This window comes from Lygodium microphyllum, chromosome 26, assembly GCF_053477565.2.
Source record: "Lygodium microphyllum isolate KBCC chromosome 26, Lygodium_microphyllum_v1.1.10, whole genome shotgun sequence".
NCBI classification, from domain to species: domain Eukaryota; kingdom Viridiplantae; phylum Streptophyta; class Polypodiopsida; order Schizaeales; family Lygodiaceae; genus Lygodium; species Lygodium microphyllum.
Window position 1 is genome coordinate 76,410,092 of NC_141160.1, and position 72,089 is coordinate 76,482,180.

The 72,089-nt window shown below is 41.2% G+C and overlaps 3 protein-coding genes across 7 annotated transcripts; all 3 read right to left on the bottom strand.

The window, feature by feature from the left end:
- Window positions 1-14,263: 14,263 nt before the first annotated feature.
- Window positions 14,264-35,274, bottom strand: LOC148013434 (Peptidase S24/S26A/S26B/S26C family protein). Of its 5 annotated transcripts, none has more exons than XM_087668296.1 (6): window positions 35,068-35,217; window positions 34,612-34,729; window positions 34,170-34,391; window positions 33,961-34,071; window positions 22,445-22,541; window positions 14,264-14,513 (listed from the first exon to the last, which is right to left on the bottom strand). In XM_087668296.1, the coding sequence occupies exons 2-6, from the start codon at window positions 34,678-34,680 to the stop codon at window positions 14,392-14,394; spliced, it is 621 nt and encodes a 206-aa protein (XP_087524422.1). In that variant the 5' UTR covers window positions 34,681-34,729; window positions 35,068-35,217; the 3' UTR covers window positions 14,264-14,391. The 5 variants fall into 5 exon arrangements, with proteins under 5 accessions (XP_087524422.1, XP_087524423.1, XP_087524424.1 ...); XM_087668297.1 differs by lacking the exon at window positions 35,068-35,217 and adding an exon at window positions 34,965-34,982; XM_087668298.1 differs by lacking the exon at window positions 35,068-35,217 and having other exon boundaries at window positions 34,509-34,641.
- Window positions 35,275-40,910: 5,636 nt separating this feature from the next.
- Window positions 40,911-42,314, bottom strand: LOC148013435 (uncharacterized). The gene has a single exon (XM_087667890.1). It carries the CDS (start codon window positions 42,312-42,314, stop codon window positions 40,911-40,913), a length of 1,404 nt encoding a protein of 467 aa, XP_087524016.1.
- Window positions 42,315-43,010: 696 nt separating this feature from the next.
- LOC148013436 (uncharacterized) lies at window positions 43,011-43,814 on the bottom strand. The gene has a single exon (XM_087667892.1). The coding sequence runs from the start codon at window positions 43,812-43,814 to the stop codon at window positions 43,011-43,013; it is 804 nt and encodes a 267-aa protein (XP_087524018.1).
- Window positions 43,815-72,089: the final 28,275 nt, after the last annotated feature.

Consider the following 72,089-nt stretch of genomic DNA (forward strand, 5'->3'; position numbering starts at 1 on the left):
GTTTGTGTTGTGAGTTACTTTATGTAAAAAGAACGTGGTGATTGCCTATTGGATTGGATTTCGTGTGAGCTACATTTTGGAGAATTGTGGTGATGGGGTCGTGGTTGGAGAGTTGAAGATGCAGAAGAAGCACAAGAAACCTCTTATATCCTTTACAAGTTTATTGTAATTTCTAGTTTGATAAGAAGTGTTAAGATATAAAGGGTTTTCCTTTCATTGTATTTTTATATTAGATACAGGTTATAAGTTGGGATCGTGGTTGCATGGATTGTTTTTCAAGACATATTGAAGATCAAAGTTGAGCTTTTAAATGAACTTGTATTCCCTTTTTCCTGGGTCGCGAGGACGCTTCCTTATTAAGTGTGGGGATATGTTGAGTGTTGAAATGACTTGTTTTTTGGCTGATTTTTGTTGTTTTTGAGAGTTGAATGTTTGATTTTATGAGATGATTGATTGGTTTGGAAGTGGTTTGAGAGTGTTTTGGATGATATTGATTGTGTTTTGGAAGTTCATGATGTTTATCAGTGGAGATATGAGGTTCTGTGATGTTCTGATAGGTTCTGATTGGTTCTGTATAGCTTCTGTTTTGTTTTGTTTTGTTATGATTGTCTTCTGTAAGGAGGGATGGAGTATTGATTTATGAATATTGAGATCTTGTGAAAGCTTATTGAATAGTTTTTGAGAGTTTGGAATGGTTTGAGTATGAGCTATGTGGTTTTTATGACCTTCTGTAACCTTCTGTAGGTCTTCTATAGAGCTTCTGTCTCTGTTCTGTTCTGTACTGTAGTTGTTCTGGTACTGTTCTGTGATTGTTCTATATGCTTCTGTATGTGTTCTGATGAATGAGAGTATAGCTTGGGAAAGTTTTCTAGCCTTGGAAAGAGGTGAATACAAGTGCAAAAGAGCTGAAAGAAGTGAAAGAAGTAGCTGCTGAAGACTCAAGTGAAGACTGGAGTGAAGTGATAGTAGTGAGCTATGAAAAGACACTGTAGTGGCTCTGGTAACTCTTCATATCAGACATACCTCTTGGGAGGGGTATCCACGACCTAAGAAGGATTATTGAGAGTGATTTTGAGAGATTGTAGTGAGGATATGATGTATTATTGATAGAGAGAGAGAGAGAGAGAGAGTCAGAGATAGCCAATTCTACTAAAACAGAGTGATTGTATATGAGAGATTGAGAGAGAAGACTATGAAGACATTGAAGGTGAATACTATGTGATGTATTTTCATTCAAAGATGATGTATTCCTTTGCTTTCTTTGTTCTATTGATGGATTTTGTGAAGATATTGAAGAATATGGTTGATTCTATCAAATCCGTGGGAGATCTACATGATGCTGCATGAAGATTTGTTGTGCCTGGTGTTCTTTTCTTCATTGTGATCATATGAAACCTAATAAACAAGCTTGTTGATGTTACAAGATAGATTTTCTTGCAAGAGAATTCCCTTTTCCTTGGTGTTCCTCTTGGGTCTCCAGTCAGACTTTGAAAATCTGAATGACGGTGTCGCTTCAAGAAAAGAAAAGAGTAAAAGCGTGCCATTAAATATGAAGGCGCTCCTGAATTCTTGTAAAAAGAGCGCTAGGCTCACTCCTGTGCAAATTGTATGCATTAGTGGGAATGGGATAAGTTAGAATGGTGGGAAATAGGAAAAGAGGGCCTAGGCTAATCGCCGGCCATGTAAAAAGTGGGGATGACCGCCCAAAAAGTAGGGCATGTATATAAAGTTCAAAAGTGAATGAGAAGTTCATTCTTGGGTGTGGCTAAAGCTTTTTCTTCCTCTTCTCTTGCTTCTTCCCTTCTTTCTTGTGCTTGAGTGAGGGATTGAGGGAGTGAGGGAGTGAGGGAGTGAGTGTGTAAGAGTGAGGGATCATGGAGAAGAAGCTCCCCATCTTCTCTCTTCATCTTTTCTTCCCTTCTTCTCTTCTCTCGTCTCGCGCGGCTATGGAGGATGGAGCTTGACGGAGAGGGATTGAGGTTGCTTGAACTTGCCACAAGGATCATGGAGCTACCGGAGTGTGAGAGAGAGGAGGGAACTCGATCGAGCATCAAGGTAAGCTCACTACACCCGCAAGGTAGGCATTGCGCATCGGCTATGTGAGAGGTAGCCACGGTCGCTCGGCTTGAAACGCTTGATCAATAAGCGATCCGTAGGTCTCGGGGTAGAGCTCTGTAGCTCCCCTACACTCGTGTGAAGCTAAATGGCCGATGATGGAGTTAAACTCATTCAAGTGTACAGATATAGGAGTCCCTTCATGAAAAGGTCCATCAAGTGTTTTAACCAATACATTTGAGATGTAAGACTCTACTCGTCATAAAGATTCTTAATCTGTGTCCAAAGCTCATACATAGTCTAATTTCTCGTTACAACATTGTAGTAAACCCGCTTCTTAAAGAGTGATAAAATGATTGTGGACTTGCATAGCTCGTCCAATTCATCCTAATCCTCAGCCACAATGTTTTCAGGTTTGGCACCCCCATTTTTGAGTCTACACTAAAACATGCCATATCTGGTTCTTCTAATAGCTATAGATTGGTCCCATCTAGTTTCTCAATATTGAAGTTAGCACTATCGCGAGAACCACTAGCCATAATGGGACCAAGCATGTAAAAGAAAGGGCAAGATAAGCTACTATAATACCCTCCAAATCAGCCCCAAAACCATTGCTGAATCAAGTGAGAGACTAGAGATACTACCAAAGTAATGAGCTATCCACAACTTGTAAGAAAAAGGCTATCAATTCCAAGTGACTGCTCTCAAATAGAATGCATAAAATTTAAATGGCATGCTGATGTAATAAATTACAACAATATGCCAACAACCAACTATGAGCAACCAAGAAGGAAGAAGCTAGAAGTAATTAGTACTAACGACTAGCACAACTGCGGTGTATCAAAAACCATACATACAATAGGCATAGATATCATGCACAAGGTAGGTCTCAAGGGTAAATGAAGAGAATTGCCATATGCATAATTCACTGAGTAAAAGTTCAATACATAATCCAAAAGCATATAAATACCACTAACAATACCCTAACAAACATAAGTACTAGGTCCAAGCCGAAATATAAAAATTAGCCCATGATAGAGTAACTGCATCCAATAAATATCAAGACAGCATGTGCATGTCACAATCAGTCCCACTATCTCACTATGATAAGCTCAAAAGCTCCACTACATAAACCAAATGCTCTATACTCACTATGATAAGCTCAAAAGCTCCACTACATAAACCAAATGCTCTATAGTACATCCAAGTGCCAATGTGGCTCAATACACAAAGCCAAGTAGCTTCCACTAAAGCAAAAGTCGAATGCCAAATGAGCAAGCAAAGCTCAAAACATCATGTGAATGAATCTAGACATCCAAGATCCATAGAGTATACATCCAGAAGCATAAAATCCAATATGTACTTCAAGCCCATTAACTGCATAAGCCACTAAAGCAATCAAGACTTGAACCATAGTCAAGATGAATATTGTTGAGCTCAAAATCTAATCTCAAGAGTATCCAAGAGCATATTCGGGTGCATAGACCAATGCGAAGTATCAATGCATTTGTATGAAGCACCAAAATGGCATCCAAGAGCAATAGGCAATTAGTATTCCTTGAGAAAAGCTTATTGTCCACTATATTACAATAGTGAAATCCTCGTTAAAATTGAGCCAATGCAAGCTCAATCAAAACCCAAAAGCATTACAAGACATGTGTCAACCTTCCCAAGTGTTAAACTAACATTCAAGCATCAATACCAAACCTCGAAAGCATCATGACAAGAGGCATGTGCTTTTCCCAAATAAATGGCATTCAACCCTATTATCACATTGATGAAATCTCTAAGAAAATTGAGTGAAATGTGTGCTCAAATCAGCCCAAAAGCATAACCATACAATCTGGGCACCAAAATATCATCCCCAAAGCATTAAACATTCATGATGAAATTTACTATTTGTTGTCCAAACCAGAATAGTTATGCTCTATGTGAAATAGAGAAAAATAAAACTATATAGAACTCTATGAGTGCGATATAGCCTTGTAGGTCTCGTTGTGCTCTTTGTTTCTAGCTATAGAACACCTAAATCCGATACCATATACAAAGTTATTGACAAAATTGTCAAGCTGTTATAGCTGTCCATGACTTCTACAACATGCTTTGTAAATTGATAAAATGGCTACTCCTTAGCTCAATAAGCACTCAAAGGGCTCATATAAGCCTTGGGAAACTCCTCAATAAGTGTGGAGCAAGCTAGAACAAGTCGGAAGAAGGAAAGACTCAATGCATACCTCAAGAGAAAGAAACAATGGCTACCATGAAGCCTTGAGTTAAAGCTTTGAATCCAAGCTCCTAAAGCAAAGGATGAAGAAGATCCTCGAATGATTGACTCTAATACTAGTTGAGGGAGTAAGCCCAAAGTAGAAGCAACAGCTATGGTGGAAGGGGAGAGAGAGAGATAGAGAGAGAGAGAGAGAGAAGATGTGGGAACTCCAACAGTCACAATGTGTAACTGGCCTTCCCTTTATTCAAATGTCACTAAAAGAATAAAGAATGAAGTGACACTGATGGGCGCCCACCACCTACAGTGTATAAGTGTGTGGGTATTGTCATTGTAATAATACACGAGCGGCTGGGCACAAGCGCCTTTCCCCTAACACTTCTCACTCGATTTATCTCATGCATACATAGCCTATAGGATCTACCTAGACATAGATATGCACTCTTGAGTCCTCTCCAACCTACTAGAGAGGGATATACCTCTTGTCAGTATGCATAGATATCAACCTTGTTTGAGTTACATGGCTTTAACATCGATAGCCTACTCCCCTTTCAATACTCCCTCAATGTACCAACTCTTACTTTGAGTCACTGGAAGGGTCATTAGGGTGGACCTAACTAAACTAGACTCAATGTCAACCCAATCTAAGTTACATGGCTTTAGCATGAGTTACCCCCTGTGTCAATAGTCCCTCAATGCACCACTTCTTATTGAGCCACTAAAAGATTGGTAAGGTCATCACAGTGGGCCTAAATGAACTTGACACTAGGAGGACATGGTTGGAGGACATGGTTGGCACCAATGCAAGATTTGGAAACGAAGATGGCTTTCTATCAATCAAATATTCTCCAAACTATAGATGATGACTTTATTGTCCACATGAGATACATGGATACCCACCTCCCACGTGGGATTAGATATGTTATCAACTAGTTGCACACATGCTCGCATCAGTTAGATATTGAGAATGGCAAATATAGATCCATAACTCTAGAGGAGTGTATATGTCAGATATGTTAGCTAAACCTAGAGAGAGAGGAGCATTACATTTGCACTACCTAGCATACTATGAGATTCAAGGCCACTTTCATTATCTATTTGAGATGGGTTTTGGTCCATTATCAAGAGTCGTGGATTACATTGATCAGTGATGCCTTGGCCTCTTCCTCCTTAAGATATGATTGCTTGAATAGACGCGAGACCTTAGAGCATTCCCACTACGAATCCACACATGGGTGGATCATCAAGGACACCTCAACATTGCCACAATCTACATCTACACGATGGACATTAATTTATTGAGCCATCTAGCTTGGCCCAATCCAAACTTCTTAGACCCCAACATAGATGTTAGAAGCATGTGCATGTACAAATACTATTAATACATCATTGTTCGATCTAGGGTGCCCTATTTACCTCCTTGATACTCCTAGTTTTGGCTTTATACATCATATTTTATCATTATGTATTGTATCAGGTAGGTTTTCTCTTTTATCATTAGCTAATAGCTTTTAGCTTTCTTCTATTCTGCATTTACATTTATTGTTTTTCTCTAGAGAGTTGTATCATCACACAAATGGTTGTAACTCATGGTCTCATATGTCATTTTGGCCTTTGAAAACATTAATATATCATTTCACACACACACACACACTCTCTCTCTCTCTCTCTCTCTCTCTCTCTCTCTCTCTCTCTCTCTCTCTCTCTCTCTCTCTCTCTCTCTCTCTCTCTCTCTCGATGAAGAATTGTAGTTGCATGATGAATCTACTTCATGGTGGCTATGAATGTTACAACACCAACATTTTAACAACCTCACTGCTTTTAGGAGCACATTGTAGGAACTTTTATGTAGCTAGAGACAAATTGAATAAATACATTTTAACAACCTCACAACTTTTAGGAGCACATCACATGAACTTTTATGTAGCGAGAGACAAATTGAAGAAATACATTTTAACAACCTCAAAACTTTTAGTAGCACATTGCAGGAACTTTTATGTAGCTAGAGACAAATTGAAGAAATACATATTTCCTTTGCATTTTTATGAGTGACAACCGCAAATGAATGATGCATTCAATGATGAAAACAAGAGCTTACTCCTATCTTTTTGGGCATGAGTTATCTATGTCTCCTCCAATTAAAAAATGTGTCAAAAAAGTATTGGGAGGAAATCTTACTCACTACATGCATGTGCATTTTCTTGAACAACCTAAAGTTTGCATTCTTTAAGCATACATTATTTTGTTTGCTTTCCAACTACCAAAATTTGTGAAACAAAGTCTCTAGCCTTGAGCCACCAAGATGCAATAGGCTATCAAAAAATGGTGAACTATAGTGGAATCATATATACATGGACATCTAAATGGAAACATTTATATATCCACCTTTATGGTCCCATATTGGCAACTAGAAATTAGTTGCTACCGGTTTGGTTGCTACCAACTTAGTTTCTACTAGCTTGGTTGCTACCCACTTAGTTTCTTGTAGCATGGTAACTACCTACTTGCTAATTATTGTTTTGATTTCTCCTAGATTGATAGATAATGCATTTGTGGCTAATAGCTTGATATCAACATGTATGGTAGAACACTCAAAGCTACCGTCTTGGACGTGTTACCATTTGTATGATAGCATACTACTAGCCACCACATTTGTGCCTATTTATATGCAACATTCTAAAAGTTGTGTATAGTGGTATATGAATGGCAGCCATATGGTAGTGTATTGGTATCTACCTACATGGTAGCATTAAGGAACCTATGAGTGTGGTAGCATAATAGTAACTACCTACTTTGCAACAATCTAAAAGTTGTGTATAGTAGTATATGAATGGCAACTGTGTGGTAGTGTATTGGTATCTACCTACATGGTAGCATTAAGGAACCTACATGTGTGGTAGCATAATAGTAACTAGATGAGCAGTAGCTTACTAGAAGCTACTTTTATAGTACTACCTGTATGGTAGCATATAAAAAGCAAACATGCTAGCTACCAATTTGATAGCCACCTACATGTTTCACTGCAATTGTAGTTAGGTGTCTAGTAGAATCTAGTATGATTGAATACTAGTGTGGTCGTAACTACCATTCTAGTAGTTGTTAATAAAAATAGTTACATCTAGGTGAATAATGTTACCTACTATTTGAATGCATTGAATGTAGATGGAATTCTTTCTTTCCAACAAAGTCATCCAAATTGAACATTCATCAACGAACCATTGAGAAGATGAAGCCATACTTTATCTACAAGCTTGAGCATGGGTACACGTTTTGTTGCAAAACACACATACAAATGTCATACTTGAGGAATAATGTAGCATGAGGCATGGCGTGGTTGCAAATGTGATATTTCTGGACTAGATAATAGTTTTCATGTGTGAAAACTTTTTGAATCACAACTTTGCTTCATGATTCAATTTTTTGCCCAAATCTGGTTGTTGCTAGCTACCATGAACTAAAGTGTTAGATAGAAATAATGCATTGGTGTGGACCTACAACAATGCCATAATGCCCAATGGAGGAAACATCTTCTTAAACATTCCTTTCAAAAAAGAAATTTGAAGATCTTAAATCAAATGCTCAAATTCAGGGAAATGTAAGAAGAGGAAAGCTCTTTCATTCAAGCAGATACAAGGAACCATTGACTTTGTTTAAGCATCACTTGAAACACAAAATAACTTCATTTGAAAATAGTAGTTTGAGCAGTACAAGAAGAGTATACTTTGATTTCTTAAGGATGTGTTACTATTTATAGTTGATTTTGCAAAAATCACACATTCAAAGAGCAAAATAGATTCAAAGCATGGTTTGGTACTTTGATTACATTAAACCTTTTGCTTATGACAAATGGCATGATACCAGTGTTTTCAACATTGTTTCATGCTACACTATTGATGGTTGAAAGAATAGGCACAACCCTCTAATAAGTGTGGTCGAACAAATCAAGTTCATAGTTCAAAGTAGGGAGACCTTTTTACTTTATTGCTCAATATGACACATCTATGGGCACATCTATGGGCATTAACAAATATCTCATCATTCTTTAGTTCAACACATGGTAAAAGGTGACATAATGGGGTACAAGCTATCATCTCGAAAGGTGTCTCTCACCCATCAACAATTGGAACCTAATAGAGTAGAGCTACATGTGCAAAAGATTTTAGAGAGACCATGTGTATATGTGTTGAAGCTACACATTTGACATGTTTCATTATTGCTTTGTAAGAAGAAGCCTAATGAAGTGGACAGAAGAATGGCATGGGACTATAAAGCTATGCCTAATGCATGGTCTACATTGTGTGTGGTGATTTTCTAAGCAACAAAGAAAGCCTTAAGGTACACGTCATTATCATTTTTTTGAAGTGCTTTATGTGAGATCAATGGAGTACATGCTCCAATGCTACGAATATGCCATCTTAGGAGTACATGAGCCATGAATCGTCTAATAGCATTGAAGAGGATGATGAAATTGATTATCCATTAGTATGAAGAATACCATCATGCCTTAAGTAATGCACTCCATGTGCCAAGTATGATTTTATTGTTATATTAGATCACAATGATGTGAAGTTTGTGGATTTCTATGTTCTCAAATGAGCACATGAAAGGAATTGCATTTATTGTAGGTCCAAAGATGCATGGGGAAATGTACATACCCGTGGTTTATTTGTAATAAAGAGGTTTTGGGAATCCTTACAATTACAATGTTATTAGATCTAGTGTGTTGAAGTTTTCTTTGAATCCCACATTTGTAGGCTACAAGTTTCTAATGGAGAGAACTGGACCAAGGACATTTCTAATGTCTCATGAGTTATAACAACACTTGCACTCCACAAAAGTCTTTGTGTGTTTAGGTATGTTTCTCAAAGAAATAAATAACTATGGAAATCTTTCGTGAATGAGCAACACTTGAGATCCACTTGCAAGATTTGAAACCTAACTTAGTACCTAGCCATGCTATGCTCCTATAGCTTTAGGAGTAAATGCTTTATATGAAGGAGGAAAAGGGCACAATGTTCTAGTAATGCAAACCTTAAGAGATAAAGATTGCTATGGTGCAACCCATTTGAATTGGCCGAATAGGTTCTTATTAATCGATTGTTATTATACAAGAATTCTTGTATCGCTCATGCAGATCTTCCATCTACCGAAAACCAAAGGATTCATTGCTTTTCCTTTTTTGTCGAACTTGTATAAACACAACCCTATTTGCACCTATCAGTTACGAACTTGCTATTGTTATGAAACACAACCCCTAGGCTCAATCATAGCAACGAGTACTGAACCGTCGTTCCCACGATGAAGGGGATCATAGACAGAGGAGCAAGTGTCAGCATTGTTAGATCAATAGAACTTCGAGCATGCGGAAGTCTACCCATAGGGGATGCACACCTCAATCATTAATAGTTGATGGCTCAAAAGTTGAGCCCATAGGACTTTTCAAGGACTAGCAAGTCAAGAATGGAAGGGTATGGCTTTCAACGGCCCTTGTAGTAATGGAAGGAGTGGACTATCACCTACTTGTGAGTGGGCCTTGGATGCAAAATGTGTGACTCATAGAAGAATGAGGCAATGGTCTAATGTTCTTTGGCACAAGTTAGAGATAATACAAGTAGAAAGGGAAGCTTTGAATATCTCTAATGTGGATCGAGATGATATATCAATGGTGCCCTTGGGACATGAAACCAAGTCTCCATAACTATCTTGAGAATGTGTAAGGGTAGTTAAAATTTATCGGCTTAATTTGGTTCCTATTAAACCTTAGTCCTAAGCATGGTTGTGTGCTAGACCAATAACACAAGCAATGATGTAACTTCTAGAAGGGTTCATTCTAAATATAACTTTTAGAAGCTCCCAAGAGGTGGAGAGAATCAAGGACATCCATCAAAATTAGGGAGAGAACATGTGATTGTGGGCTGACCCTCTCAGATTGTTCCCTAACTATCACATACAAAGCCTACAAAGGCAACCATTAATGAATAAACAATGTAAAAGTAAGTGCATTACATCTATCCCTCTTTTGATTACGACTTCTTTCTCACATGGAACCCACTAAGCTAAAGACCCTGGACTTGCATTCTCTTCATCATATTAGTGCCTAAGCATTTGTTTCTCCTCTCTGCCTCAAACTCAAGTTGCATCAAGTGGTAGCCATGGCCACAAACACAAAATCCATTTTTGGAACTATTATCATTTTATAGGCTCTATAGCTTAGTTTGAAGAGGGCCATGCACTTTAAAGCCCCAAATTACAAGTTGAAATTGTTCGCATAATAGTAATGCTACTAGCTTCAATGAGGAAGGTTGCTTTTGATGGTTCATTACAAGTTATACATTACTACATTATCCACTTTGGAAATTTGGCAAGCCCTTGCAATAGCACCAACATCCTAGACTTGGAAATCTTTCTATGAATTTTTCAACCTTGAAATCATCTGTACAAGTAGCATTCTAGCTCCATCACACGGATTTTTACATTCAAAAAGCTATGCACTTACTTTTACATTCATAGCCAAACGTTCAAAAAGCTAGTGTTTTTTAATTTTTTTGGTTACAAGTTAATCAAACCAAAGATAAAATCTTGCATTTTGGATTCAATTTAATCAAACCAAAGATAAAATCTTGCATTTTGGATTCAATTTATTTGGTCATGGTATTTTCAAATCCTAAAATTGCCATACCTTGGAAATCCCAAAGCCATATCTAGTCTTGGTATTTTCAAACCCTAAAAATGTCATACCTTGGAAATCCCAAAAGCCATAACTTAAGACTCCCAAATTAATCATGTATGCTAAAGTCATGGTACTTGTCAAAAGCACCAACAAGAAGACGAAGACAATGATGACTATGCATATCACAATCAAAGAGAGTGAGAGTCCCAAGCTAAGAGAAAATATCAACTTGCAAAATGAATCAACTAGAGATGACCCATGTAGCTAATAATGGGGATGAACCTACGATGAATGAGCACCAAAACAAGGCACAAAACGATCAAGCAGATAAGCACAATCAACTACAATATATAAGTGTGAAAAAAGAGCCGATGAGATGCAAGAGAGAAAGCAAAGGAATAAGGAGAGGATGGATATAAGACATCCAAAGCAAGTGCAACCTTTACCTCAAGAGCAGCCCTTACTTGAGGAGCAAAAAGGAATAGCTCCAAAAAGAGAAGAAACAAGAAAAAAAAAACAACTAAGAATCTAATGGATATGAAGGAATGTAAGTTGATTGAAGGAAACATTCAATACCTTAGTCTTCTTTTTTTACATGGTCTCTCCCATGCCATACTAATTATTATTTTTTAGGATTGTAGACTTATCAATATATCATCCCATAACTTAGTTCCCTTGGAAAGATTAGTCTATGCATATGAGAGAGAGAGAGAGAGAGAGAGAGAGAGCTCATTTGGGAGGGAAATTTTTACTTGTCGTTTTGTCTTTCTCCTCTTTCCTTTTCTGAGATATTACATCACCATTTGAGAAACATCATCTAGCTATACAAAGGTATTGAGACTTTTTGTATGCTTTTTGTGACTTTTTCGGCTATTTCTCATGTTTGTTCAATGTTGCATTGCTCCCTTCCCTCATTGGTGGAGCCTTGTGTGACTTTTTTGGTTATTTTTCATGTTTGTTCAATGTTGCATTGCCCACTTCCCTCATTGGTGGAGGGGGGTTTTTCATTTGGCTGAAGGCCCAAAAATGAGTTTCAAATTCTCTTAAGCAGTGGTAAAGGTAGCCAAATTGAGATGATAAGCTTATACATATACTTGGGCATCACTTACTCCTAACATGAGGAGTTTTTTCTACAATAGATATGCATCATATGAAAAGTTCACATGAGGATATGCCACATATGCACACATGAAGTGACAATGCCACCATGGCCATTCTCAAGAAACCTAGACAAAAGTGGGGTTGCTTGATGCATTACACACTTGCTATGAGGTATCGAATACATGTATTGGCTCCTAACCTCTCCACTTACACTTGTTGACAGATAGAGAGCTTAGATTCTCAAGCCCCAAGATAATTTGGAGTAAAACCTTGATTCCACAAGATACATCTAAGAAAAGCATACAACACCCCCTATGACAGTCACTAGCTCTATTCCAAAAATCAAATGTACATATCCATAAGTCTAGACATGCCACCACAAAAAATATAAGCGGTATTTAAAAGCATTGCTAGATATAGTCGCCTATTGTGTGTCATATTACAACACTTCATTGGTTCCTAGGACATAGGTTGGACATAGATATATCACCACCTTTCCTATGTAATCAAGGTTCCCCTTTCTTTAAACTCTCTTGAAAGGAGAGAAATAGAATCTTAAGAAAATTTTGATCAATTGTACACTGAAGAGACTTGGTAGCCACCTAACCACCACGATACACCATTATAAATATCACTTCTCAAATTCACAAAAATGGGCCTATCATACCGAAGTACATGGGTATGCATGTTATTGCCATGAGGCCTACTATTGACCAAATCAAACTAGACTATCATTGCACACCCTTTGGATTGATAAGAGTGGAGCAATATATATGGCCTTGGAGGATAGTATATGCAAGCTTTTCCTCCAAGACATAGAACTAGTAGATCATTACAATCTTGAACACTCAATATATGATGAGATCAACAAAGATATGGCCTCTTAAAAATTTAGTTTTTGAAATCGAGGAAGCTATCATATCTTCAAAAGTATCATTCATATACTTACTTCAAGAGGGCAAGGAAGAAAGTTACATTAACATTTTCTAAGACAACTCAAAGCCACATATGACAAATGATAAAACTCATGAATCCACATTTGGGTGCTAATGACACAAATGAAAACCAACTATTAAGGCTACTAGGGTTGCAACAAAAATTAACAGTCTCATCTCAAAGTAGCTTAATTCCCTTTAGTGATGGCTTTGCCACCTCAATTAGCTCTCCATCTAGCCTCTTTCCTAGCTACCTTCGTCTTAGCAATCTCACCTTGTCATACTTTGAGTTGCATTCGTGTGAGATCATATGTATACATATTTTGGTTTCCATGCAACATTTTGACTACTTTAGTCCTACAATTTTGTTTTACATTCGTGTAAGATCATATGTATACATATTTTGACTACTTTAGTCCTACAATTTTGTTTTACATCTCAAAACTCCAAAATTGCTTATTCACTTGCTTGGCGATACGGTTTTGAACCCTTACTTTTCCAATAATGACCTTAGTCTCTAGCCTATATAACTTTGACTACTCTTGGTTATCCTCATCCTTTGGTTCTACTTTTTTTATCCCATCAACTATCAAGCCTCCTAGACATGTGTGAAATTCAATCAACCGTATCATGTTTATCTTCCATCTTCCTTGTTTTGATTTCTATTATAACCCTTCCACCTATGCTATTGCCTCAACTTCATCCTCAATCTTCTTATTAGTAGTCACTCCATATCCAACTTTTTCTCTAGCTCAACCAAGTGCATGTGCAATTTAGCAAGTGAGTTCTCAAAGTCAATGTTCCTCCCACAAGCTTGGTGTTAGTAGTCACCCCCATATCCAACTTTTTCTCTAGCTCAACCAAGTTCTTAAAGTCAATGGTCCTCCCACAAACTTGCTGCTCTAGTTGGCTTCGAACATGTTGATATGATAATTGATAAAGTCTCTACATCCATTTCACTCCTCACTAGGACAGATTCACCTTTAAGTGGGAGGTTATTGGGAGTAAAGGTGCCTCCGCCTAGCCGCTAAGCACACGAACTCAAATCTAACCCTCCCCTAGGTCATACCATTGCACATTGTTGGTGGAGTCAAGCTAGTCTACAACCGAGCTAGTAAAATTTGGGAAATTGACAATTCAAGGATTAAAGCTATTTGTTGACTACTACTACAACAAAGTTGGAGAGAGAGAGAGAGAGAGAGAGATGGCTACAAATGTGTAAGATACAACTCGATTGAGTAGAACATGCGCGCACGCACAAATTGACACTTGTAGAACACGTGTAACATTGGTAAAAAAGCAATATGGTTACTTTTGCAAATCTAAAATTACCAAACTTGTAAGTGAAGCTAAATTTTACAAATCTCCCAATTTCAAAATTATTTTATTCGTTTCATGTTAAATGCCTATCTTTGATCTTCCATACAATATAAATATACCAATCTCCTTGCAACCGATATCTTTCCAAGTGCGACACTCCACAAAATTATATAATTTAGAATCGGCTCCAACCCTTGGGTGGCCAAATCTGCACACAATAGCAACATAACAATATCAAGCATAATGGGGTAACAAATTAACAATGTGAGAAAGAATGGAAATCTAAACGATTAGATTTTGACATTAATGAGCCTTCCATTATAATAGGATGATTGTTAGATTTGATGTTTGAATTTAAACTTCACTCATTAGTAGATATAAGTTCTAGAAGGTTGTGTTAGCCAAATAATGAACGTCAAATTCAACCCTAAATCAACACAATTAACAATCAAGAATCTAAACTTTCCTTGGATAGAGGACCCAAAATAGGCAAACACCAAAACCACAACAATCAACCACACCAATCCAATACATAACCACAAATATTCTTAAGGAATAAGTCAAAGTAACCAATCTTCAAACACAATAAATCTATCCCTAGTAGAATACCCAATTTAGGCTCACCACTTTTTTCTAGCATCTTAAGAGGAGACCCAATAAAGGCTTACATCATATAAACCACAAAAATTAATCGTGACTACCTAATTTGAGAGCACTCAAACATTCAAATAACATAAACTTGACCAATTATCTACTAAATTTTGCCTTAACTAGGACCCAAAATAAACTTATTTCCCTTTTTTTCATTTCCTAGGTAGGAAGGCTAAATAAAATAGTTGCCCTACTTGGGTATCTAGGAGGCTACTCATGGGCACTCTTCCCACCTCGAATGTTGTAATATGCTTATGAAGCTAACAACTGAAACCACCCTACATCAAGGGACTAAATTTTCCACGAAGGAGACCAAAAAATGGTTTACAATCAAGATCAAGTGGAGATACCCAAAGAAACCTTAATATTCAATATCACTTCAAGTTTGTCTAGTATATTGCAAGTAGAACCACCATATATTTGTTCCATCAATCAATACAAAAATCACAATTATCAATGCATCCTGCCATAAGCCACATTCAATCAATAGTCACGGCATGCAATATTTGTTCTATAATTTTAAAGACCAATACTAAGTGGGATATTTCATTATTAACGAGAATTTTAATTCAATTCTCCGCAAATCATTCTCCACAATTCATCACCGCACATATTGGCAAGCGACTACATGAGTACTACTTCATCTCTTACTATCAAGTATCAGAAATGCAATGTTCTGCAAGGTTACATGGATTCCTTCTGCACGAAAACTTGCAGAACATTGCATTTAACAGCCAACAAGGGTTTTTGATATAATGAAGTTGAATCCAGAAACAATGAAGTAAACACGAAAACTGCAAAACCCAGCTCCAACAGCCAACTTCCTAACAAGAAAACAATAACACCACCATGTGGAAAGACCAAGCACAACCAGGGATGATGCCAGCATTTTGGGGGCAATATGAGATTCAAGAGTTGGCTCAAGACCAGACAGCTTATCTGACAGTCAGAAGCAGCTCTAGATATTTGATCAGGATACTGCAGCCTTCATACATAGCAAAAACAAGCCACAACAAAAACAGTAGCAAACACAAGCAAGAGCAAGTTTTCGCCCAACATTCACAGCAGCAGGTAATGAACATGCCCTCAGCTGATGGAGATCACAACCTATCACTACCACCATGTTTGCAACTTGCATAACTCTGAACACAAGAAATCACAGAAAGAAAACTGAGGGACATGCAAAAACGTGCAATAGAGAGCAATAGAGCAACAGACAAGTTGAGAATGTGTGCTTTACTACCAGACCAACAGATGAAGACTGCAGCTTTACTTCCATGCATTGACCATTGAAGCGAAGCTTTGAAACCCATGTGTAAAGCTGAGATGACATCTTCATCCTTCAGCCTTAGAGACCTCGCCAATTATAAACCACTTAGCCAAATCTTAAATATCTACCTTTTCTACGTCTAGTTCTGATTCAGCTTCATTTTAAGCTCTAGAGACTTGGCCAACTATTTGTCTAAAGTTAGGGTTTTTCTTTGACATGGTTCAGCCCTATCATTTGAATCAAAGGTCCAAACTTAAGATGGTACAACTTTCCCTATTTTATGCTGCTTACAATGAGCACCATGTAAACATCCACTTAAATTCTTCCTTTGCTCCCATTGCATATAGTAGACAATCATCTCCCAAATCACCTTAGCCTAGCTATTGAAACGTTCCCCTAGGATCGAACCTACACACAAGACACAACACAAGCTGTACCCATGACATGGAACCATAAAGGGGATGGAAGTAAGACTTGCCTCCCAACCATAGAGCCAAATGGGCTCACTTCTGAGCCTCATGCCAACAGCATTTCAAGCCACAATTGCATCCCCAAAGCTGGCGTCCCATACCACCAGCCCACACAATCCCAATATATGGACATAGGGTTCGCTCAGCCTAAAGTCCAAGAGTGGTGCTCACACAATGAATGTGTACAATGGGCCCGAATTTCTATAAATAGGACTTGGCTAACCTAAACCTTTAGTGCCCCTAGAGCATTCGCACTAGGCCACAACTCACTTTGTGACCCAAAGTTGTGACTACTACTATGGGCGTCCATCCAGATGTCCAAGGATGTAACAATTCCCCCCTTAGAATTGATTGTTATCCTCAATCATTGGCTGTGAAGACACCAGCACCGGCTCCTCTCTCCACATAGAACCTGTAGATAACATGAATGATGATGATTGTGAAGGAGTGCTACTTGATATAGGGAAAAATAATGCCAAAGAATATGACAAGTCGGCCAGACTAAATGAAAAATGCCTAAATAATCAAGAAAATATCATGATGCCATCACATGCATAAACTCAACCATTTTAGAAGTGGATGCAGCAATAGAAGCGTATACATATGCTGAAATAGACTGCCGAACACAAGACAAAAAGAACATAAGAACACTACAAAAAAAGAGAACTCAGAACAATGCTCGGGAAATGGAAACCATATACCAAGACGCGAGACAATACAAAACCAATGTGAGTCATTGGTTGTGAAGGCATTGGCACTTGCTCCTCTCTCCACCAAAAACCTGTAGATGACAAATAAATGATAATGACTGTGGAGAAGGAGTGCCTGATATAGGGCAAAATAATGCCAAAGAACATGACAAGTTGGCCAGCATTTTAACTATGGAGAGTCTAATATGGGGCAAAATAATGCCAAAGAATATGATAGGTTGGCCAGCATTGGCTGGCTGAAAAATGCCAGAACCACATCATAAATGGCTAAATAAAATGCTAAATAATCAAGAAAAGAGGGCATCATGATATTTTCCTAATTATTTCAGCATTTTATTTGGCCATTTAGGATGTGGTTTCTAGCATTTTCAACCAATCGGCCAGCATGTAATGTTGGCTGATCTATCATATTCTTTGACATTATTTCGCCCCATATCAAGCACTCCTCCAGAGTCATTATTATTCATATGTCATCTTCTACACATTCTTGGTGGGGAGAGGAGCCGGTGCCTGTGCCGTTGCCTTCACAGCCAGTGACTCACATTGATTCTGTACTCTCTCATGCCTTGGTATATGGATTCCATTTCCCGAGAATTCATCTAAGTTATCTTCTTTTGTAGTGTTCTTTTATTCTCCCTTACCTTTCTCTTCTATCTTGTGTTTGGCAGTCTATTTCAGCATATGTATACCCTTCCATTGTTGCACCCACTTCTGACAAAAATACATCAAAGAAGAGCAAGATAGACACATGCATCATCTGTATCCCATGTTAGCACAACTTCCTCATGATTGTCCTTATCAAAACCTTCTAGAATAGGAAAAGGACGTTGAGGACGAGGAATAGCTCCACAAGCAATGTACCATAACTACTTTTGTACAAACTAAGCTTTCATAACAGCACTCCAAGTGAGATAGTCAAGGCCATTTAGCTAATCATCAATAGAAGTGCATAGAGGAGCCATCGGGAGAGGATAGGAAGAGAAGATAGAAAATAGAAGCTATACAAAGAGAGAATACAATCAAATCAACATCAAAGACTACACAAAATGAGAGTTCACACGCAATGGAAACCAAAATCTGATCAAAAAAGAAGGGCGACTGCTGCAAGAAGTTGAAAATACAACCAAAAGATGCCAGAGACAGCAAAAACGACCCATACACACAATCACCCAACCAGCAATCAAGGTCCGAATACGAAAACACTGGCTGAATTGAGCAATAAAAAAGGTTTTGACAAATTCGATATAATCAAAACAGATCCTTCGTTGATATAGAACTTTAGAGCTTCAAAAGATTCCTTCTCTAGTTTGGTCCACCGGAATGCCACTACTTTCTTGGTTAGATAATGCAACAGTCCAACAAGCACTACAAAGCATTTAGTGAATCTCCTGTAATAAGAGTATAATCCCAAAAAACTTTGAATATCATGAACACTAGTCAATTCTAGCCATTCTACAATAGCCTTGACTTTTTTGGGATCCATTAGAATCCCATCTTTGGATACAATATGGCCCAAGTAGTGAATCTCTTCTGGGAAAAATTCACTCTTTTTGCCATTCACATAAAGTTTGTGTTTGCCCAGGTCTTAAAACACTATATTCAAGCATTTCTTATGCTCTTCTTCGTCTTTTGAATGAACCAAAATATCATCAAAAAAAGTACTTGTAGACTTCCGATGTGCTCTAAAGATTCTTTCTATCATTCTATTAGAGATTGTAGGGGCGTTGGTGAGACCAAATGGTAGCACAAGAAACTCATACAAACCAAAAGTTGTCCTGAATGTTGTTTTATGAATATCTTGAGGAGCAGCCCTTATCTCATGGTAGCCACTCTTCACGTCAATCTAGATGAATACTTTGGATCCATCCAATCTATCCAAGATATCATCAATTCTTGGAATGGAATATCTATTCCAAATTGTAATTTTGTTGAGAACCCTGTAGTCCACACGCATGTGCCAAGTTCCATCTTTCTTCTGCACTAAGAGGATTGAAGAGTAAAAAGATAAAGAACTAGGTCTTATTAGACCCTTCTCTAAGAGCTCATTCACTTGCTTCATAATCTACTCTTATTGTATCAGAGTCACACTAGAGGGTGGCAAATGAGATCAATGCGATGATCTTCTGGTCTCTCCGATGATAACTCGTCTAGTAAAGTATCTGCAAAACAATCTTCGTATTCCTTTAAGAAACTCGTTTGCTCCTCGTTCATATCTAAGATAGACTCTTCAATCCTAGATTCTTTGTTAGAGTCTTTGAAAAAAATCAGTATGAGGAAATAGACTTTTTCATTGCTTTACAAATTTATACATGGAATAAGATGGGAATATAGTTTCTTTCTACTCCCACATCAAAAGATACATTTTTACCCTTGAAAGAAAATCTAACTTTATTTTGATTCCAATCAATGGTTGAATCTATTCTTCTATACCAAGGTATTCCTAAAACAACATCACAATGACCAAGATCTCCCATGATAAAACTCTCATTATCTACATAATCTTCTATCTCACTTCATAGTTTCCTAAGAATGGGAGTAACTTCAAACTCCATTCCTTGAAAAGTAGTACCTGACATTTCTGGTGTTTCAAACCTCTCCTTTAGTAGATATAGAGCTTCAATAATCCGAGGATGGATATAATGATATGTAGCCCCTATATCAAAATGAATGAGAACAGGTTGATTAGCAATCTTACCCCAAGCCATAAAAAGCTTACTTTTCTCTGATAAAGTTTCATTCTATTACAAGAATTTCTGCATTCACTTGAGGTGTCTTTGGGGGTTGGTTTTTTTGCTTTGCCTTGTTAGGACATTGATCAGCCATGTGTTCTTTTTCTCCACAAGAGAAACATCGTCCTTCTCTTATATATTCCACTAACTACTGATATGTTAGCTTATTTTGGGATGGCACAGTTGGTGTACCTCCATCCTTATGCTTTGGTTCTTATTTATCTGACTTCTTTTGGTCAAATATCTTGGTCTTCTTCCTTCATGGTTCTTCTTTTAAGACTTTACCAAGCATCCATGGCATATACAGTCCTTCAGCTTCTAGGGCTACATCTTGGGCTGCTTCCAAAGTATCAAGCTTTGTTATCTTGACAACTTGCCATACCATTGGATGTAATCCAAGAATAAACTTTCTCATCTCCATATTGAAAGGAACTTTCATTAAGAGATATAAATTTAAGAGAAACAGCTACAAACCTATTGATATATACTTCAACATTGTCTCCATGGCTTTGCTTTAGCTCATTCCATTCTTATTGCACATCGACTTCAAAGAAGAAAGGCAAAAGCATATTGTTGAACATCTCCTTAAACGCTTTCCAAGACTCAAGTTCCTTTACCTCTTGTACAACTTTGAGTCACCAATTTAAAGCATTATCCTTCAAATGCATTTTGACCATCCTAATCTTTAATTTTTCTGTATAATCTTCACCATCAAAAGCAACAATAAATTATCTAGTAAAGGATACAGCTTTTTGAGTATCTCTCTTACCATAGAAAACATCAAACTTGATACTCCTCTCCAAACTTGGAGTCTCTTTTAGCATCGTTTTCCTTTGCTAAAAGTCATCTCTGAAGATTCAACTACCATGGAATAGCCAGTTCTTTGACTTTCTTGTTACCCTCTCCATGGAGGGATTCTTGGGACAAGAGGAGGCAGCTTGTGTATAGTAAGAGTTTGAAGTCACTGCTTGGGTGGATCCTTGAATAATAGGTGATGTATTACCTTTCATAGACTTAGTTGCATCAATAACATCGATACCTTTCATGCTGAAGTAGGCCTTCGCAGCTATAATACCATCTATCTCAAGCAAGAGCCTTCTCAGTAAGGAAATCTTCAAAGACCTTCGCTTCAACATGTGCTTTAGCCCTTCTCTCCATCAAAGCTTGAATTTCTGGATCAACTTCCAGCTCCTTGTATCTTTGTATCTTCTCATAATCATAGAAGCATACATGTATGGGGTGTTTGGAACCTTCTGCTTGTTCACCAAAATTCTCAGAAAGTTGAGCCCAAAGATCTTTTTTACCCCAAAAATTTTACTACAAAGAAGAAGTCATTGCTTTGATACCAATGTAAGCATGGGTAAAAACGCGATAATGACAATACTTTGAACTTAACCAACTCGATCCATTATCACCATGAAAATTAAGGGAGAGAGAGAGAGAGAGAGAGAGAAGGAAGAGAGTTAAGACTCAACACCACATAGAGAGGAAAACTAGCCCCTCCCCCTTTCAGGAATTTTTTGAAACAAACCATGGGTACCAAGTGCTTGAACCATATATAAGGAATGATTTGCTGCAATTCCAAACATTAGGATTTTGAAACCCTAATTTCCGCATACTTCGGCCAGCAAGCTGATTTTCTTCTTTAGTGCTTGGATTAGATCAAGCTACGTAGAAAGTGCTTCTTGGATAAGAGATAAATAGGAGAGTACAAAGCATATGGCTAAAATTTCAGCATGAGAGCTTATTCAAAAAACAGAGAGAGACCTACAATATATAGGTGCGGGACTCTATATTATACCAACCAGGATCTGTAAGAGCCACCTTCCATATCTCAAACTCTATATACCTAAGATAATCAATTGTGAAGACTAATTTCTTGGAATGAACTAGAGCAAACCTACGGAGCATCTAGGATCGTTTGAGAAAGTGCGAGAAGAAAGTATAACCGAGTCTCGTATGGTCTATTAGTACCACCAAGGTAACGAACCCCTTAGAGATTGTCTAGAAGTAGACAACTCTACGACAGGGTCAAGAGCAAGAAGTGATCGAGGCTCACTAGACACACAAGAGGATGTCTCATCAATAGATGGAAGAGCATTAAGACTCCCTCTCATCAAAGGTAATGCCTCTCTAAGTATAGATTTAGTTTGTGTGGGTTCAACCACATAGTAAGCCTTTGCGTCTAAAGACTAAGCCACCAAAATGAACACTATACTCTAAGTGACAGATTCAACCGCTTGTCATCTTGAGCGTACATGTAAACACAATAACCAAACACATGCGATTCGCAAGAGAAGGCTCCTTACCATAAAAAGCCTCGAAGAAAGTCCCACAAGATACCTCCATTGTCAAGCTTTTACATCGAAGTGTTAACTGCCTTAGAACAAAGGCATTCAAGCAAGTCTGCAACAAACAACATAAAACAAGCCATATTCATGATTGTCCCACTACTTCATTCCACCACTCCATTTTATCAAGGGAGTTGATAGAAGATAATTATCATTGGATACCAATTCATTTGAAACAAACTCACCACTACTATCAAATTGGACTCTTCCTATCTAGACACCCATCCAATTAATGGTGAACAAGACCCACACAACAAAAAGCAAAAGCCTCCAACTTTTGCTTTAAAAAATAAAGCATCCAAAAGCAAAATATATCACTATGCACCAATCAAAGATGGTGTATACGTTCCTAGATAGAAACTGGGGCATAGAAAGTGTATTTTTCTTATGAACCTAATCATGTAACCTTACAAAGCATAAAAGTTGCCATTCAAAGTCATAGAAGAAAGGCATACAAGGTAAGGAAATCAAGCTAAGCCTCATAGGCAAGAGATGACTATGCAAGTCACAAATGACTGCTAACAATGACAGACAAACAAAATGTCAAAGCTCCTCCTCTAGCTCAAACTCATGCTCACAAGCAAGAGATGACTGTGCAAGACAAAAATGACTACTAACCAAAACTTGCTCATCTTCTAGCTTTGGGGTACCAATGCTGCTAGGACCTGCATTTTTGCAACCTACCTCCTCCTCCATCACCTGGTGTCACTCGTTTGTCATAGAGGCTGCTAGGACCTGCGTTTTTGCAGCCCGGCTCATCCTCCATCACCTGGCATCATCATTATCCACCTAACGTCAACATCTGGCTGCTCTCCTTACATTTAACAACTCTGACACTCTGGATTTGTGTTTTGCTGTCCAAGTCACTCCCTAACATCACAGGACTGCGCTTCGCTCCCTCGACAACTTGTGATCATCTTCCACATCTCTGACGGCATCAGCGGACTGTGGTTTGCTCCTTTGACAGCTGTCTTTCACCTTCGAATTATTACTTTGATACCCCAATGCCTGAAAGACTGCGTTTCACTCCCTTCATTGTGCAGATTCCCACAGGTCAGCCTTCTCTACTATGGAGACCCATTTCCAGCCTACTAAACAACCAAATTTGCTGAATTTACCCATTTCCAGTCTACTAAACCACCAAATTTGCTGAATTTACTTTCACTGATCATCTTCCAGCTATCACCCTGTTTAGACTTGTTGTCGCCCTCTTTGCCAATTGCTAACATCATCGTTCAGTCAGCCTTTTGTTGTTTCTGCAATCACTTGCCGATCTATGTCAGCCTGCAGCTGTGTTTTGCAATTTATTGCCATTGCCTGCCTACCTATCACATCATCATTTCAACCTGCATCTGCTGATTCTGCACCCAACAACTTTGTTTGGCATTGATCCAACCAACAAGCTTCATTTGCTGCTGCCAAAGTACTTTCGGGGACTGTCTACTGCAATTTGAGATTTGTCAAAGTACGACACACTCTTGAGCTCATATTCTCTGCCCTAGTCCTAGAGACATGAGAGTTCGGGGGTCAATATTCACTTTGCATAGTGTGTTTGCTGCATTGAGCATTGTATATATTCATTCATTCAATATTTATCTTTAGTATTCATTGTCTCTGGGTTACCCTCACTAATTGTATTCTTTATTAGTTTATGCTTTGTCGTACAATTGTGTTGTTATCTATAGATGTACAATTGTGTTGTTATCTATAGATGAGAATTTATTTACAATGTATACCCATCATTAATAGCAATCCATATCATCCCATTTGAGATGAGAGCATTTCCATTGGGCGCAAACCATAATAGTCCTATGAACATATAGTGGTTTTATGGATGTCATCGCATCTTGCCCCAAAGAGCATGTTGATGCGTTAATACCAATGAAGCATCCCCCCAAGGATCCAACCTACACACGAGACACAACAAAGTCGTACCTATAGTATAGAAGCACTAAGGGAATGTCTTTCGAACTCACCTCCCAACCATAGAGCCGATCACCCCAAACCTAGGGCCAACAGCACAACAGGCCACAATCACATCCCAAGAGTTGGCATCCCATCTCACCAGCCCACATTGTCCCATTGTATGGACAACAGCCACTCTTAGGCCTAAAGTCCAAGAGAGGCAATCACACAATGAATATTCACAATGGGCATTGGATCCTCTAAATAGGACTCAACTACCTAACTTCATAGTGCCCTGGTGCATTCATGCTAGGTCACTTTATTGACCCAAGGTGGTGATAGCGACTAATGCTAGGAGAGACCATCCCAATACCCAAGGTTGTAACCACTTTCACAAAAACTTGCCCTTTTAAGAAAAAATGAATTAAAGTTTGATGTCTCAATCATCCCTAATCATGGAGAGAACATAACAAACTTGTTAATCAAATTGGGAGTTCCTTCAAATCATTAGCTGAAAGTATTCATCACATACAAGGGCCACATCTCCTCTTCTACACCCTCCTCCATCTTCTTCAACTTTACCATTCCACTTGATTTAGGGAAAAGGGAACTGCATCTCAATTGGGGCACCCAAATGACAAGAATGTGCAAGGCACCCAAATGACAAGAATGTGCAGCTCTTGACTAGGGAAGGTCTTACCACTTTTGGGACGATTGGCAATCCAACGTCTGCACCACGGCAAGGTCAAGTGGAAGGTTAATTTGTTGCTTTAAGTGTGTATGGATTTTATCATTTCTTTGTTACACTATTGATGTGTTAGTACCCACCATGAGTCGCCACAACGACCCAAACTTTTACTAGTATCTCTAACCAGTATCTCTCCTTAATAGAGGTGGCTCTAAAAGCAAGAGGATCCACTCATACATAAGTTGCTTTTCAAAGTCTAAAATTTGCTTCATATAAGTATGTTTTCAATGCTTCACATTCCCACATTCGGAGTACTCATGCTCAACAGACCAAGCTGGAGCTAATGAAAGTCACAGATACATCATATATACAAGCCTTTGAAGGCGGTCTGGGGGGGATAGGGGCAAGAAGCCATGGAGGGGGGGTGTATCGCCATCTAGGGTTGCCTGCCCGCATCACGAACAGGTCCTGGCCGCCCCAAGTGCGCATGAAATGACATCGGAGCTCTTGACGAGCCCTAGACTCGAGCTACACCTAATCCCATCAGCCTCAAAGGGAGTGGATGATGGAGGTCCAGAGCTCTACTAAGGTCGCCTATACTGAAAGTCTCTCTCCGCCGAAAGCTACCTGACATCGCGCCTTCCAGATATGCCAACCAATAAGACTCCCTATGATTTCCCATACCTCAGAGCGGTCTGCTGTGGGCTCCAGTACCTAGCAGACGGGTAGAGTCTCTAAACCCACCACTGCACGCACGACCCTGCCTCGATAATGAATATTGTATCATGCATCCCGGCCTCATATGGAAGGTGACGGCCTTGGCTGACCGCTTGCCAGCAAAAAGCTCCCCAAGAGATACATCCAAGGCTGGGTGCTATGCGGCGAAGGATGCGGCACACTCCTCTCCACACGAGCCATACTGCCTCACACGACCAAAGGCAGTGCTTTGGGGTTTCCATAGACTACTATGTGCAGTGCTTACAAACTCCCTCCTGCATCTGGGCAAGCCAGCTTCCCACTGCCAAGCCTCCATGTGCCACCAACCATAAAAAATATGATACCCTCCTCGGCCTCCACCTATCCCATAGGCGGCGCCAGAAGGTCCGTCGGAACGGCTAGGCGATGCTGTGCTCCACCTAGTGCCTACTACGTGACGCCGCCCAATCCATATCCTCCTGCATCAGTACGTGTCTACCAATCCTGGCAGTGTACTCCAGGAACCTCAATGGCTTCTTGACGACCACAATGGCCAGCCAAAGCCACTCTCCCGGATCCGACTCCAACTCATCAAGTGGCCTTCCTTCCCAGATCCAGAGGCGCCACTCCCTGAGCTCCAGCCAAAAAACCAAAGGGTCCAACCGCCATGTCTTCCCCTGAAAGCCGACCACCCGGATCCTCTTCCATGAGACAGTTATCCCCTCGTCCTGCTGCCCTCTGTCAAGAGCCAAACGCCCCCCACTCTTCCTACCACCTGTAGGGGGATGCCTGTTGGTGAAAACCTAGCAGCCCATACCTCCCCGGGCTCTATCGGCTCTCGTATCAAGGGAGCAAGCCACTCTCGAGGTATTGTTGCGTCTATCTCCCTTCTCCTCAGCTCCACTCCTCGCTGGCAGCCTAATACTTGCATCCCCCACTCTTCCTACCACCTGTAGGGGGATGCCTCCTGGTGAAAACCTAGCAGCCCATACCTCCCCGGGCTCTATCGGCTCTCGTATCAAGGGAGCAAGCCACTCTTGAGGTATTGTTGTGTCTATCTCCCTTCTCCTCAGCTCCACTCCTCGCTGGCAGCCTAATACTTGCTGCAACACCTCCTCGTCCGCCATCCTATACACCTCCCGCCATGTCCTGATGGTACGAGCCGGGCCAGCCTTCCAACCGGCCCACTGGATGTGGAGGCACTCGCCAATCTATGCCCCTTCCCGGTCCCTGACCTGGGGGTTCCAAATCACCGACTAACAGTCTATCTCCTCCTAGCAACCTAGGGGGCTCTCGATTAGGGCCTTACGGAGGCCTTGCCACACGCGAAGCAAGCTGCGTAGGAAGGGTGATCTGGGCTGACGTGAAGATCCATCTCAGGGATGGCCTCCACTCACCGCCAAGCCTCAATCTACAGTCCCGAAGACCCTCCTGCAATAGGACCTTCTAGGTCTGTCCTCCCAGTGTGAGGCCGTGTACAACTAGCTTACCCAGAAGGGCCATACTCTGATACTCTAGGTCTATGATCCCAAGCCCTCCCTTTGACCGATGTCGTATGATGGTCGCCCATGAGAGGAAATTCCGCACTAGGCGGCGAAGCTGCATTACGCAATAGGAGGAGAAGCACCAACACGAGGCGATGTACTAGGCCGTCGCTAGGAGGACCTGGTTAACCACCAAGGCTCGGCTGGCTAGTGAGAGGCGAGCCATGCTCCAATAGGTTAGCTTCCTCCGCGAGGACTAGAAGAAACTGTTGGGCGGGAATGATGTCAAGCCCCACCTGAAACCCTAGGTACCAGATGGTCTGTCCTCTGCTCACCCATCTAAATCCTAGGTGGATGCCCCACTCCGTGCTAGAGTCCAGGTCTGTGAGAAAACCAACCAACTTTCGCCAGTTGATTTTTGCTCCCGCTGCAGAACAGAACACCTCAAGAGCCAACCTCACTCTCTCCAGCATCAACTCGTCGTCCTCTATGTAGAGCCAGCGCTGTATCATCTGCATACTCTAGGTCCAACAACTCAGTCTCCTCTTTTACTGGAAGTCGGAGGCTACGTAATCCGCTCACACATGACCTGAGGAAGTGAAACATCGCCCCTGCAAAGAGAAGCTCCTGCTGCAGAACAGAACATCTCAAGAGTCAACCTCACTCTCTCCAGCATCAACTCGTCGTCCTCTATGTAGAGCGCAGTATCATCTGCATACTCTAAGTCTAACAACTCGGTCTCCTCTCTTACTGGAAGTCAGAGGCCACGTAATCCGCTCACACGTGACCTGAGGAAGTGAGACATCGCCCCTGCAAAGAGAAGGAACAGGTATGGGGCCAGGGGGCAGCCCTGTCAGACTAATCTCTCTAGCCGAAACTCCTCCCCTCGCCTCCCTCCTATGAGAACCCTACTCGTGGCCGATCTGTAAAGTGCAGAGACCCCAGAAATCCAAGCCTGGGGGAAACCCAACCTCACCATGGTGCCCTCTAGGAAATCCCAATCCACCCTGTCATAGGCTTTCTCAAAATCCAAGAGTAGTATGGCCAGTCTCTGCCCACTGTGCTGGGCCCACTCTGTCGCCTCAAAGAAGGTGAATACATTGTCCAAGATGCTCCTATCCTGGGCAAAGCCTGTCTGTGTGTCATGGATGATGTCTGGAAGCAAGGGGCGTAGTCACCTACCAATCATCTTTGCCAGCGCCTTATAGACCACTGACAACAAGGTGATTGGTCTCCACTGGGAAAGCTCCAACCAGTCTCCCCCTTTGGGGAGAAGACTGATAAGGCCTGCCGAAAGACTCCCTAGCATTTGTCCTAAAGTGAAAATCTCTTGAAAGGCCATCAGTAGGGGGTTCCTTCACCACTTCCCACAAGGTAGGGAAGAAAGCCTTAGAGAGGCCATCCTCTCCTAGGCATTTTTGCCCGTCCTGCGTATGGAAAGCCTCCTCTAGTTCCTTCTCTGTGAAGGGGGCTAGGAGGGAGCGTCCCATCTCCTTTGTGACGAGAGACGGGATGTTATCCCAGACCTGCTGTCTACATCACTGTCCTCTAGCTGAGGTTGTCTCCTGTTGGAAGAGACGACTATAGTAGTCGGTGGCAATCCCCATCACCTCGTCTAGGCTAGAAAGGGTCCTCCCATACCGATCTCGGAGGCTACGCATCTGCTCTCCTGAGATGCGAGGTTGGTACACCTGGAAAAACTCCCTGCACATCGTGTCCCCCTTCCACGCCCAGAAAGCTGCTGAGGTGCGAAAAGAGAACTTTGAGTCCTCTAGGCCAGCAATGCCTGCTCGCGCACGCACCTCTTGTGCGTGGAGTAGGATCCCCAGGTGCCTCCTGTAATAATCTCTACGTGGCTGCAAGGTCCCGCCGGAGTGCTCTCTCCTCCTCCCAGCTTTGCTGCCTGGCCTATATGGCTGCCTCTTGGCAAATTCTGCTCGACTCAACTAGGACCTCTGCAACCTCCTTTGCGATCTGGCCCCTCCTGCCCCACTCTCTGGTCCAAATTTGCTCTATCTGTCTCGTTACCTCCTCCCTCCTATAGATCGAGTCAAGGATCCGACAAGATCGTGTATCTAGGGCAAATGTTGGGGGATCTAGTGTCAGGAGAACCGGGCAATGATCATACAGCGTGGTGCCTGCCAATTGCCCAATCTGGCCTCCCCGAGAGCCTCCCCACTCTCCCACATAAAACCTATCCAACCTCTCTAGCAGGACTCCACCTAGCCACCTGTATCCCCAAGAGAAGTCCAACGACCTCTCCCTCCTGTGGAAGCCAAGGTCTCTCCAGGCATCGCGTGCTCCTACTGCTAGTAGAAAGACCTCCCATGTCTCCTGCTCCTCCCCGGCCATGCCCTGGTAGTTTCTCCCTCTACCCTGCTAGTCCTCCAAAGCCTCCAAGTTGTTGAAGTCTCCTCCAACAATCCAGGAGTCCACCTCTAGGAGTCCTTCCGCGATCTCCACCCAAAACCTACTGCGTGCCCTAACCTCTGTAGAGGCATAGATATTAAGGACTCCAAGGCACAAGTCCCAATGTCCAATCCAATCCATAGCACCCTCCCTACCACTATCGTACCGTGATCTCGTACACAAGCAGTAAGACTCGGACCAATAGAGTTGCATACACCTCCACTCCTGCCGTGGGCACCTATGGCGTGCTCCCGGTAAGTGTGCGAACTGCCTAGGAGTACCTTTCCTACCCACTGGGCCTGGGTGGAGGTGAGCTTGTACTCCTGTAGAAGTAAGATGTCGATCCGTCCGGCAAGGGCAAGCTGCAACTTTTGCCGAACAATCAATTTCTTGGAACCACATGCCCCACTGTAGTGGAGGTTATTCACATTCCAGGATGCAAGGTGTAAGCTCACAGGGAAACTTGTGACCGATCGAACACGTATCTGTTCGGTGTGGAGGCTGCTGATGAAGAGGAGGAGCTATGAGGCATGTAGGTACGCTTTGCCGCCGGTCTAGACAGCAAACTCCAATCCCCCATGGTGACCCTCGGCCGGACCATAGGGGTAATAGAAGTTCCAGGTGGTACTATCAATGCATCTATCAGCCATGCTCAGAGTCCAGACTCTGTGCACTAGTAGAAGCAGGCTGCCTGTGCCAGGGGCCACTCGATCACATCCCTCGGAGCTCTCCACTGTGAAGGGGCTCGAAAGATAATGCTCAGATGAGGGACCTTGGCACCAGCCCACCAGTTAATATCCATCATACAACCAAGCCATTGTTGTGCAAACAATGCTAGTCCTCCCATCCACTGGGAGGTGTGATCCGCCACCTAACTCTTCAACTCTTCCTCTATCTGTGTTGTCATCCACTCCCCTGAGTGAGAGGGCTGAAGAAAAAAGACGTAGTTTGGTCCATCCAGTGGTGCTAGTTGATGGACCTTGCCCCTCCTTGACCTACGAACCACGAAGATCCCCACCTCTAGAGGTAGTGGGAACACTCTGCGCTCCGCAACCCTCAAGTAAAACCATGGGCCACTGCAGAAGAACTCCTGTGGCAACAAGTGTGCTTGCCTCGGGAAAGTGTGACGGGCGGCAGGGGTGGAAGAGCTAGTGGCTGTATGGGAGGGGGAGGACTGTCGGTGCAAAGAGGATGTAGGCATGTCTGGCTCATCACCTCCTGTGGGAGGAGGGGGTGGGTCTGGGGAGGATCGCCTGAACCAGGTGCGGATCGAGGGGGATGCTCGGTAATGGGGGTGGTGGGGGGAGGATGATCGAGGGATGGTGGGATGGACGGAGGTACATGGTGGATTGGGGGGGGGGGGGGGGGGGGGAGACATGGGATATGGAGGAAGGTGGGTGTGGGGACTCGGGAGAGATAGTCTGTGGCGCGGGTGGTGGATGTGGGGGACTGCAGTCTTGCCGGGTGGGGCGGGCAGGGGGGCTGTGGAGTGCTCTCCCGCGGGGGCGTCGCACGCCCACATGCTCCTTGCTGCCGAGGTTGGGTCTAAGACGCTGGCTGCGCCCCCCTGCCGTCTCCCTCTGTGTTGTCTCTGGACCTGTGTGAAGCCCTCAGCGTCCACCTACGGGCCTGTCGACAAAGTCACCTTGGCTCTGAAAAGCGTGCAACCTACTAGCAGCCTGATGCCCAAAGTCATGGCAGCGCAGGCACTGCCGTGGCTGCCCTATCACAATGACCTACTGCCAAAAGAAATGCCCGCCCGTCTCAATCTCTAGGAACTGTGGGATATTCTTGACCTCTCTCATTGCCATCCATACCTTTGGGACTCTTGCAGTTGTCACTGCATCCGCAAAGGACGCGGGAAGAATAGTGCCGAAGAGCCGTCCACGGTCTTCCACCAACTAGCAATACTCTATCACCAGGCTGGAAAAAAGAAGGGTGATCGGGTGCCGAAGAAACCTGTTTTGAAGTGCAAATGCCTCCGCAGTAAAGCCATTGTACCAAGGGACCATGTATATGACCCCCTTCATGGACGCATATGGTGAACTGGCAAGCAACTCGCGAGCTGCGTCTGCCGATCTGAGCCTGACCATGGAAATCCCTTGGCCCATTAGGACCGCCTCCACGATCTGCATTGTGCCGACGCGCAGCGTGGAGTGAAGCCAGTCCCGAGACTGGGCCCCTGGGGAATGTCCTACTACCTGACCATAAATCGTTGTTTCCTTTAGCTCCAGCTTCTTAGCTCGGACGGCTAAGAGCTGCTCCTCAAAGAGGACTACGCGCAAGGTGTTTGACTGGGGGGACTCACTAAGTGCACCGACGTCTGACCATAGGTTTCCATTGCGCATCCCTTCTTGGAGAACCTACCTATCACGCTACTGTGCTGCTGCAGGGGGAGGGAGCAATTGGAGGGGGGGGGGGGGAGGGGGTGTCGATGGCAAGGAGGGGGGGGAGGAGAAAATTGTTGTTTTCGATGCCGGTGGTGTGACAGTCTGCCAAGGGGCTAAGCCTTAAGGCGGGGCAACGCGCGGAGGGAGGGGGGAGGAAAAGACAAGCGGGGGTACGGGAGGCGGCTAGGGGAAAAGAAAACAGGGGTGGGGTGGGCGGGACAGGTGCAGGGGGACGCAAGGGGGGGGGGGGGGGGGCAAGGTAGGGCGGGCACAAGGGGATGGCGATGGCCTTGGCGATGGGAATAGCCTTGGCGATGGGAATAGCCTTGGCGAGGGGGATGGTGATGGCGATGGCCCTGGCAATGGGGCGCAGGTGATGGTGAGGGGGATGGAGATGGGGCCCTGGTGCCGGCGATAGCAATGAATCTAGCAAGACACGACCATTAAACGGGGGCGGGGATAGCGTGCGCGACGTGACAGGGTTCGAGCGGTTTAATTCCATCAATCAAGATGTTATCTTTCATATAGGCTTAGTTGCATTCCCCGTGTAATAGAAGGTACAATATTACTAGATCACACCATGAAGAAGAACAAGTTTGAGCCTTGTTATATAGGACAAAGTGCACACCTATTTGTTTGATCCTCATTGAATGCAAGGAGCTGGAGGGGGTATTCACACCCATATCCACACTCGTACACATTAGCATGTGTCCACACATAGGAGGATTAACAAAAATGTTCCACTTTCCCTACTTGTGTGTATTTTTAACTAGGGAATTGATAGGGAATTTCCTTTTTTTAATTTCATAAGTAGGAAAATATTTCCACTACGTTTCCCTACATATGGTAATTTCCCTATATAGATAATGCTTACATGATTCTAATTTTTCTATAACCTAAAAATATTACATTTTTCTTAGTTTACATATTCTTACTTATGTGAATTTCTAAGTAGAAAAGTGTCATCGACCTTTTGAAATCTGCAATTTACCAAATTGCTGATTGAACTTGTTTTGTTTATTATCGCCAATGCATCCCATACCACGGCCTCTCGAAGAGGATCTATATAATAATTCCCACCATAACACTTCATATCAAGAAAAAAATTTGGGCTTGAGATGTTTTAAAAATTACTCGTCGAGCTATCACATAAGTGATCGCACTTAATTTTTTTAATATGGAGTCTTGCGTTAAATCAATTCCGCAATCCCACACAAGAAGACGCATCAATGTTTTCAACCAACAAAAAGCAAAGACACCTCGTAAATAATATTATGATGGCTTGATCATAATTTTTTTCACATTATATTTGATTTAGTATTCCCGATTCCATTTAATGCGTTAAAGATCGCATTGATTTCATAATGGCAAGACTAATCGCAAAAGCCTTAATCGGTAGACAAAGAATATGCAAGAACAAGCATGATTTTGAGTAAGTTAAGTATCAAAGAGTATGGCATGACAAACCACCCTTCATGTCATAAGTGGCTAAGCCCGTAACACAAAGCAAACAAAAGAGAATAGTTGGGAAGGTCTTACCTCAAAGAAGCAATGTCTAGTCCCATACAATGGTTCTTTAAATATAGAAGGAAAGACTAGAAACAAGGTAGATGGTAAAAGGATGTAAGAACATAGCATACTCTGTCGATGAGTTCCCTAGCTTCTAGCTGCATATGACTTAGAGGTACAAAGACATGGCTCAAAAGCTCAACAATGGGAAGTGTCGCTCAAAGAAGTACCTACATGATCAGAGCTGGATAGCTAAGCATGGCTCATGAACTCAACTTGACAACTATGAATGAAGATTTACACAATTGTTTTAGCCTTTCAAACTATCTCTTTCATCAACCAATGCAAAGAAAAGTAGAACAGTAATGCAGCAGGTGAGTCTAAATAACTCACCCTTAAGCAGACCCTTCCCTGCAGCATGGCATAGGGGACAGGTCCATAATGTCTTGAATCTTTTGAGCTCACTAGGTTATCCCCTTGTAGCCAAACGTGCCCCTTTGGAACCTATCAAAAAAAAAAAGGCAATGCAACCTACATGATACCATCAAAGTAATCAGAATGCAACGCTATATGAATGTTAGAATAAAGGAGAAAGTTCATACTACAACGCGCTGAGCCTGTTCTTCATTGTCAAGTGGTAGAACAGCAACTTGATCACCTTCAAGTCCCAATACTCGCTTGCAGATGACCAATTTGGGGTTCTCTGGTGAGAGAGCTATAACTATGTCACCTGCCTTTATTTTATGAAACCTTGTTGATAAGCGATCAAGAAGGAGGAGATCTCCTCTAGCATTAAGAGTTGGAAGCATGCTTGGACCAAAAACCTACAAAAATGTTATCATCAAACCGGATGCTGCACAATAAAGTTCTAGTTGAAAATTTTAGGTAAACTACAAAACCAGAATTTAGCTTCTCAGCATGGAAATGGCAAATTCCCGCACCACAAGCATGTTGATACAGTTCAACAACTGAAGAAACTTGAAAAAAGTTGCAGATTTGCCAAGAAGCAGCACATTGACTTCTTGTCGCAAAAACGCTGCTTACATTACATAGACAGAACTGATCAAACAATTCTGTCACAGCCATGCAGACACTGATCTGCCGTTTATCCATGCATCCATTCGTAGACAGTACTGCAGCCGGGTTTCATTACAGGAGTCTTCTGCAGGTCCATGTAGACAGAACTTATCAAACAATTCTGTCACGGCCATGCAGACATTAATCTGCCGTATATTTACGCATTCATTCAGACACAGTACTGAGGCCCGGTTTATGACAGGAGTCTTCTGCAGGTCTGACATCGCACAAAGCGATTTCAAAGAAGACTTTCTCCGAGACGCCATTCATTCATATAGCACTAGAGCTGCATAAATCACATATCCTGATAACTAGCCTACCATTTCTGTCTGCCAGATATTGTGGTAAAAAAGCAATCAATCAGGCAATGCCGCCATGGTTCTGATAGAAAAGATGGAAGGATGTTAACGGTCGGAATGGCACCTCGTGAACTTTGGCGACGTGATCGGCGACGACAGACAAGCCGCAAAAGAACTGAAAAGCGAGGAGAGTGCGGCCCCATAGCTCTCTCGCGATGGACATCTCGAGATGCCTACATGATGAGTTATGTGCAAGTTTGGAAAGCTTTACCGTTTGCTAGGCTCACTTCGAAGTTCGAACTTTGCTTTAGGACGAGGATCCGGGCTGGTTAAGAGAGCCATTGATTGCATGATTAGTTTGGAAAAGGTCCTCACCATGAGAAAAAGGAGGGAGACTCTTGTGTGTGTGTGTGTGAGTGTATGCGCACACACACGTGTATGGGACTTTATTAAGGGATGGAATATTATGAAGAATATATTGAATGTTCAATTGGGGATAGATTATGCCAAAGCTTCTAGTTAGGAGGTTATTATGATTCATTTGGATTTTGAAAAAGCTTTTAATCGTGTCAGCTAGTCCTTTCTTTGACAATTAATGTCTTTCGTGGGTTTTGACTACTAAACTCGATCCCTTCATCCAAAAAGCGGCCCTTAGTCCTTTGTTGTTTGCATTGGTGACTCATTCAATGTTCTCTCTAATGGATAAGCTAACAACTCATGGTGAAATCACCAGTTTGGTTCTTCCCAAATGGGGCTATGGTTTGGGACTTGCATATGATTCATTTATGTTTTAAAGGCTAAGAAGTCTAATTTGAATAGAGCAATGGCCATTTGGAGACTATTTAGTCTAGCCTCAAGCCTCCACATCAACTTGCAAAAGTCCATTCTCATCAATTGTACAAAGAGAGACATGCATGTTTTGGGGTTAGCAAGGTGGTGGGATTATCTCTCAAGGAGATTACTAGACACTTGAGTTATCCCATAGGGATGGATGTCACCCCTCATGCATTGCTCAATTAGATGTTTTCATTCATTCATCACAAGTTTTATGTATTGGAAATCTCAAGGCTAGCCTATGAATGTGCTACTCAAAGTTGTACAAATAGTGATGATAAGTATGATCTCCTATTTCTTGCTTTTACTTCATTGGACACAGAAGTCATTGCAAGAATTGTTGTAGCCCATTCGTCTTAGGCTAGGGAAAAGGTAGGTTGGTCTTGGTTAGTCTCAAGTTTATTTAACCACAGTACCCATCAATCCTTCTAAGTTCCTTGAGGTTACAAGCTAATTTGGTCAAACTTGGAGGAATTGCTTCAATGACATTCCCCTTGGCGCATTCATCCCATGGTTGGATTGGGCTTTTGTGTTCTTGAATGATTTTGTGAAAAAATCAATCAATTAGGTTGATCATAGGATGGTTGAGGATAAGAAACAGGTGTTGAGAAAGCAAATAAAGTCTTGTCTACTCAATACAATAAAGCTAAGCAACGTGATTGGTTACTTCAATTGTGGAGGTCTAAGCTTCTTTATGAAGTGAAAGTTTCAATGTGTAGATGTCTTCTAAGATCTCTAATGCTAGCATATGTGATGAAACTCATGATCATCTTTTTATTTATTATTGAGTTGCTAGGTATATTTGGGGTTTCATTTCCCAAGTCTAGACTTCAGTTGAAATGTTAGCATAGAACCATTCATTCTTGGGCTTTGGACAAGATGTTGCCCATGGCCTCTTTACTATCAAAGCATCCTTGGGTTTTTTTCATTTTTTAGATTGGATTGGTCTTTGGTATATTTTGTGAACATGCAATGCATTTGTTTTTATTTTGCCTCAAGTATACATGGTTATGTGAGTCAAGCTTGAGCATTGTTATTATGGCAAGTTAGTTCCATGGTTGTGGCTCATGCGATCCTCACAAAGGTGGCTACTCCTAGATGGATGTCATCCTTACCATCTTAGTTGTGTCTACTTTGTGATCCCCTTCTTCTATTCTCGTAGCCCTACACTTTTTGTAGCCTTTTGGTTCCATATGTTGCTTTCTACTTGTCTTTGCGTCTAATTGGTTAGCAAGAAGGCCCTTTGTAAATATTTCAATTCATCACTTCAAACTTCTTTGCAAAAAGAGAGACAGAGAGGGAAGGGGAATCTTATGGACTTCACATGGGATCTCAAGTGAAAACCTAGAAAATGGAACAATTATGCACGATGGGAAGGGACTAAAAATGTATCAATAAGCAATATTGCATTATTCAGAGCCAAGTACAATGGATATAACACTCCTCCAAACTACACTCTCATGATGTCATGCATGTGAAGTTTCATAACAGAGTATGGAGATCACTTGTAAAGGGCCTCACTTGAGTGTAGTACTACCTCCAATATGTGCATTTGCTTCCAATACCATACCTACAAAGCCCAATATGGGGAGGGAGGAGTACCCTTACTCCCACATAATGGATCGTTGTCGTAGGTGATCTAATGACTAAGTGCCTTGGTTCATTTCAAGGTGTTGATATAGCTTATTCTATCAAGGTAGTCATTGTTTGTTAATCTACAAATTGGGGTCTTAACACAGCTTTTCCTATCAAGCTAGTCAATGTATACCCATTTAAACTATTTTCGTTTATTTGATATCATTCCATTCCATTCCACGCGCTATAGGAATTGCATTCAAGGAGTGGAAGCTTCAAAGTTCTAGTCTAATTTGACTTGGCTCTTATGGTTTTGCATGTTGAGCTTTATAGGCATGGTCCCAAGTGGTCGCATGATTAGGTCAAGGCATGATGAACTTTTTGTCATGTTGTGCCATGCCTTGAGGGAGGTAATCCATTGGGTTATTGATTAAAAGGTTCCTCCCTTCACCTTCACCTTCCCCTTCACTTTGGGACTTAGGGACTTCTATGTCATGGTTTGTTTGCCACAAGGTTTTTCCTAAATCACTAAGTCAAGTACTTGGGCAATTTTTATTGGCCTCTTCACTAGATCCTTCTTACTTACCTTGAACTTAGACAAAGGGGAAGGGCAAGAAACAGGTTTTTTGAGAGAGCTTTTTTTGGCAACCCCTCTATTCTTATTCCACATAGTTCACTTATTCCATCCTTAGATATACCCATCTCCACTTCCACTTTCACTACCACCACCACCACCATTGTCGCCGCCACTGCCACTCGGCTACTAGCTCTACCACCACCGCCGCCATCATTACCTTCACTACCACCTTCACACACACACACACACTCTCTCTCTCTCTACATGTAAGTAGCTCATTCTCTCTCTCTCTCTCTCTCTCTCTCTCTCTCTCTCTCTCTCTCTCTCTCTCTCTCTCTCTCTCTCTCTCTCTCGTTTGCAATAAAAAAGTATTTGTGTGAGTACTCTAGGTTTGAGAGAACTTATTTTACATTGGATTATAACATGTGTCGCAAACAACAAATAGTTCGCTCTACTTGTAAATAGTTCACACACACACACACACACACACACACACACATTTACAATGCAAAATAATTTCTACAAGCAATCTGGATCTAGATTTATATTACATTGATCTCTGGCAAGTATACTATTATTTCACAAATTGATAGACAATGATAGTAAAAGATTATCATAAATTTGATTATAACTAATCAAGCAAGGTATGTCTCTATTTTCTCAACAAAATAAAATGCATTTGCTCTAAGAATTAATAGAGTCTTTGCTTTGCTGGTCACACTATGGGCAACGTTGAAAAGTTTTTCTATTTTCAAATATGAGATGTAAGTTCTCTTCCATAAGCATGGATTGGTGTATAAACATGTCTATATTTGCATCCATTCCAAAGACTCACTAAATATTTTTTTTAATACATGGCTCTAGCAACCTCATTAAACATTAGTTAAAAAATAAAAACTCATCATTAAATCTTGCACATTTGTGGATTATTTATTATGGTGGTAAGAAGGGATATTGATTGGTAAAAATAAGTATAAATTTGATGCTCAATCAATATGCTTAATGAGAGAGAGAGAGAGAGAGAGAGAGAGAGAGAGAGAGAGAGACTATCATTTTGATCTTTCATTGTGCATGTCTTTGCTAACTTGACATCATATTGTTGTAATACTAATATTTATAGGCTATAAAATATAGTTGTACTTCTTTGAACTAATCATATCTGTGTACATGTGTGTGTGTATTAGGACTTCCAATATACACACATAAATACATGTGTGTGTGTGTGTGTTACTGAGAGAGAGGAAGAGAAAGAGAGATGTTTGGTGATAATAGTTTTTGAATAAGAGAGATACTAGGCGCTCAACCGACGCTTCGCGCCGGGGCCGGCGCTACGCACCAGCTTTCTCCCGGCACTTCGCACCAAGATATGAAGCACAAATGTTTTAATTTGTTCACACATTCTTCCACTTAGTAATGAATCAAATAGTCTTGCAATTTTTAAACTTCATTATAAAATCTAATAATTCAATACAATAACATTGATTATCTCAACCACAATAATTGGAAAACATAACTGAAGCAAAAGTGATTTTTAAATATCACTGAAAGAATTCCAACTATAACAATAGATAAATGGAAAAGAAAGTATAAAATGTTTTCAAAAAGATAGTTGTACTATAGAAAATCAACTATTGAAAAGAAAGCTTTCTCTTCTTAGATGAATTATGAACCGTGGATCTAGCACCGGGAACATGTGTGGGCGAAGCTGTGACACGCCCCACCCCAGATTGTGCTGCAACATCTAAAAACGAAAAAAAAACTTTAAAAATAAGGATATTAAATTTATAAAGCAAAACATTAATTAATGAAAATGGTAAGTATTACCTGGGGAAGTGATATGATTGGCTCTAACATTAGTAGAGCAGTCGGTGGAATTTGGATGAAACTGATGCAAAGTTACAAAACATGATAAATCTTTAAACTCCCATTTACTCCAGTCATTCGGTATGTGTCTAGTATGGGACCGAGATATGAAGTACTCAACATCTATTTGTCTAACGTAGTAGCATTGGATCCATCCAAAATATAAAATTTCTACATATAAAGGAGTGTTTCCATTAGTAAATCCATCATTGGGTAATCTTTCGATTACCCTAGCCAAAGTTCTATGGATAATAGCATCCGTAGCAATAGTTCGCAATGCTTCTTGAAGTCTCATTTGATAAGGAGAGGCACGATAATATTCAAATACTGTTTGGGCCATCTATCAATAAAAATTAGAAAACATGAAAATTAGTAATATTGATCAAATTTTTAAAAAATGAAAAAAAAAATACTTTACAATATTGAAATTAGAAGACCAATTTAGAAGAGAAAAAGAGTTTGTAATGCATATTGATACATGATAATTTCTCAAAACTTACTTTTGTATAAATGCAAACAAAATTTCATAGAAAATAAGTCAAATATGGTTCTATTCAAGGAATATAATATTTCAAAAGAGCATGAGAGATTAAAACATTTCATTTTTTGTTAAAGAAAAAAAGTTGAACTTACTTTTCTTTGAAATTTTCTTTGAAAACCTTAATACTTAAAAAGAACAGGAGACAGTAAAAGAGTTCATTTCTTGAAAATATATGATTAAAAAAGAATAAATAAGCTTTGATGATATTGCACCAAAAATTTTATGCAAATATAATATGATAGAAAGATCAAATAACTTTTTATGGTAGAAATAATTTAAACACAATGTTCTCATATAGTAAAACAAACATACGTCTAACTCCACATAAAATCATGAATATCTATCCATACATGAGAGATATGATTAAAACATTAAAGTATTAAATCAAAGAAAATAAGTCAAACTTGCTTTTCATCGATGAAGAACTCACTACTGAAAAAGACCATAAGAAAGTACAACACTACATTTTATAGATATGTGAACAAAGAAGAAAAAAAGGCTTTGATTGTATTGAAATAAAAACATTATGCAAATATAATATGAGAGAACAAACATTACACTTTTGAAAAAATAGAGGTTACAATACTTTCTGTAAAACTTCATTATATACAATATTGATGGTACCATTTACCATGTCCTCTTTCTCATTAATCAAGACTTTCAATTTGTCCGGATACTTTACTCTGGAGAAAGCAACATAGAGTTGGCCATGAGTAAAGACTGGGGTTTTTAGATATATTCCCAAACATGATAACGTTTGGCCTTGAGATTTGTTGATTGTCTTTGCAAACGCCAAACGGACTGGGAATTGCAAGCGTTTCATTGAGAAAGGAAGTTCCAGTATAGTTGGGATGAAAGTTATCCTTGGGATAAAAACTCTGTCACCAATATTGGTCCCCGTAATTATCTCTGCATCAATGACCTTGTTATTGAAAGCCTTGCATACCAACCTAGTAATTATCTCTGGATTAATGATCTTGTTATTGAAAGCCTTGCATACCAACCTAGTACCATTGCATAAACCTTTAGAAGGATTCAAGTTCCTGAGCAATATTATTGGAGCATTTACTTTGAGCAGCAAGATATGAGGCGGAATACCTCCACCGAGGTCAAGGGAATTTAGATATTCCACAGAATAGAGGAATGAGTTCTCCTCGGTTCTATCCACAGAATCAGCACTGTAGTATTGTTTAACCTCTCCCGGCATCAGCTGCAATGCATGATTGTTTATCATTTCCACATCATTGTTTTGAGGTGCAAGAATGGCATGTCCACTAAAGAACGTTTTGTAATCAATTACACAATTCATTTCACAATAGACAAAATTGATCAAGTCTTGCATAGATCCTCCCTTTAACAACAATGCAGGTGGAATTTGCAATATATTATTAGTATGTGTCAAATTTTTTCCATCTCCAATGTCTTGCAACCATGCAACAAACTGACCCTGATCTGATGCGACCCGCATATTCTGTGTAAGTTTCAAAACATTGAAATATTGCCACAAATTGGAACAACATATAGCAGCATCGACAATATCTTCATGGGTACCCTTTGGTACAACATGCAATATTTGCCTAAAATCTCCACCTAGTAGAATAACTTTACCACCAAATGGCATATCACACTGCATTATATCCTTTAAAGTTCTGTCCAGTGCCTCAAAGGTATTACGATGCAACATAGGAGCTTCATCCCACAAAATAAGACTTGCCTCTTTTAACAATGCTGCAAGATGACTTTGAACAGGTATATTGCATGTAGAATTATTATCTGCCTGCAATGGAATTTTGAACTTTGAATGGGCAGTACGACCATGTGGAAAAAGCAATGCAGCAATACCAGAGGATGTTGTAGCTATTGCAATGCGACCTTGATTGCGAAGCTTTGCAAGCAAACATTTGTATAGGAATGTTTTTCCGGAACCGCTTGGGCCATCTAAGAAAAATGGTTTACCCAAACCACTATCAATAGCATTCATTATTGCCATAAAACAATTTGTTTGTCCATCATTCAACAAAGCTTGCATTGTTAAGAAGGTATCCTCTTATTCTACCTTATCATATAGTTGTTCATCAAGGATCAAAGGATTTGTATACTCTTGCATTGTCACCTTAGGCAATCCATGATAGTCCATAAAAGTTGAATATACCACATTATCAACCGTACGCAATGCGTCAAAGGATGTGCACCCCTTGCATACAGTGAGTAGTAGCCGCAAATAGTATTTTTCTCCACACCTAGGTGAAACAAAGTATATTCAACCACGTGTGTTTCCTTGCTTTCTCTTTGTCCACATTTTTTTGCGTGCATTCCAAACCCAAAACATTGGAAAGTCTTGATAGAGAACTGTATTAGCATCAGGGTGCAAACGATTGCATGTAAACCATTCTGTGAGAGTTGTTTTTTGAGCATTTTCATTTTGCACCACATCACAAATGTTATCAGAGTCACGAAAGGAAACAATATTCTCTCCAGGTAAATGTATTTGCAATCGTTGAATATCGGGTTTCTCATCATGGAGTTTGAATTCAAATATTCGCCAACATGCTTCATAAGCTGAAATATATCGTGCATCTAAGTACCTCTCAATCTCATTAATATTTTGTGCATCAATATTTTTTGTGTCAATATCATTGGATCCGGAACCACGCGTACTTGTAAACCGAATGGTTGCTCAATCATGGCCCTTATATACATATTTACACAAATATTTGACAGCTACAATTGTCGAGCAAACCTCAACATTTATGTGAGCACTATACTTGGAACTCAAATAAGGATTGTAAGGCACTATCCATCGGTTATCCAAGAGGTTACCATTAGCATTATGAGTTCTTCTATCCTCTCGACGTCTGTATAAAGGATAACCAGATTTATCAACTATAGTTGTATGTATAAACTTTTTTGGATAATCCTTTATACACTTTCCGTCCACCATGCAAGCACTTTTTGGATTGAACTCACCACATGGACCATGTATGTTACATTTAGTAATAATTCGATACAAATCTGAGAACCTTTCCTTATCAGCTAGCTCAGCGCACACCAGTCTATCATAATGATATGCTTCTAGTGGCTTAAAGCGTGGTTCTAATATCAAGAGCATATGTGAATGATGCAAGCCTCTCTTTTGAAATTCTATGGACACATATCCAGCAACTTTACCAAACAACTCCTTTTTCACTATCGACTGCATCACGTCCTTATGTTTGAAATGAAAAACTCTAGCAGTTAAATCTGGTCGATCGTGTGCAGCTTGACCAGGCAACAAAGCATCTGTAATTTCAGACCACTTAGGATTGCATATCATGGTGATAAACAAATCAAGTTTACATTTGCTACACACAATTGCCATAGCATCTTGATATAATTGGTACATGAATCTTGGTCCACCTATAAAGCTAGATGGCAATACTAGTCTCCTGCCCGCACCAGTCCCAACGATATTAGTATCAACTGCATCTGAACCATTGACCATATCAGCCAATCCCCTATACATTTCAACTCGCAATGTTGCTTGATTACGATGACACCAATCCAATCTACATTGTTCAATGCTACAATAAGCATTGACAATGTATTGTTATAGCAAGCGACCACCACGCAAAAGACATGCATTAGAATCATCTCGAATCTGAAGTCAAAAAGCGTAATATTGCATTTGAGTGACACAATCTTTATTTGCAAGATTATTGGCATTAATATGAGCATCCATAAATGCATATGGAACTTTAGTATGCCATCCATCCTCTCCATTTGGAAAAAGAAGAACATATAACAGTGGCATATATGCCTTGTGTAAGTTAGAAATATAAATCAAATGGCCTTGTCGTGTGTGAACTTGAATGCTACGATGATCAAGTGTATCATCATCACCTTGTCCAATCATGATCGCAGCAACCTCACTTGTAGTGGGAACTGAATATCGTCTAGAGGTGGATCGATTTTGAAAAATGGACATTCTTATTTCTACTGATGGATTGCGTTGCAAGCTTGCACCAACTGCTATAAAGGCTTGTGCGTAAGCATTGTGATCATGCATCATTTGTTGAAGCTCTTGTAGTAAGTCTGGAAAAAGCCTAGGTAAAACCCCCATGCGATTCAATAACTCATGATCAGTGTCATAAATATAAAGTTGTGCAAACTTTGGTATTTGTTGTCCATCCTCACTTGGCAATAGGGAACCCATCCGGTGATATATTGATCCATGAACTCGAAAAGTATAACCATTTCCATTTTGAGGCAAAAGCTCATCAATTTTTGCACCCATTGAAACAAAAGCCAATGCACTATTATAAGCACGTATATTTTTTTTGAACTCTCTACTTTGTGGATGTGTGCCATCAAGCAAATTACATAGAGGTTGTGGTGGCTGCTGTAGAGGTGGCAAAATTACTTTCCCTTCTCTACAGCAATGCTTTCCAATCGAAGTTGTACGCATTGTTTTAGTTTCATCGTGCCACAACTTAGCCATGTAATGGTGACAAACCTTGCAAAGGGTACCAATTGCATGCAAATTTGGTTTTTGGAAGAGCAAAATTGTTACTGATGGATGAATATCCAAATTAGGTGGCATGTCATGGAGAATTGAACAAAATCCACCATTTTGAGGTAGAAATATAGGAGCTTGAATATTGTACTGGTCATGTAGCATCTCAGTACTTGCATCTGCATTATGGATAGCTTCATTCTCTTCTTGAATAAGGCGAGGCAATTGAACATCTAAGGACAGTAATGGTGCACCAGGCATTTGAGCACTTGTATCAATTGTATTTGTTGTAGTGCGATGCAATTGTTGTAATTGCGTTCTTGCTCTTGCCCTGTGTCTATGTTCAGCTCTAGTAGCATCAAGCATTTGCCTACAATTTCTTAATCCACCATCTAGATTATTTGTGTTTCCATTTCTTTGTGGACTTGTGCTACGTACCCCCACTCTGAAGGGTAGCAATTCATGGTTATCCAACATCTCAACATCTATATTGTGGATAGTTGCATTGTCTCCTTGACGAATAGAAGGTGGTTGAACTTCCAATGGCAACAATGGTGCAACCAGAATTTGGTCATGAACATGTAATTCAGTCCTAACTCTTGCAAGGTGCCTACATTTATGTCTAGTAATTTTGAGCATTTCCCTACGTGCACGTAATACACGATCTCTAGGCACATAATGTGTTGGAAGTACCATTGTCGAGAAAAACCTGAGATAAAAAGAAAAAGGTACTTTGATATTAGTAATTGCATACTTTTATGACCTAGGCATACTAAAATTTCTTCCTATCTCTTAGGGAATACTTTAGCAAAGATATACCTCAAGATAAATTTGTTTTAAACACTATTTCAATATAAAATTTGAAGATTATAACATCACATAAGCAACAATATAATCTTACATGTGCAAGAATATAAATTGAAAGAGCATATTATGTCATTATCATGGGGCATACAAAAGTCCAAATGACATGAAAATTCTCAAACCCAACAATAGAATGACATATCTATCAGAGGATCCGACAAAAAGTTATTGAAATCCTTAGATATGCTAAGAGAACTATGCATTGGATGATGAACTCATGCGACGATTCAATAGGTTTAACATTGCAGAGAACCTATTGAGGCAAACTTTTAGAGATGTGACATGCACATCGAGGCAAATGCTCTCAGGTGCAAGCACGCTTGCATTCTTTTGAGCTAGTAATTCACACACTCCATTCTCTATACGATTATTGCTCTTAGCAAGGTCTCGCAACTTTTCTGCATGGTCTTCCAAAGCACACCCTGGCCAGTGCTTGCGAAGCAACTCATAGATTTCTCCTATATAGCCCTTTATTTCATCTATCTCATCTCGCAACATTATCCCATCAGCCAAGCCTCCTTCATATTTTTTTGCCATGATTTTTTCGATCCTTTGAAGGCGATCACCAAAGTTTTGACAGAAGGAGTTCGAAGCTCTTTGACGTTTGTTTAAACTCTTGATTTGCTTCTCAATTGCATCCAACCGATGCAGGATCTTTAGGGATACAACGGAAGTGTAGTGTCCTTTGACACGTTTGAGGGCACGCCGTACTGACTTCCTCCTAGCCATGTCTTTGGCTTTACGCACATTCATTTGTGCATTGGGACACAATGTCTGGTACATGGACATTGTTTCTTGCATCAGATGTTTCAGCATGCTCCATACTGCCATGGTTACACAAAGTATTAAGAGATCACAGAGAGAGAGAGAGAGAGAGAGAGAGAGAGAGAGAGAGAGAGAGAGAGAGAGAGAGAGAACATATTTAAAAAGTAATTGAATACTTTCATGACGTAGGCGCACCAAAGTATTACAATATGTCAAGAAAATATTTGACACGTCTTTTTCTCCACATCAACGCATGAATATCCATACACACATGAGAGACATCATAAAAGCATTAAACTATTAAAGTATTCAAGCATTGATTACAACTTAAATGAACAAAATATTAATTAAAATATTATTAGCACATATATACATATGAATACATACTATTAACACAAACATAACAATGTTATCACACATTTTTTATACTAAAACACATACACACATTAATTAATCAAACACTTAAAACATGTAATACACCATAACAATGTAATGACACACATAACACATTAATTAATAACACACATAAACACATTAAGAAATAATATTAACACACTTTCATATCAAAATACTTTAATGTAGCACAAATCCTTAGTTATGAAAGATGCATTTGCTATTTTGAACTTTGACCTATTTAAGAAAGTTATAGGAATGGCTACCATTACACAAAAGGACTCACCTAGAAAATGAGACCTAGAGCTATACTTTATAGTTTGTAAGCTATCAAATATAGCTTTTAGAAGGAACCTAAAGAATGTGACCTAGAGCCATGCATTGAATATGTGAGAAAACCTATGTGGACTTTTTAGAATAGCTTCAAATTGTGGGACTCTTCTTTCCAAAAATATTGTATTGAGCCTACTAAACTTTGAATTCCTAAGTTCAATTTGGAAAAAAAAAGTCATAGCACTTGATCAATATTAACCACTAAAATCATCCTTATGATGTAAAGATAAGATAGAGAATTTGAAACCAAGCAAGCATTTTTCACATGGGGGTTTGGGTCTTGCACATGGGCTAAAAGGCCTATTATACATTTCATTCAACTTTAATGTAGCACAAATCTTTAGTTATGAAAGATGCATTTGCTATTTTGAACTTTGACCTATTTAAGAAAGTTATAGAAATCTTTAGTTATGAAAGATACATTTGCTATTTTGAACTTTGACCTATTTAAGAAAGTTATAGAAATGGCTACCATTACACAAAAGGACTCACCTAAAATGAGACCTAGAGCTATACTTTATAGTTTGTAAGCTATCAAATATAGCTTTTAGAAGGAACCTAAAGAATGTGACCTAGAGCCATGCATTGAATATGTGAAATATCCTATGTGGACTTTCTAGAATAGCTTCAAATTGTGGGACTTTTCTTTCCAAAGATATTTTATTGAGCCTACTAAACTTTGAATTCCTAAGTTCAATTTGGAAAAAAAAAGTCATAGCACTTGATCAATATTAACCACTAAAATCATCCTTATGATGTAAAGATAAGATAGAGAATTTGAAACCAAGCAAGCATTTTTCACATGGGGGTTTGGGTCTTGCACATGGGCTAAAAGGCCTATTATACATTTCATTCAACTTTAATGTAGCACAAATCTTTAGTTATGAAAGATGCATTTGCTATTTTGAACTTTGACCTATTTCTCATTTGACTACCAAAGCAAAAAGGAACCGTTGCTACATTGATCTATGTTAATGAAGGAAACTTGGGCCTTATATGTGCTGAAAAACTAGTTGTTGAACTCTTCTTCATTTGACACCCTACCCATAAAATAAAAGTGTATGCATGATACATAAAAGTTGGAAGAATTTTGCTAAACTATTACAATATATAAAGTAGCTCATACCTTATAAACACATACAATTTTAGAGGGTAATATTTACCTAATGGCTATTGTTTTCAAATAATGAAAATTAAGTTACAAAACTATAGTAGGCCAAGTGATAACGATGTTTACCTTTGGGAAAGGAAGGAGTCAAGGAGACAAATCTATGAAGTCATTGCTATGCTGAAATTATTCTTAAGCTTTGTGTTGAATGCTATGAAATGAAAAAAATTTCAAGTTACCAGTGTTTTCCTAAGCTATCTATTCAATGCTGAAAAGAAGCCAATTTTAGAGTTTTTCCTCAGGAAGGGGCAACATCATGAGTCTGACTGATTCTAGATTTTCAGCTGGGCGGCAAAGGAGCAAACCTTGCAGAAATGGCCAGCATTGGTTTGTCTATTCCCCCAGGCCTCACAATCACTACCGAAACATGTCAAGAATATGAAGAAAATGGCAAGCAACTTCCTAGTGGCCTTTGGGAAGAAGTGCGTGAAGCTCTGAGAACAGTGGAGAAAGGCTTGAATGCATGCCTTGGGGATCCATCTAGACCTTTTAGCAATCGTAGCATTTGAAAAGAGGATAATGAGATACCTGCAGCAGTCGCTCGCTGAAGTCGCTCGCAGCAGTCGCTCCAGACGTGGATAGTCGCAGCAGTCGCAGATGATACTCGCAGCAACTCTTTATATAGAGCTGGCTGCTGCACAGCTTGCCACGCAGCTCGAGCTCGATGACATGCAGCTCGAGCTCGCCACGTAGGCCGATGAGCCGATTCGCAGGATAGGAGCGATGGGCGCTTTGCGCAAGCTCGCCACGAAGGCCAAGGAGCTCGCCACACAGGCCGAGGGCGTACACGGGCCGCAGGCCGAGGAGCCGACGCTCGAATCGCGGGCGAGTGAGGGGTGTCGGACGTGTGGCACCCCCCACGGAAAGCAAAGGGGGGGTTGGGGGCTGCCACATGGCAGCAGCCCTCGACCTCCCCTTAATATATAGTAAGGATATAGAAACAAGTTCTTAATGAGACACACACACAAACACACACACGTGCATGCATGCATGCGCACACACATACATATAGAGAGACAAATCAAGGTATTTGAATAAGAGAAAGATATAGAAACAAGTTCTTAATGAGACACAAGACATAGCTTTAAAGATTATTGCTCATGCAAACTCTAATCCACCTTGACTAAGTAATTCATCAATGGTTTACCTAGTCTTTAAAATCAAAAATACATTCTAGATACTTTGATTGTAAGGAATTTCAATTGAAAGGGTATTAGAACGCAATGGAGAAGAGAGGGAGGAGAAATATATAAAAATGACTTTTGGATGAGATATATATATATATATATATATATATATATATATATATATATATATATATATATAATATTGATGAGAGACAAGAAAGATGTGTCTTTTTAAAAATCCTTGATTAGAGAGAAAAAAAATAAATGTGAAAAGTAGTTTGGATAAAGAGGTATATTTTTCAAATTAATGTAAGAGAGACCTAAAAGTAGTATCTTACTACTATTTTATTTTAGCTATAGGTTCGAAAGCCCCGAACCTCTACAGGGCTTCCCAAACCTACTCCCTTTTCCAAACCTCCCTTTTTCAATTAAAACCCCTTCCCCTCCTCTCTTTCTCACATGCAATATCTCATTTTCTCTTCCCCTTCCCTTTTTTCATTAAAGCCCCTCCCCCCCCCCCCCCCTTTTTTTAATTAAAACCCCTTCCCCTCTCTCTCACTTATAATCTCTCTCTTTATTTTTCCCATCCCCTTTTTAATTAAATTCTTCCTCCCTCATGTGTAGGGCCTAGGTTCTGTGTGTGTGTGTGTGTGTGTGTGTGTGGCTTTAAAAATTCTTTTAACTTTCTCTCACAATACTACATTTGGGCCTTTCCTACATATTAATAGCTTTGAATCTTTATCAACACACATACATATGTACACACAAACTTTCACTCACTCACTCACTCGTACACACACACACACACACGTACATACACACACATACTCTCTCTCCGGCTTTTAGAACAATTATAGCAACTCTCTTCTAAGGTTCATTAGGTACTATGCCACTATTGCAACTCCCTTGATTGATAGGCTTAAGAAAGAGGCATTTTTCTAGGATGCCATAGCTAATAAGAGCTTTAATCAACTTAAGGAATGGCTTACCTTAGCTCCCATCTTGGTTTGCCCATATTTTTTTAAAGAATTTACCATTCAGTGTGATGCCTGTTGTAGAGGTATAGGGGCTGTATTGTTGGGGTTATAGTGTTTGAGAGCCGCTAACTTGTTGAAAATGAGATGACCATGAATGTATATGACCAAGAGATGCTAGCCATTCTTCATGCCATTAAGAAATGGCACCACTACTTGTATGGCAACAGATTTAGGGCCAAGAGCGACCATAGGGTCCTCAAGTATTTCCTCTCTCAGTTTAATCTTACCCCCAAACAACGCAAATGGGTAGCTACATTACAGAACTATGACTTTGACATTACACATATGTGGGGAAAAGACAATGTAGTTGTTGATTCATTATCTAGAATGTGGGCCTATAAAGTTTCAACATCCTGGAACTTCATAATGATTGGATAGAAGAGCTTTAGGAGGCCTATTTGTTAGATGCTGATTTCAGTCACATTTTCCAGAAATTACAACAAGGGCATGTGGAAGAAAACTCTCCATATGAGCTTAAGAACGGGTCTCTTATGGTTTCAAGGTAGGATTGCCATCCCATACACTTCTCTATTCAAGTAAAAGATCATGCAAGAGATGCATTCCTCGCCTACAACTGGTCATTTGGGCATAGTTAAAACCTATGACAAGATTGCTAAGAGCATTCACTAGAAGGGCCTATGGAAGGATGTAAAAGATTTTGTCTTGAGCTGCATGCCATGTCAGCAAAACAAGGACAACACCTTAAAACCAGCTAGTTTACTTCAGTCATTCCCTATGCCCAAAAGCATATGGACACACATTACTATGGACTTCATTACCGGTCTACTGGTGACCAAAAAAGGATGGAACAACATCTATGTAGTTGTGGACAAACTCACCAAGGCAACCCATTTCATTCCTACAATGACTCAATATAATGCTTCTCAAGTAGCCAGTCAATTCACGGAACATGTTTTCAGATTACATGGCTTACCACAAGTCATTGTGCATGACCGAGATGCTAAGTTCATGAGTGACTTTTGGCAGGCAGTTTTCAGCTCTATGGGCACTTAGTTAGCCCCTTCCACTGCTTACCATCCACAGACCGATGGCCAGACAGAGAGGGTTAACAAGTGGCTGAAAACTTACTTCAAGCATTTCTGTCATGATGTGCAGCATGCTTGGGACTCATGGTTGCATTTGGCTGAGTTTTCCTATAATAACTATACACACTCTAGCATTGGAGTTTCACATTTTGAGGCATTGTATGGCTATAAGGTGCCCCTTCCCATGGTTATCTTCAATGATAAGATAAACCCACAAAGCAAGGAGGAGTTGGATAGAATGCATGCCTTACTTCAATAGTGTAAAGTCAACTTGAAGAAAGCTTAGGATCAAATGAAGCTTTATGCTAATCACAAAAGAAGGGATGTTGAGTTCCAAGAAGGGGATTTGGTGCTTTTGAAGGTGTCCAAGTCCAGATATGCCACCCTTAAGAATGGGTCTAGCAACAAGTTAGCTCACTGGTTCTATGGGCCATATTGGATTATCAAAAGAGTGAGAGACTTGGCATATCGATTGGCATTGTCCGCATCCACAAAGATTCATAATGTCTTCTATGTGAGTCAATTGAAGCTCTTCATTGGATCATCAGTGGATTATGTTGAGGAGCTACCACCGGTAGATGAAGAAGGCATCATTCAATACATACCCAAGCAAGTCATAGGACAAAGGAAAAAGAAGCTTTGCTTTTGCTCCATCATGGAATACTTGAGTAAGTGGCAAGGTTTACCACTTGAGGAAGCTTCTTGGAGGCTAGCTTCAATTTTGGAAGAGTTTCCATACCTACTAGAAGCAAATTTGGCTGAAATCTAGCTAACTATGGCCCTGATTTCTCTTAGATTGATTGCAGATAGCTCTCTGTCTCAAAGCTCCTCAAGAGCTCCATTTTGACATATGGTGCACCCCGATCGGTGTCTCCTACAAAAGTTATGACAGATTTACTATAGCATGGCCCTGTAGTAAATAACTTGCTGTCCACTATTTACAGCTCGCGTTTACTTGAGATATTTGGGTCAAATTTTCATTTTTATAATTTCCCAATAAGGCCATGTATCATACATACCCTAATGACCCATGATACACAATAATACCTCTTCATTCATTAGTATACCCCTGTAATAATGTAGCAGAGTAGTACTCTGATCTGCTCCTACCCAATTATCATAAGTGCTTAAATTGTTTTTGAGGGCAAAAACCTTCGAGTGGGGATGGAATGTAAGAGAGGGGGATTTAATAATGGGGAAATAATAACTACACTACCTGGTATATAAGGTGTTAGAGACTTGATTTTTCATGATCAGATAATAATACAAGTCTCCTTTCATCTTCACCTCTCTCTCCAAGCTTTCATGACTTCTTTCTCTCTCTTCCTATCTTTCTCTCCTGCACTCTCTCTCTCTCCTCCTCTTCTTCTCTCTCTCTCTCTCTCTCTTGTTTTCTTCTTGACAGTCCTTGGCTGAGTGTCGCATTCTCTATAATGAGCGTACTTATCTGCCCGATTAGAAATTGGCCCACCAATCCTCATCTTTTTGCATAAATATATTACAAGCTCCACCCTTTTCTCACTTATAACCCTCTTTAGCCACTCTAAATAGCTAGGAACTGAGTGATGGGAAAATCAAGTACTATATATCGGTGTGTACAATACATGCTTGTGTTAAGAGTGGAAAAAGACTGAATTTTTTATTGATGTTTGTTATTTTTGAGGTCTGAATGGTTGATTTTTTATGCATTATGAGTTATGTATGGTTGTTAATGGAAGTGTTTGAGAGTGTTTTGGATGATATTGATTATGTTTTAGAAGTTCATGATGATTCTTATCTAAAGTTTCCTCTGCCTCCAGAGACCTACATTTCACCAAACTGTTGATTGAACCTGTTTTGCTGGTTATCGCTAGCACGTCCCATACCACGGCCTCTCGAAGAGGATCTACCACATCCCCTTCCTGAACTTGAGTAAAATGCTTGGACTTGTTCACCATTTCTTTCAGACGAATCACCCTGTATATTGATCTCTTCAGTAATCATGAGAGAGATCAGCTCATCAAAATCTGGAAATGGCTTTCGTACATATACTGAAGTAACAAATGATTTCCTTCTCATTGTTAAGGCCACTCAGAGTGGATGAAACCAAATCATCATCATCTGGCATTGCATCAATCGCTGCTAAAGCATCTGCAATGCTCCTCATCTTCAACACATACTCATTAACAGACATTTTTCCTTTCTTCAAGGCATTCAACTCTTGCTTGAGTTGAATCTTTCATGCCTTTGTATTTACTGAAAACATGCTATCAAAAATTGTCCAAGCTTCATATGAGGTTTCTGCATTCCTGATATGTCCCAGCATAGTATTATCAATAACTACAGATAGCCAGTACATCGCCTTTTTGTCTTTCGCATTCCACTCTTTCTATGCTTTTAACTCATCTGCAGTCGGAGGGATACCTAGCTCTAGCTCATTTTCTTCACATGAGACAAACTCATAAAGGTCCTTTCCAATGAGGAAGTTCGTCACACGGAACTTCCATGAAGGGTAGTTGTTCTTGTCAAGCTTCTCAATAATGGGATTTCCACTGTTCTCTGCCATTATCACAAACAAGGATACATCACATCAAGCTAGTCTTCTGCAATCTTTCACAACACGTGCACAGCACTACACCAAGCAACCTTTTTCACTGATTGCTCAATAATACATGTAATCTGCAACCTGTTTGTAGATAAACCTTATGTTTGCTTCCTGCAAAAACCTTAAAAATTATAGATTCGCAATATGTAACCTGTGCACCCACTTTTGGTCAATACAGCCGAAATCAGAGTGCACCTTGAAACTGTTGTTCGCAATCTTGCGGCTCTAAAACGAGGCCTGAAACGGCCTCAGATGCCCAAAATAATTGCGGGGAAACTCTTAAGGGCTTATCTGCAGAATATACAGTGATCTGCTTGCACACCAAATCTCACAGCAATCTGAGATTTTTGCTTGACCCTGCTTCCGGTGCCTCCACAGGCACTATCCAAGAGAGAGAGTGGAAGAATGGGAGAGCTTCTTACCCATTGCTTGCTTGCTCGAACCTTGCTTCTTCTCTTTCACTTCAGCTTTCAAAATCAGCCTCTCTCAATGGCGCGGCTCTGATACCATATCAAGAATCGCGTGGTGGGGGGAGTTGCTTGAGCTGCTGCGCCAAACACACATTGTATACACAAGAGGAAGCTCACTCAAGAACACAAGAAGAGAGATGGAGGCCAAAATGTTTTCTTGCTGGTTTTTTCTTCTTCTTCCACACACTATACAATGTACACAAAGTATAGATAAGATATAACATAAAGGACAGTGGCCTAATGACCACCAATGTGCTAAGTGTAGACGTGTGGACCCATCTAGCCAGGTGGTCCATCATCAATGTCCGCACGTGTTGAGCTTTCCATCTCAACATGAAAGAGATACACAAGCAAAGACAGAAAGATGAAAATGCAAGATTCAACTTGCTAGAATCCAAAAATATGACACAGGATATTGGACCAAAGCCTAGGGAGTTTGGTCCTAATTTCGGTCCAAGGAGGTTTCCCTCTCAAAGTTACAGAGGATGACAATCTGGCGGTGGTCAAAGATCCGAGGTGGAATGGTACAAGTGTGGAGAAAAGGTTCATATCTCCCCGAATTGTCCAAACCCTAGAAGATCTCTAGATTACAAGCCCTTATACAGCCAATGCAAAGGTTCTAGAAGGCCACACTGCAAAGGACTGTCCAAGTCCAGCCCCTGTCAAGGCCAATGCCACTAATAGCCAATAGAAGGGACAAGAGTCTGCCTCCAATTTGGTAGAGTTGGAAGTTGCCGCTATCACGCGCGCTAAGAAGAAGGAACCAGTTGTTGAGAAAGAGAACAACTCTCCTACCAAGACTATGAAGTTCAACCTGTCAACAAAGGGACGGAGCAGTATAGGACATACCAGTGCAGTTTAGAGCATTGTAGTGCCACAGAGAGTCACAGAGACAATCCCAGAAATAGGACCAGAGGTTTAGGAGATAGATGATACAGAAGCACCTCCAGAAACAAAGGAAGTGCCGATGCTGCCATTGCTAGAAGAAAAAGGAAAGATGAAAATGGTAGCCCCATTCCCCAGCAGGCTGGAGAAGCCCGTGGATCCTATTAAAGAATATGACTTGGTAAAAGACCTAGAAACTTTTAAAACAAACTTAACATTCTGACAGTTGCTGATGCTGTCTCCCAGCTGTCAAACGAAATTCAAAAGCATCTTGACAAGAAGACGTGGACTAAGGATTGCTCCTTCAACAACGACCAAGACCAATAAGGCCCCAGAGCCTGTAAAAGAATTAGATGTGGCTAACGCCTTCCTAGATCTTGGAACCCCAGAGATTAGTGTATGGATAGAAGGATGCTTTATTTCAGATGCATTGATTGATGGAGGCTCATCAGTAAACATAATGACGGATGTGACAATGAAGGACTTAGGGTTGCAAGGAATTCAACCTACATAGTGGCTTATCAGATTGGCAGACCAAAGCAGAATTAAACCGTTGGGCATCCTCCCATACGTAAAAACAACCCTTGTAGGAATAGATTATTGGCTGACCTATCTGGTGGTTAAATCAAATTCTTATGGGACCTCATACCCTCTGCTGTTGGGAATACCTTGGCTTTTTGAGGCAAGAGCTAGGACGGACTGGTTCAAAGGGACCCTAACCCTAGGGAGAGGACCCAACAAAGTGGTGTTGAAATTGTATGGATCGCAAAAAAGCAATGGATCCACATCCATCGAAGTCATAACTGACTCCTCCAACGAAGTAACAGATGGTACATTAGGAGACGAAGAGGCTGTTAAACAGATCTTTTCCAAGAAAACAGAGGCACTGTCCCTAATAGTGGGCACTGTAAGCCAACTACCAAAAGGAAGCAAAGTTTTTGTTTATGGGAGAATACCTCCTGCCTCAACTAGAATTAACTTCTGAAATCACCTCTGACATCGAGATAGAGGCATGGATGTATTGTTCTCTCTGTTACATTGCAGTCACTGAGACAGTAACAGAGACAGAGCCAGAGACATAAGCAAAAGCAGAAACAAACACAGAGGTGGAGGATCTGTTCTTCTCCTACATAGCCTCTACAGAAGTAGAGATAGAGCCTCCAGAGGAAGAGGATGAAAATGATGAGGAAGAAAATGAAGCAGGTTATGAAAGTGAAGTTGAAGAAGATCCTCTGATAGTGAATGATCTTGTTGATGTCCCTACAGAGACCTCAGAGGCCGAAGATCTCGGGGTGTTGGAGGGAATGACCATGGTTCCATTTGGGTTGACCAATGGACCACAAAGTATGCAGAATCTGCATAAGCAATGGATCAAAGGCATAAAAATTAACTTCACCAGTGGCTTCTATCGCCTTGGCCCTTCATTCCAGAGAAAAGATGATGATGATGCCCCTTGTCAACAGAAGCCAAATCTATTAGAGCCATGGCTTCTAGAAGGCCCGTGCTATGTGACATTCCTAGACGCATCCTCTGAAGATGAATCCCTAAGTCCAAAAGAAATCACCACTCACACAAAAGCAAACAAAGCTCTGATACCCTTCCAGCAATCTCAACAAACAAATGAGTCATCTGTTCAGAAGGAGGACACTGGTTCTAGTGGAACATCAGACGAGGACACAACTCCCTTGAAAGAGTCAGACCTCTATCCAGAAGCAATCCGTGGGACATTTATCCGTGAAGTGGAAGGTGAAAGACAAGTAATGTTCTTGGATACTGACCGTACTGAACATTACCTGAAAGTGGGCCTCAATCTTCCAGAAGAAGAACTAGTGGTCCTGCAAGACCTACTTCAAGAGAAGAGAACTTAGACATGTTTGCTTGGTCGTACAAATACCTAAAGAAGATTGATCCCACAGTATGCCAACATCACATTGATCTAGAGCCTGATGCCAAACCTGTAAGGCAAAGACAAAGGCGTATGAATCCTAATTATTCTGCTCTGGTGAAGGTTGAATTATTGAAACTTCTTGAAGCCGAGTTCATTTATCCTGTGGCTAACAGTGAATGGGTTTTGTCCATTGTGGTTGTATCCAAGAAGAACGGGAAACTTCGAATATGTGTGGACTTTCGGAAGCTGAGCTCGAAGACGAAGAAGGATCATTTCCCTATCCCTTTTACAAACCAACTATTGGACACAGTGGCAGGCCATGAGTTGTATTCCCTCTTAGATAGATTCAGCAGATATAACCAAGCCCAAATTGTAGAGGAGGACCAATGCAAAACTACCTTCACCATAGAATGGGGGACCTATGCCTATAGAGTGATGCCATTTGGGCTCTGTAATGCTCCTGTCACCTTCCAACGAGTAATGATGGCTGCCTTCCAGAATCATTTGCATGATTTCATTGAGGTGTATCTTGATTACTTCTGTGTCTATAGCTTAATTCGTCAGCACTGGGGACACCTAGAGCAATGTTTTGTCCAGAGTATGGGATTTCTCTCAACCCCGATAAATGTGTCTTTGGCGTTTCATCAGGAGTTCTTCTGGGTCATATTGTATCTGCACAAGGGATTGCAACAGACCTGGTGAAGATAGAGAAGATTGCCGCCTTGGCAGCACCAACAAATCTTAAACAATTGCGAGGATTTCTTGGCCATGTGGGCTACTACAAAAGATTTATTGCACATTTTGCAACCAAGGCAGCCCCTCTGTGCAAGCTCCTAAGGAAAGATGCAAATTTCTTTTGGATTGATGACTGCGAAGGAGCCTTTAGTACCTTTAAACAATGCCTTATCCAAGCGTCTATCTTGTAGCCTCCTGATTGGATGAAGGAGTTTCATGTGCACACAGATGCATCAGTTGAAGAGCTAGGTGATGTCCTATGTCAAAAGGGCCCCTCTAAATTAGATCAACCAATATATTATGCAAGCCGAAAGGTCACTGATAGGGAACAAAACTACACAGTGACAAAGCTTGAGTGCTTGGCAATGGTGTTTGCACTCGAGAAGTTTTGACACTATCTATTGTCAATGCATTTCAAGTTCTATGTGGATCATGAAGCCCTGTTCTTTTTTTGATGAACAAAGCAGATGTTAAAGGACGAACGATGAGATAGTTGCTCCTATTCCAGGAGTTTGATTTTGAAGTGGTTACTAAGCCTGGATGTTCCCATGTCTTAGCCGATCATCTATCACGGATCCCTTAAACTGAAAGAGAGGAACATGATGATCCATACCTTCCTGATGCTTCCTTGTTTCTAGTTGAAACAGTTACTCCCTGGTATGTAGACATAGCCAACCTCCTAGCAACTCAACAGTATCCTCCTGGCATCTCAAGCAGTGAGAAGAAGAAGCTTCTGTTCGAATCACCCCCCTACACTTTGCTAGGCGGTGCACTGTACAAGAGAGGGAAAGATGAAGTGCTGAGAAGATGTGTTGCAAGGGATGAAATCGGCATCGTATTGAAAGCATGCCATGACGAACCATGTGGTGGACACGAACAAAAATAAATAAATAAACAAAACAAAACAAAAAAACAAACAAACAAACAAACCCACAACAACATACCCAAACCAAATTAAAAACAAAAAACCACACACACACACACATACAAAACCACAATAATAATACTAAACAAGTGAAAAAACCCAAAACCAAAATGACAAAAACAATCCAAAAAGAAAAACCCCCAAAATATTATTTAAAAAAAAGAACAAAACCACAAACAAAAAAAGCAAAAAAAAAAACAAAAGAAAAAAAACCACACAAGAAACAAAACAAACAAAAAGGAAAAAACCAAACAAAAGGAAAAAAACAAAAAACCAAAAAAGAAAAAACAAGAAAAAAGGTTTTAAAAAAAACCCAATAAAAACCAAACAAAACACGAAGACAAAAAAAAAAGAAAAAAAAAGCTGCATTACCTACCTGCTTCTTCCTCCCGCCTGTGCCTCCACCCTTCCTCCTCGTTGTCTCCTGTTGCGCTCCGCAGCACTCCCTCCTCTCCACCCCTTCTCCCTCCCGTGCCTCTTGCACTCCCGCAGCGCCTCCCTCCTCTCCACCCCTTCTCCTTCCTGTGCGCCCTCCCTCCGTAGCGCTCTCCCTCTCCACCTTCTCCCTTTGCAGCGCCTTCTTCTCCGCCTCCTCTTCCTCCTTCCACTCCTCCGCCCCCTCCCTTCTTGTCGGCCATCCCTTCTGGTCGGCCATCCCTCCTCATCGGCCATCTCCTCCGCCCCCTCCCTCCTTGTCTTCTCCCTCTGCCGCCTCCTCTTCCACAGCGCCTCCCTCCTCTCCATCTCCGCCCTCTCCGCGCACCTCCCTCCTCGTCTCCTCCCTCCTTTGCGCCTCCACCCTCTCCGCGTAGCGCTCTCCTGCCGCCTCCTCCTCCTTCCACATCTGCGCCTCCTCCTCCTCCTTCCCTGCCTCCTTCCACTACTCCTCCTCCCATTCCTCCCCAACCAAACCTAACCCCCCCAACCCTAGTTACCCCTACCCTAGCCCCCTTTCCTATCCAATTACCCTCCTCCTAGCCCCATTTCCCACCACCCCCACCCGCAGCAAACACGCAGCCCCCCCAATTTCTTACGGGGAAAAAAAAATCTACAATAACCCCCCACACGCAGGCTCCCTTGCTGCCCGGTGGTCCCGTATGTGCGTGTGTTTGCTTGGGCCTCGAGGTGTGCCTATGCGTACGTGAGCTGCCAGTGAATGTTCACGCGTGAGGACGCGCATTTGGTCGTATCCGTGCGGTGGTACGTGCTGTCCCCGAGCACACGCAGTTGTTTACACGCAGCCCAGGTATCTCCTTTGATTTTCCACAATCCTGCGAAAAATACCTAAAAACACTTAAAAATATTTTTTAAAAAACATAAAAATTTAATTTAAAAAAGTATTGAAAATTTTCTAACTAAATTGGGTAAATTTTTGGTTTATTTTGTTGATTATAATATAGAGAATTAATTATAAAAAATTTAATAATATTTAAAATCATTTTTAAAATTCATTAAAAATTGAGAAAAATTCATTAAAAATTCTTAAAAATCAGAATTAAATTCAAAAAAATCACAGAAAATTCCATCAATACATTTGACTGCTTTTGGAATATTTTATAAGCTGAAAAAGTCTTGGCACATGATCACCCTATTATTTTCGGACCCCAATGATAAACTTTTAACATAAATTCATAAAATTTTATTTTTAATTCCAAAAATAGACTATAAAATTGCCATAATAATAATAATAATAATACAGATCCATTGTTAAAGGCTGATGGTTTCATTCTCATTTAGGTTTGATTGATACCCTAATAAATTAAATATTAAAAAAATAAAGACAAATAAAAAAGAGAAAAAACAAAAACACACCTAAATTATAATTAAAAAATAAAAATAAAATAATAATAATATCACCCAAACACTAGTCAACATTACCTAAACCAAATGTGATCCCACTAACATTGCCTTGATATTTATTTTGTTTTTTTCTAATAATAAGGTGTTTTATTTTTTTCAGTCAGCAGTTTTTGCTTTTTTGTTGGATTCCTTGCATTTGGGACTACTCAGTGCGCCCTCAGTCTCTTGCATACACACCCCTATCAGGTATCTATTTTTCGTGCTTTATTTATTTTTGTCATCCCTTAATTATAGTTAGTTGTTAAAATGAACTTTATTCACCCACTTTTTCACCCGCGCTCGCGCTAAACACACATTTTTCTAATAAACTAAAATCAACCCACCGTTCACTTTGCATGCGCTACGTGTGCTTCAAAGGCACTTTAATTTTAAATAAAAATGAACCAGCTATCACAAAAATGCACATGCTAAAAAAGAAAAGTGCTTCAGACACATTAAATTTTTAATCAATGAATATGCGTTTAGAGACATGAGTTTGGGTATCGAAGTCTAGGCTTCATTAAAAGCATTGTTTCACATTAATAAATTGTAAATAATAATTTAAAAATGAACCGCCATTTTTAAATTAAGGTTTACAACCTAATAAAATTTTAACCATTGTTAATAATTCATTAAAACAAACCCTTTACTAAAATCATTACTCTCACTGCACTTTTTTCCCTTTTTAATAAATACGCTTTGTGGGATCGGCACGTATAGTCCTTTAAGCTGACATTGTTTATCAAAGTTCTGGCTATATCCTGATTTGGTTATTGAGGTATTATGGTTTGATTGTGTAATAAGATTACAGGAGCAGTCTATAGTTTTCTTTTCTGCCTAATACGGGGTCTTGGGTGCATGTTTGTTGCATAGCATGAAGCTTTCGGTCGCATATGTGTAAGGGTCATACCGATTTTTTTCTAGGATGTGGGTTGTTTAGGGTGGTCAATTGGTTAGTTACGCCTGTGTGTGCTTATTTTAATCGATTTCTTTTTTATAGCTATTTTGTTGTTTTACAGGCATTTACTGTGATTGTCTATGTTTGTGGTGTGTGTGTATATTCCATCTGAATGGCACCTCAAGCTCCTCCTCATGTTCAGTATGTCCCATTGATTAGTAGGGATTATTCTTCACTACTGACTTTTGAGCCTATTGTGAAAGCTGGTCTTGCATCTTTTGTGGCTGCTTCACTCCCTCTGATTCCAGATGATCTAGCCCTTTGTGATGAGTTTCTTGTGTCATACAGTAAGAAATCGGGCTTGTGCATGGTATTTCCATGGTCTTGACACCTAGAGGGTTAGGGAAGGCTTTGTCTCTTCCCTACAAAGGAGAACCCTTTGTTATAGCCAGACACTTATTCTCAAATGAGAGATTCTCAAGCTGTTACAGAAGTAGACTAAAGAGGTCCACAATGTCAAGAAGGTGATTAACACTTCAGGAGTGTCTTTCTCAACGATCACCACTAGTCTGCCAATTTCTCCAAGACAGGTTCATGCCTGCCAAGACACCATCTCACTATTTGTCCAAGGAGCTCTTCACAACTTCCAGGATGGTTTTAAAAGGGGTTGCCATTGACTGGAGTACTTACCTTCTTACGAAGCATTTTGTCAATGTGACTAGAGGGAATGTTACCAACTTAACCTATGGTTCATATTTATATGCTTTCTTGACATATTCAGGCCTTAAGAAGGGTGTGCTACCTCCTTCTTCATTTGATCCAGTTCATTCCCCTCCACCTTCAGAAGATTTAGAACCCATTGACATAGAGGATATTGATTCCCCTCCTCCATTGGTCATTCAACGAAAGTGCTTGAAGCGTGTAGCAGAGAAAATTCCACCAGTTATTCCTTCAGTGTCAGTTCCTGCCACCTCTGGAAGTGACCTCCTTGCCTACCTCACATGCAACAACTTACTCAGGGCACATCGAGAGGGTTCTTTGGAAATATCAGTTCCTTCACTGAACAGTTTAGTTTCAGGGGATGCCATTCCTTTCCTTTTTAACAACATCCAGAGTTCTATTGAACTCTCAGTGAGACAGCTTGTGTTCAACAGTTATATGCTTCTTTCTATGAAGAATTGATGCAATCCAAAGACCAGATGCATAAGGCAACCACAGAGTTAGCCTCTGCTAAAGACACTCTTGCCGATTTGTTTAAGCAGATGGAGCAGCAGACACAAATGATTGAGATCCAGAGAGAAAAAATATATTCTTTGAAAATTCAGTTAGTAGAAGCTCAATTAGAGGTCACTAGAGTTTCGGAAGAGAAAGAGAAAATGCCCAAAGAAGCTCAAGAGTTTAAGACTCTTTTGGATACAAAACTGTCAGCTTTGCAGACTGCTCACTACACAATGGAATCCCAAGCTTCCCAGATTAAACAGTTGAAGGACCAACTGGCACAGTCATGGTCCATTCCTCCAAGTCCTAGTGTCCCCATGATTCCTTCTATATCTCAACAGGAGTTGGCAGTTCTCTAGAGACAGGCCACATTATGTCCATTGTTTCAAGATAAAGTGGAAAGATTGCAGTCTAAGATGGATTTATTATGGTCTACATTTGAGCAATTTCAAGAGTATGTTCATCCCGACCATTCCTTTTTTGTCCACTATCAGTTGCAGAAGTTGGCCTTCTATGTTAAGCTCTCAATGATGGATCTCCCTCTTCCAGAGGATGGTTGGAGTGGGGCTTGGTCTTCTGATTTGCTAACAAAAGTTGTCCATAAGGTCTTTGAAGATTCTATGACAACGGATACCATGTTACTGTCTTATATGTATCTATGAGGTGATCTGTTAATTTCAGATGATGTCGATCTAGCTTGGTATGTGGGGGATGTGGTCTTACAAGCTATCTTGTATGTCAACCATTTGGAGTTTAGGATAGATGATATGTTCCAGTGCTATTCTTCTAAAGTGGCTACTTGCCCTGACACTTTATGGCATTCAATGATTGATTTTGTAGTCCTGAACCAACGCTAGAATACAACTTCTACTCATGTGCAGAGCACTAACCAACTGAGGGTGGATCTCTTAGCTTATCTTTCCAAGAACCATCCATTTGATCCATCCTTCTTTAATGCCTACCATCGACGATCTGTGCTAGGTCCCTTTGTTTCCAGCTTATTGTATTATCAACAAATGGCCCATCGCTATGATGCTTATTTTCCCCTTTATCAATCTAACTCAGCAGCTATCTTACCTCTCCTTTTCCAACCTCAGGGTTTTCCTCAAATTCCAATCTTTACCTGTTGTTCTTTCATTGAAGATCGAGTCTTTCCCCTTCTCCGCCATGTCCTTCTCCATCTATCCATATACCTTCTCCTTTTCTTGCTTATCAATTGACACCTTGTGGGAGCTTTCGCTCAACCGCCAAGACTCTTGGACCGCTTATTGTTTCAAGCGTTCCAAGATGAGCACTAATGGCTACTTCTCACATAGCCAAGGCGCCATCCATATCTATGGGTGTAGTGAGCTTACCTCCGTGCCGTTCGAGTTACCTCCTCTCCCACCCACTCCGGTAGCTCCACGATCCAAGTGCAAGCTTCAAGCAAGCTCCATCCTCAAGCTCCACGCTCCAAGCTCCATTGCCGCGAGCAAGACAAGAGAAGAGAAGAGAAGAGAAGAAGAGAGGAGAAGATGGACAGCTTCTCCTCCTCGGTCCCTCACCCTCACACACTCACTCCCTCACACTCTCACACTCCCTCTCTCAAGCACAAGCTCAAGCAAGCAAGAACAAGAAGAAGAAGAAGAAGAAGAGGAGAGCCACTTTTGGCCACACACAAGAATGAGCTTCTCATTCACTTTTCAACTTTATATACAAAACCCTAAATCCCTTTTGGGTGGTCATCCCCTTTTCCCCTTTTTTACATGGTCAGCCGTAGCCTAGGCCCTTTTTCCCATTGTCCTTCTATCTTCCTAGCTTCCTTTCCACCACCCATCTACATTTACAAATTGCACGGGTGAGAGCCCGGTGCTCCTTGAATTAAACCATGATACGCTTGCGCTCTTTTACAAAAAATTTGACTTGCGCTTTGCCTTGTGCGCCTTTCTCCCTTATTTAGGACTCCTCTCCTTGTGCGTCTTTGTCTTCTGTTTCTCTTTTCCTTGGCCTTTGTCTTTGTCTTCTGCTTTAGCTTTTCTGGATTTTCCACATTCGTTCGTTTGAGGGTTAACATTACCCCCCTCCTAGATGAGTGCCAGTCCCATGGCACTCACCATCGTAGGTAGCAGGCGGACCTTGCACCGAAGACGTGGGTGAAAGGGACTATTGTAGCTTGCCTTGGAGGAGTTTCAATGTTGTTGTGGATGAAGGTCATTGGTGGCACTTTGCTGTTCGAATTGGCTGGTGATATGATTGTTATAGGTGGCGATAGGGCTACTCTTTGTTGGGAATGGTCACTCATAGCTGGCATAGGTGTTGATGTTCTTGGGATGCTCATGGTGGATTCTGCTTGTGATGATTCTCTGGTGGTTTTGCATGATGAAGTAAAGGACAAGAGTTTAGAGTTGAGTGTTGATGTAGAGGCAACGATGTTTTTGGAATCTTAATACCTGCAATTGGAAAACCTCTCATGTGGTTTCTCCCTAAGGGGTAGTGCTAGTCTTCTTTATCGTGCACAAGACATATTTTGATTAGTTTGGGAGATAGGTTGAACTCTAAGCAAGCCTGGAGTATTATCCTACACTTGAGGACCCGAACTGTGTATATATTTTGGTGCATATATTATGTGAGTGCTCGTGCATACTTAGATATTACATAGTTAGAAGACTACGGGCTGGTTTCTCATAACATTGTGTGGATAAAGCAAAGGTGTCCATGTTAAGAAGAAGTATACGTGAAGGTGTATGAGACATCCTTTGCATTGTGACTGCATGACGTAGCATATTTGAACACAGGGACACTGCATTTTTGGTAGAGCTGGAAGCTATTGGACTTGCTTGATGGGGATGGTGTACTTTTCATGGCCAATCGTGCGGTGCTTACCACAATTGATTGCAATGGTATTAAGGCAGAGTGTAAGAGGGAATTGTGCAAGTGGGTCAGGGTGACAGGTCTAACCATAGGCGAGACAAGCTCCCTATGTATGTCCTGCCCTTGATGTGCCCTGAACAATTGTGGGTGATGCTAAAGGGCTAGGGGACTAGGGACAGAGCCAGTCAAACAAGGTCACTGGACGTACCTAATTTGAGGACCCCTAGGTACTGTGCTGTGGTCGTGGGTGCTTCTTATCTTTTCATTCGTTTCTTTTTCTTTCTTTCTTTCTTTCTTTCTTTCTTTTTCTTTCTTTCTTTCTTTCTCGTCTCTTTTCTCCTTTTTTTTTCCAGACTTGCCTGAGTACAACCATTACAATATGTTGAGACTATCAGCCTTTCAATGGGTTAGAAAATGTCAAGCTTCGAAGGCTCAGGAAATGGATATTACAATGATGATTGTGCCCTAGCCTCGTTGTTAGAGAAGCAGTTGTTGAGATGGGGAGATACACTTGAGATATTGCAAACCTCCTTGTGACACACACGATGTTGGTACAAGTGAGGTAACGACTGTCGTAAGCCAACTATAGAGCTTGACCCAGAAAGGGAGCGTGGCCCATGAATGTGCGTTGGGCCATGTGATATGGGTGGTCGGCAAGGGTGATTTTTGCTTTCGGCAGCGTGGCTTTGTCACGGCTCTTTGTGGGGTCAATGGTCTTGCGGTGATCGAGCATTGAACACTTTCACACAAGGACTTGTATTATCCTGCATCCACTTGTCACTTCGTGAGAGTATATGCTCGCCTTGTGTTAAGTGCATCAAAAAATGCAATCATGATAAGACACAATTTTTCAGAATTCTATGATGTTTATTGGGATGCCTATTTCATTGCTTGTTAAGGTCGCATACATTAACGAAAAGTAACGGGAATGTGTACAAGTGGGAATCTTGCCCCTTTACTCATCAAAAAACAAAATGTTCTGGCATGCTGACTTGTCGAGCTACTTGTACATCATAGGGATTTAGTTGATAGGTACGAGGCGGGGTGAGTTTGGTTGGCTAGGCGACCGGGGTGGTGCTAGTGCGGGGCTCCCATGAGACTGGGTAGGGAATATGTCGGCTAGGGCATGAATGGTGTAGTCCTGGGCCACCACCGTTTCCAGAATGTCTTTAAATAATTCATTAAATTCTGCCCTATCCCTGGCCGCCTTGTCACTTCGTGAGCACCTGGTGCCCGAGCGTGTGTTGGGGGTTTGTGCAATTGGCGTTGCCACATTTTGTGTGCCTCCCTGAGCGTCCGCTTCCCTGGTCCGCGAATTCTTCGGCCTTCGTCCGGGGCGGTGTCGCTTAGGCCCTCGTTTCTTTGCATATTTCTTGAGAGTGGGTACATAGCGTACCGGTGGAGGGGCATGTGCCGCATGCTCCCGTCATCTGTGAAGAGCGTCTTTGCATGCCAGATGTCCGTGGTTCTCCATGTGTTCTGTTTGGAAGCCTGCAAGATGCAATCCAAGGGTTAGGCCTTGATATGGAATAAGATTGTTCGCATAGAAGGGATTTTCATGTGGGTTGTCAAACGCGTATAACTAGAAGAAAAGGCACGGAACATGTTGTACTCGTTGTAATGGTGTCCCTCTGGCCTCTAACTACGAGCAGATCTTGACTCACGCCAAGTTACGTCGGTTGGTGGTCCTACGTTTGGAGGGCTCATCCTCGAAAGGATAGGCCGGGAAGGGAAAGTGTGTAGAGAGGGACTACGCCCTGCTTACATCATGAGGGATGTTGGCCAAGGTTTTCCATGGTGGCAATGCGGGTGCATGCCCTTTGCTCGGAGGCAAACATGATCTGGTGAAAGGGGGACCGGCTTAGCGTAGCCTGTTGGCCCCGATTCTTCTGTCTGCACTTTGGTTTTTATTGCTTGTGTGTGTTGATGATGTTTATACAGGGTCATAAAAGTCATTGTTTATTTATATACATTTCCATGAGTCCATGTCGCTTTACGAGGATAAAAACCAATTGTAGAACTCAGGATTGTACTGGAGTGTGGCACACGCATCCAGCACTCGTGGCAGCTTACTTAGTACCAATAGATATTTTGCCACATCGAGTAGCATGGAACCTTGTCCGAGTCTACTGGCAACGTGTAACTCCTCCTCAGTGCGAACCTTATCAATCAAAGGGCTCTCTAGGCTAGTTCCAGCTAAGTCCGTACCCCGAATGTTAGTTAGCACTCAAAGGGAAGTTGGTGCCACATAGGTTGGGTCTCTTTGAGACCGCCATTTGGCCAATCGCTCCTCAGAGACTGTCATGATCTGAGCCCCTAGTTCGGCCATTGCAACTAGGCGTTTGCACCAACGCTGCTCAAATTGACTCTGGCCTGCTGACAGTCGCTTTAGTTGCTCTATGTCTACGAGATTCGGTCGACAGAGCACTTCATTGAACGTGACGGTTAAGCACAGTTCGTCAGCCTCCTCGTCAGAGATGAGTCGCATGCGTTCATGTAAGAGCTTGTTATAGTGCTCATCAAGATGTTCTTGCTCTTCCCAAGATAAGGGGAATGACAAGTATTCTTCGAGCTACTCCTTAGGGAATGCGCCCATGTCCGCAAGGACGTAGACACGTGCGAACACTTTGAGCTTAGCATCCAACTCAGTTAAGCATTCTGTGACACTTCTATGTTCAACGAGGGCTTGCTCGGCTGCTATCTCATGCAAAGTTCTAAGAGTTTCCTTAGGCTTTAGCATAGCTGGGGGCTCAGGCCTAAATGAGCAAGATTAGTCAACGCTAGGATTTCTTATGCTCTCAGGGATTGTGCGTTTTTCCTGAGGTTTTGCTGCTATTTTGTCATGATTCTTCTCGGATGTGACTGGTATAGATTTGTCACCCTGTTGTGACAACGTTGTATCCACTCTTGATTGGTCGATGTGAGTTCTATTGTCAGTGGATTGAGTGTTGAAAGCAACTATTGATGGCAACGCTGCTTTGATTTTTCAGAGCACACAGATGTGACTGAGGTTTCACCGCTATTAGGAGAGACATCAATGGGTTCATTGGTGGATGGACTTGACGCTTTATTCCCCAGCTCTCCATCGCTCTTGGTCTCAATGCTCTTGGGGTTCACAACCACCTGTGATTGCTGTTGTCTTCGTTGTTTTCTCCTCTTTTTCCTGGTCAGTGAAGGTGCATCTCTCAACGACTCAGGACCCTGGACTCGGTCAACTGTTGATGTGCTTGGTTGGGCCTCAGCATTCTCTTTCTCTAGTGTGTCCTTATGGGACATAGCCGTGGCCTGCTGAATAGCCTTGCTAGGTTGTGAGGATACAACTGCCTCCCTTTTTGGAGAGTCTAGCTCTTCCCTTTTGTTTAACTCCTCTAGCCTAGGCTTTAGGCACTTTGGAAGTGTTGGAGTTGTCAATGAAGTTGGTTGCGACACCTCCTCCACAAGTACACTGCTAAGGACACGTTCTGCAAGGGGCATTGTCACAGCCAAGGGCAGTGACTACTGTGATCCCTGATTGGAAGTAGTAGCAGCGAGTTTAGTGGGCTGGCTACCCTTGATGGATTGCGGTGTCAAGTCCCTGGGGCGATCGGAAGTGGTCGTGTCTTTTGTTGCCCTTTGAGCACTCATCTGTGTAGATTGCTGATCTAGTCACATTAGGTTGCTCAGGCATATCCTTGGGTCGAGAGCTACAGATGGCGTCATGTCCCTCCTCTTGGAAATTTGGAAGCTTAGATGGAGATAGAGATTGGAATTGAGCAGTCGCCCTTGACAACTGCTGTAGTGCTTCCTATGTCTGTTTGGGAAAAGAGGGCACAGGAGATCTAGGACTCATAGGTGGGCGTGGCACTAGCTGAATGATTTGCTCAAGGCTATTAGACGATTGTGCCATTTGCTTTGTTGAGCGAGCGGCCTTGCCATGAGCAATGTTGTGCCTATGATGCTTGTTCTCCCCTTGGGAAATCAAAGGCTCTTTGGGCACTAATGATTTTTGTGCATGCTTAATGGCCACATATGACATCTGTCTATTTAGCATGCTAGCCTGAGGCTCTTTCTTTCGAACAATCATGTCTGGTTTGTTGCCTCGAGACCTAGAGCTTCTCTTAGATTTCCTCCTGTGCTTCATTGCTTTTGATGCACTCTGGTCTTCAGTTAATGGAGGCGGTTTAGCAGGGGATTTTGGTACCCAAATCCATCGGTTACCTGCGTAGTACCCTTGAGCACGTAGCAACGCTTTGGATATCTATCGTGGCGTTGTGTTGACCCTCCATCGACGCCTGCGTCTATAAGGTTTGGGCTTCTTTTGGGGTCTTCTACGATATTTGTAAGTCCACAGCCCGTCCTTGGCATTGTCTCCTGACCTTCTTGTTTCTGGCATGGCCTCACTCACTGGTTCTCGTTGTTCGACTTGTGCTTGTATTAACTCTTCCAACAAGTCCTTGCTCTCGTCCGCAGGCTTGACTGTTATGGTAGCACCTTGCTTTCCTTTCCCTCGAGGTTCGATGAGGTCACCCTTGCTAAAGGTGTTGACTATCCTCACACCTGGTAGTGTCAGGTGTATCTTCTATGCTACATAGTCAGCCTCACACTTGGCCGCCCTTTTGAAGGGTCTTCCTAGGAGGGTTTCTTTCCCGTAGCTAGCACTATTTGGAGGAACATGAAATAGGATAGGCAAGCTTTCTGTTTCAATTGTCGCAATGATTTTGCACTTCCCTATGAGTGTTTGCGGGTGTCCCCCATAAGGGCTAAGAGTTGCACTAGTCGGTGTGAGATCTGGTTGGCCTAGTAGGGTCCATGATTCATAGGTCAAGATGTTAAAATCTACTCCTTCATCAATCAGAGCATCGATAGTATGCTCTCTTTTCGCGGTGAGTTTGACCCTAAGATAAGCAAGTGGTACTATGTCTTCATCTTCCGGGTCCTGGCTTGTAAATTTAAGCCTTCTGACAGATGCCCTTGAGTCCCCACTTGCATGACCAAACGTGGATTCTCCACCAATGTCTTGGGTTTTCTGTGCAGTGTTGCTCAAGGTACATCTCTCGTCAAGAGTGTCATGTCTAGTCATCCTGGCATTTGTAGCTTGTTGATGTTGCATTTTGCTTTGACTAGACATGGTATGAACACAATGTCTTTGTGTTCTCGTGGTGTGGCCTTTTTGCCCTTGATGGCTAGATTGGCCCATTGATGTTCTAGGGTCTCTATTTCTCTCTGTTCGGGTATGGGCTTTTGGCCGCTCTTTTACAAGTGAGAATCCATGCTCGTGTAGAGCCATTACTACACTAGGGTCCAATTTGGAGGACCTGTCACGGCGCGCGTTTTCTCTCCAACCTACTTGGGGGAGGTGCGGAGGGGGCAGAGCCCCCTCTGCGGGGGTCCGGGGGGGCAGTTCCCCCCGGCACGCAGGGTCGTTACGGTAAAAGCCATGCACAATTTGGAGGACCGTTTATAGCCAAATTTTGAACTACGTGCTCTAAATTTTAACCTGGTGATGGATCTATGATGTGCCTTTAGCTCTACGTAGCCTTTGGGGTCAATCTTGGGGTTTAGATGTGTCAAAATATGTGTTCTAGATACCTATCCAATTTTGACAGTTTTCTGTCTGATTCTCAGATGTCCGATTTTTAGGAGTTCGATTATCAGAATCGGACGTCCGATTCTGGGTGGTCTGATTTTCAAGTGGTCCGATTTTGGGAATCGGATCGGATAGGGTGGTCCGATTCTAGTAGTCCGATTATGGATTGGTCCGATTCTGACTGGGGTGGGTCCGATTTCCTCGATCGGATGAGGCGTTCGATCAGACAGGTTCGTCCGAGTGTCCGAGTGGTCCGAGTCGGAGTGTCCGAGTGGTCCGATTTTCAAAATCGGATGGGTTGGTCCGAGTGGTCTGATCGGACAGTTGTTCGAGTGTTCGATTATGGACTGGTCCGATTCTGGACTGATTCTGGATGGGTCCGATTTTGGGACTCGGACGAGCTGGTCTGACTACGCGGCCGACGGCCCGCGAGTTGCATGCGATGCCTCTAGGCTGACGTCTACTACATCGAATCGTCCAGCGCCTTCCAAATAGGTACAAAACACTACAAGGAAATGCTAGTCATGCCTGGAATCACTATGGTGCTCGAATCAAATGGCACTCCAAGGATCTGTGCCCCTATTTTCCTATTTTAGCCTGTTATATAGCAACAGAAAACCCTACTGTTTGCTTCTTTTTCTTTGTTTTTTCCTATCCTAAATGCATACAAATC

What these genes read in the sequence shown, in the direction of transcription:
- LOC148013434 (XM_087668294.1), bottom strand. Translation starts at nt 35,166, where the DNA reads ATGTCCATCGCGAGAGAGCTATGGGGCCGCACTCTCCTCGCTTTTCAG. An exon ending in AACAGGCTCAGCGCGTTGTA is followed by an intron (nt 34,072 to 34,169) that starts GTATGAACTTTC and finishes TTTTTTTGATAG; the next exon opens with GTTCCAAAGGGGCACGTTTG. An exon ending in AGGGAAGGGTCTGCTTAAGG is followed by an intron (nt 22,542 to 33,960) that starts GTGAGTTATTTA and finishes TGTTTGTTGCAG; the next exon opens with ACTTGCTTGAATGCCTTTGT.
- LOC148013435 (XM_087667890.1), bottom strand. Translation starts at nt 42,314, where the DNA reads ATGAATGCTATTGATAGTGGTTTGGGTAAACCATTTTTCTTAGATGGC.
- LOC148013436 (XM_087667892.1), bottom strand. Translation starts at nt 43,814, where the DNA reads ATGGTCAATGGTTCAGATGCAGTTGATACTAATATCGTTGGGACTGGT.